Source organism: Archocentrus centrarchus, chromosome 14, assembly GCF_007364275.1.
Source record: "Archocentrus centrarchus isolate MPI-CPG fArcCen1 chromosome 14, fArcCen1, whole genome shotgun sequence".
NCBI classification, from domain to species: Eukaryota; Metazoa; Chordata; class Actinopteri; order Cichliformes; family Cichlidae; genus Archocentrus; species Archocentrus centrarchus.
Window position 1 is genome coordinate 19776251 of NC_044359.1, and position 60948 is coordinate 19837198.

General features: G+C 41.1%; 6 protein-coding genes and 1 long non-coding RNA gene across 8 annotated transcripts in view; 3 read left to right on the forward strand and 4 right to left on the reverse strand.

Moving 5' to 3' along the window:
- The window catches only part of LOC115792389 (uncharacterized), a 5368-nt gene extending 5348 nt beyond the window's left edge, over nt 1-20 (reverse strand). Inside the window, exon 1 of the long non-coding RNA XR_004021023.1 lies at nt 1-20. This exon is cut by the window's left edge and continues 186 nt beyond it. This is a non-coding gene — a long non-coding RNA (uncharacterized LOC115792389).
- slc12a9 (solute carrier family 12 member 9) overlaps nt 1-2434 on the forward strand; it is a 9801-nt gene extending 7367 nt beyond the window's left edge. The window contains exons 13-14 of the mRNA XM_030746900.1: nt 243-389; nt 502-2434. Coding sequence (XP_030602760.1) covers nt 243-389; nt 502-1328 — 974 coding nt within the window. The 3' untranslated portion in view covers nt 1329-2434. The remainder of the gene's footprint in view (nt 1-242; nt 390-501) is intronic.
- A 2060-nt stretch (nt 2435-4494) lies between these two features.
- hsd20b2 (hydroxysteroid (20-beta) dehydrogenase 2) lies at nt 4495-12546 on the reverse strand. Its single transcript, XM_030746304.1, has 11 exons — nt 12396-12546; nt 11684-11730; nt 7905-7980; nt 7653-7763; nt 7348-7415; nt 7151-7195; nt 6977-7011; nt 6804-6885; nt 6602-6667; nt 4687-4836; nt 4495-4605 (listed from the first exon to the last, which is right to left on the reverse strand). Exons 1-11 carry the CDS (start codon nt 12544-12546, stop codon nt 4495-4497), a joined length of 942 nt encoding a protein of 313 aa, XP_030602164.1.
- A 7339-nt stretch (nt 12547-19885) lies between these two features.
- gucy2d (guanylate cyclase 2D, retinal) lies at nt 19886-31768 on the forward strand. Of its 2 annotated transcripts, XM_030746846.1 has the most exons (19): nt 19886-20280; nt 21680-22677; nt 23019-23320; nt 23454-23826; nt 23928-24012; nt 24083-24194; nt 24339-24458; nt 24569-24649; nt 24966-25142; nt 25226-25379; nt 25474-25623; nt 25838-25986; nt 26068-26231; nt 26834-27026; nt 28672-28846; nt 29720-29818; nt 30476-30570; nt 30666-30748; nt 30919-30994. In XM_030746846.1, exons 2-19 carry the CDS (start codon nt 21816-21818, stop codon nt 30992-30994), a joined length of 3450 nt encoding a protein of 1149 aa, XP_030602706.1. In that variant the 5' UTR covers nt 19886-20280; nt 21680-21815. The 2 variants fall into 2 exon arrangements, with proteins under 2 accessions (XP_030602706.1, XP_030602705.1); XM_030746845.1 differs by lacking the exon at nt 19886-20280 and having other exon boundaries at nt 21816-22677; nt 30919-31768.
- A 4939-nt stretch (nt 31769-36707) lies between these two features.
- On the forward strand, nt 36708-44116 carry LOC115792525 (insulin receptor substrate 1-B). The gene is made up of 3 exons (XM_030747090.1): nt 36708-37068; nt 38547-41699; nt 43926-44116. The coding sequence occupies exons 1-3, from the start codon at nt 36720-36722 to the stop codon at nt 43931-43933; spliced, it is 3510 nt and encodes a 1169-aa protein (XP_030602950.1). The 5' UTR covers nt 36708-36719; the 3' UTR covers nt 43934-44116.
- An 8165-nt stretch (nt 44117-52281) lies between these two features.
- On the reverse strand, nt 52282-55301 carry LOC115792515 (uncharacterized). Its single transcript, XM_030747076.1, has 2 exons — nt 52792-55301; nt 52282-52472 (listed from the first exon to the last, which is right to left on the reverse strand). Exon 1 carries the CDS (start codon nt 55064-55066, stop codon nt 53192-53194), a length of 1875 nt encoding a protein of 624 aa, XP_030602936.1. The 5' UTR covers nt 55067-55301; the 3' UTR covers nt 52282-52472; nt 52792-53191.
- Nucleotides 55302-55356: 55 nt separating this feature from the next.
- LOC115791986 (uncharacterized) lies at nt 55357-58336 on the reverse strand. Its single transcript, XM_030746305.1, has 3 exons — nt 58069-58336; nt 55478-56698; nt 55357-55425 (listed from the first exon to the last, which is right to left on the reverse strand). Exons 1-3 carry the CDS (start codon nt 58312-58314, stop codon nt 55357-55359), a joined length of 1536 nt encoding a protein of 511 aa, XP_030602165.1. The 5' UTR covers nt 58315-58336.
- Nucleotides 58337-60948: the final 2612 nt, after the last annotated feature.

Sequence of the window (60948 nt, forward strand, 5' to 3'; positions counted from 1 at the left end):
TAGTTTTAAGGTGTGATGGATTGAGATTCTGCCCCCTTCTGGTTGATAGGGTACAGTGCAATGTTTTCAGATCATGAACTTGGATCATTTGTTTCCAGTAAGGACAGTTACAAGTGCTATTCCAACATAAAGTCTGAGTTACTTTGCTGGAATATTTAATTTTTTTTCTTCTACTTTTATTCAAACTTTTTATCATTAAATGAGTTCACAGTAAATGTATTTTTGTCCACTCTGTGTTTTAGACACCTTGCCTTCAGACCCAGTTCAGCAGCAGTACAACTTCTGGCTGAGCCTAGTTGATAAACTTGGGGTTAAGGCCTTTGTTGACCTGACGCTCTCCCCCACAGTCAGACAGGGAACTCAGCATCTGCTGCGCATCACAGGCTTAGGTAAGCTCATTTTTTTTCTCATTGCTTTCCAGTGATTACATTCAGCATAGACTGTGGCATGACTTTATCTGGTGTATCCTGTGCAGTCTGATTTTCTGTGTCTCTCTACAAGGTGGCATGAAGCCCAACATGTTGATTTTGGGGTTCTACGACGGCTGCACTCCTGAGGACTTCTTCCTCCAGGACACTGCCTTCTGCGACTCTTCAGTGGGACGAGGCAGCGAGGAGGAATATAATTTTGGGGTTGACCTTCCTTCGCTGCAAGCCCATTTCCCTCCCATTCGTGATGTTGAGAGCCCACGGTGGCTCACACCAGAGGAGTACGTTGGGATCATTTCTGATGCCATTAAAATGAACAAGAGTGTGTGCCTGGGTCGATATTTCTTCCAGTTAGTGGGAGAAGATAAAGATAGCAAGGTTGATGGCTCGGAGCGGATTATAGACGTGTGGCCACTGAACCTGCTTCAGCCAGGCAGCCGCGATTATGAGGACGTGTGCAGCCTCTTTCTGCTGCAGATGGCCTGCGTGCTCAACATGTCCAGCAAATGGCGGCATGCAAAAATGAGAATTTTCCTGAATGTGGGAACCGGTTCCAGCGACCAGGGCTGGATGGCAAATGAAGAGACCTTTCGAGAGTTGCTGAGGAAGTTGAGGATCAGGGCGTCGATAAAGATCGTGCCGTGGGACTCTGTGCTGCAGCACCACATTCCCACTGCGGAGCCGACACAAACTTTGTCCGAGGACTTCCTGTCGGCCTTGAATCGCATGTTGAAGGAGCACAGCTCGCAAGCTACTGTTCGCTTCCTGTATTTACCTGAACCTCCTTCACACCGCAGCCAGTCACAGCTGTTCTTATCTCAACTAGAAGCAGTGACCAATGGATTAGGGCCAACACTTCTTATTCACGGTGTCACCCCAGTCACATACACTGATCTCTGAGCTTGTGCAGTTGAGTTTGTTCATGCTGTTACTTGTTAATGAAGTAGTGTCATATCATATTGTTTGTTTAAATATAGGTAGAAACACATTAACAAATAATTTCATAGTAAGTGAATACTTATATACAATACTGAGTATGTCTTCTTACACTTTAGATCTTTTTTTTAATAGTACTACCAAAATAAAAGAACGACAGTCAAGTGCCACTTGATGGTTTTCATTTAAATATGTTTCCCTATTTTAATATACTTGACCTGGCTTTGACTGAGCCAAGAAATGAGGGAATACTTCTGTGTTTGTTCATGCTTTTTGTAGATATAACCTCATTTTTTTGCATTATCTTTAGGTGTCAACATAAACAAGTCAAAGGCACTTCAGAACAAAAATGCGCTTTTCTTTGAGCTGTGCAGGTTGTCCAGGGCACTGAATAGAATATAGAATATGTCTACATATAATTTCAGGGATGAAATGCAGTGGAATTTAAGGCGCTTTTTTTTTTTTTTTTAAAGGGATTAATTTTCTAAATGGTATTGTGTTCTTTTTGTTTGTATTTTGTTGCTGCCTGCTTTCTTTCCTTCACTCTCATATTTCTGCTGGTTCCTGGACCAAGAGATCCAAAGACTTAATTTGTTTATGACCCTGTTGAATTCATTTTTTATTATTATTATTTTTTTTATTTCATGTCCTTATGCCAGCCTGTGGATTTTAACTGGACTTTTTGCTTCGCAGTGCAGACTGTAAAAGTACAACAAAAAAGGGTTTCACTGGTTACATTGGAAGGACTAAATAATGAAGATAATAGTGTGCAATATATTTTAATATGTCATATTGAGGATGATACTTGAGACAAGTCAACATAAACACCAGAGCAAGTTTTCACATTTTTACAATGAATTTTCACTGCACACGAGGTTTGTTGTTGCTGCTGTTGCAGAAAAAGCATCAGGGTGTCGGTTTTGGGCTCGACGAGAACACATTTGGACTCTTGTACACCAATGTTACTGAAATTACTGCCACGGGTACTGTGTATTGTCATCTTTGGAGCTGTTACATAAATTAAGAATTTTTTTGTTACCAGCTGTGTTCAAAGTGCAGAATGTAATAAAAACAGATTGAACCTGTATATCTGCTAGCTGTGTTACAGTTTTTCCTAAATCGCTTTAGTCCTTTCCTCACAACAGAACAGGCCTACTGAACTTCTCACTACTCTTAATGTAGTTCTCAAATCAGTAATGAATTTCCCTGTCCACGTCCCTGTCCTCATTGTTTTTGTGCACACTGCTATAGTTTCTACACATACTTTATAACTAAAGATATGTTATTGTGTTGATGTACTTCTCATCAAAACTATTTGTACTTTTTCAGTCAGAACTCCAGATCTCTCATTTTCCTTAATACTTTCCACAGCTTTAGTGTTTTCAATCAAATTACTTCAAGCTTTTTTTTCAAATATGTATGAAAGAGCAGGGCCAGTAACACTGTCAGTGATAGCAGTGAAACTGCCCTTCAGCTGAAAGCAAATGTAAACACATTCTCAGAAGAGGTTTAGTTGCAACAAATAGAAATACATGTATCACAGTTGCATGTCATTTGCACTGCTAATTACGTATAAGCATATATTGTATATGTATATGCATTCATCAGCTCAGGGTGGCTGTGGCTCAGGAAATGGAACAGTTCATCTACTAATTGGAAGGTTGGTGGTTCAGTTCCTGACTGCTCCAGCCTCTATGGGCATGATACTGAACCTTGAGTTGCTCATGAGTGTGACTGTTAGAAAGCACTGAGATGTAGAAAAAAAGTGCTTGTGTGAATGCAGACATATAAAGTGCTATATGAGACCCAGTCCATTTACCTTTTTATTAGGTACATCTTGCTAGTACCAGGTTGGACCCCGTTTTGCCATCAGAACTGCCTTAATTCTTTGTGGCATAAATTCAATACGGTGCTGGAAACATTCCTCAGAGATTTTGCTCCATCACATGACATCATACAGTTTCTAAATATTTGTCATTTTTTCATCCAAATTTCGACCACATCCCAAAGGTGCTCTACTGGACAGAGATCTGTTGACTATGGAGGCCATTGGAGTACAGTGTTTTTCCAATCTTCTCTTGTCCGGTTTTGGTGAATAATTGTGAAATGTAGCTTCAGTTTTCTGTTCTTAGCTCACAGGAGTGGCACCGAGAGTGGTCTTCTGCAGCTGTAGCCGATATCAGAGGTGCACTTCTGCATACCTTGTTTGTAACAAATGGTTGAGTGAGTTACTTTTGCCTTCCTGTCAGCTTGAAAAAAATCTGGTCATTGACAGCTGGGATCCAAAAGACATTTTCACCCAGAGAACTGCCACTCACTGCAGAGTTTCTCTTTTCAGACCATTCTCTGTGAGATTCTCTGGAGATTTTTGAGCTCATCAGTGAGATAGTCAGATTAGCCCATCTGGCATCAACGACCATGTCACAATCAATCACCCTTCATCCCCATTCTGATGCTCGGTTTGCCTAAATGCTTTGAGTTACTGCCACGTGATTGGATGATTAGATATTCTCTTTAATGAGCAGTTGAACAGGCATAGCTAATAAAGTGGCTGCTGAATGCATGCAGCGTGACTTTACTGGACTATACAGTAGTTGGTGCTATGTTCTCAGATTGTCTATATTTTCTTTGTTTTCTGATGCATAAAGATTCACAAGTGTCATTTTGCTTTTCTTGATTTCAGCAGTTTTGTAACATTTCAAATAAATCCTTCACATTTCATTTTTGTGTCCGAGCACTTTTCACTCTGCAGTAGGCCCACATTTTTGCAGTTTTCTTTCCAAAGTCAGTAATGTTTGGATAAAAGTAAAATAAAACAATTGTCTAAGTCTTAAAACAATGGTGACGGTTTTTTTTATTCACAGAGTTGATTGACAGACTTTTTTTGACATATGTGAAAAAGGTTTTGTTTGTTGTAGTGTCTTTTGCACAGGTGAGTTTGTGTTATGAAAAATGCCTTAACTGAGAATTGCATTAAGAGTGGTGAGAATGACATTCCTGATTTGAGAATTGCACCAAAGCAAATAAGAAAAACTGTAATATGCATAGCAATACAGACTGTAGAGTAAACCCTATCTTTTCCTGCAGACAAAGCAATTCAAATATCAGTGCAGCTGGAGTCACATGACTACTACTCCTTTTCACTGGTCCTCTCCTTTTTCTTACATGAACTTCGTAGTCTCCTAATGAGGAATGTCGACATCCGAAGACAGTCTGGCAAGAGTCTGGTGAGAACTGCATTCTGTAGGTTGTTGGAAAAGGGAAATGTTAACTTATTGAAGCTGACCAATTCTAAGTGATAATACTTTAACCTCAAACTGACCTGGAGTGCATGGGATAGACAGCCGGTGGTGCAGCTGGAGTGACCCACAGTGTTCAAAGCCTCACGGGCAAACGCTGTAGCGCTCTTCATGAAGCTGTTGACTTTCATGTTTTTTGTCATATTGGTGGACACCAGCAAGGGAGCCACACACTGTGAAACAGAAGGAAGGTTGAACAGTGTAATGTCTCTTCACATGGTAAAGCCTCAAGAGGTCAGGACAACTCTGACCACACTTATAAGGCTAGGTATGTTATCTAGACCTACTGTCTTACCCACATCACAGAGCTCCCGTATTGTGAACCGGTCTATGCTGATATTCAGTAAATAAGAAATCTGGATGAGTGGTAGATCCATGCTGGCCTGTGTTTCCGATCCTTCTACCAGAAGACTTTGAAAGTGTGATAGCCAGTTTTCCTTACACTGTTCAGCAGAACCTCCTCTGATTTGAATAGATGGTCTACATTTTCCATTCAGATCGTTGATAATGAGCCATGCAGCAGCGTGCTGGTTTGAGGCACTATAATAAGAGATTTGGTCGATTTTCCCTTTGTCAGATTGTTTCTGTGCTCTGGTCACATTTTTCAGAGAAGTTCTAGTTGGGTTGTTATCATGATGCTGTGTGACTTCACAGACAGCTTCTCAAGCTTCAGCTGTTCAGAGAAGACTGTGTGAATCTGGACTTTAAGGACAAATTGCTGCAAAGAAGCTACTTCTAAGGAAGAACAAGAAAAAGAGAATGGCTTGGGCCAAGGAACACAAGGAATGGACATTAGACCAGTGGGAATCTGTCCTTTGGTCTGATGAGTCCAAATTTGAGATTTTTGGTTCCAAACGCCATGTCTTTGTAAGATGCAGAAAAGGTGAGCGGATGGTTCATACATGCATAGTTTCCACCGTGAAGTGTGGAGGATGTGATGGTATGGGGGTGCTTTGCTGGTGACGCTGTTGATGATTTATTCAAAATTCAAGGGGCACTTAACCAGCATGACTACCACAGCATTCTGCAGCAACATGCCATTCCATCTGGTTTGTAGTTGGACCATCATTTGTTTTTCAACAGAACAATGAGCCCAAACACACCTCCAGGCTATGTGAGGGCTATTTGACCAACAAAGAGGGTGATGGAGTGTTGCATCAGATGACCTGGCCTCCACAATCACCTGATCTAAACCCAACTGAGACGGTTTGGGATGAGTTGGACCGCAGAGTGAAGGCAAAGCGGCCAACAAGTGCTCAGCAACTCTGCGAACTCCTTCAACACTGTTGGAAATCCATTTCAGGGGATTACCTCATGAAGCTGATGGAGAGAAAGCCAGAGGTGCAAGAGGTGCCTACTTTGAAGAATCTAAAATCTGAAACACGTTCTGGTTTGTTTAATACTTTTAAGTTTACTATATGATTCCTTATGTGTTCCTTATGTGACTTTAGCATTAATTTACAATGTAGGGGAAAAAAAGAAAAAGGAAAACACTGAATGAGTCCAAACTCTTGACTGGTACTGTATATATATATATATATATATATATGTATATATATATATATATATATATATATATATATATATATATATATATATATATATATATATATATATATATATATCTATATATATATATAATATATATATATATATATATATATATATATACTGGTTCCAATGTAACCAGTATATATATATATATATATATATATATATATATATATATATATATATATATATATATATATATATATATATATATATATATATATATATATATATATATATATATATATACATTAAATATGTCACATTAAATATGTCAATCTAAAATTGCCTTGGTGCATCTGAATAATTTGGCTTTGAGGATTTCGAACATAAATAAGAGGTTGAACACATTTAGATTCGGAGTTTGGCCAGAATCATATACTTTACCTGAACAGTAATTCCCTTTGACTTGTACTCTGCATGGAGACACTGAGAGAAATATGTTACAAAAGTCTGGAATAAAGAAGAAAACAGGCAAACCACCATGTGAGCATCATCAAACTGTGTGTCAATGATAAAACACTTCAGTATGAGTTGGTCAGGGTGTGTCTAAAATAATATGTGCAAGTAAATCATACTGAGACAGCACCTTGGTGGCAGAATAAAGTGTCAACAAAGGCTGTGGAAGGACACCCGCCATAGATGAGATGTTGATGATCAACCCCTTCCCTCTGGGTAGAAGATGGAAGGCAAACATCCATTAATTCAAGATATATTGTCATTATCTAACCACTGCAAACCTTTGAATTTTTGTGTCTGTACCGTTTAACCATGTCTGGAAGAACCAGTCTGGTCATCTGTGTTAAGATGACACAAAATTACAATCTTTTGGATACATACATCAGTTGTTATTAATGAGAAGAAAACTGTGTTAGGATACAGGAGAAAATGGAAAATGAGTCACTTGTACAGGAAATACTCACATAGACATCTTACCTGAGGGACAGACAGTATGTTACAGTTGATAACCTGAGTGATTTTCTGGTCAGAAAAAACACAGAAGTGAAACTACATGACAAATATGAGTGGCTGAGTGAAAATAGGTATATAACTGACTTTTATCAGTAAAACTATATCAAACAGTTTATTAACATTAGAAAATAACATTTTAAAAAAACAAAAACAAAGCTTACCTGTTCGGCATCTGGTGTTTCCAGGAAATAGGCAAAACCATTAGTACTGGTCATTCCCACATTGTTAACTGTGTAAGGACACACAAAATAAGCCCTTAATAAGCATTTAATAATAAATAAGTGAAAAAGTGCTTACAATTAGAGATAGACAGACAGACAGACAGACAGACAGACAGACAGACAGACAGACAGACAGACAGACAGATAGATAGATAGATAGATAGATAAGATAGATAGATAGATAGATAGATAGATAGATAGATAGATAGATAGATAGATAGATAGATAGATAGATAGATAGATACCCAGAATTCCAATCTGCAGGCTTTGTAATTTCTTGGCTATAGCAGGGTAGATACTGTAGCCATGTGTGAAGTCCACTGGAATGGTTTGAGTCCTTCTTCCATAAGCATCCTCTTGAGAAAACAAACAATATTTTTGATTATTTTGACTCAAGAGTTGCACCACATGGAGAAGTACTGAAGTGCTTCCTTGTTGAAAATACAAGTAGTCTATATAATATACAAAATACAGGTAGTAGTTTTTATTTAACTCACCGATCTCTCTGGCAACAATTTGAAGCTTGTTATCACATCTGCTTATTAAAACAATATCCAGGCCTCTTCGTGCCAGCTAGAAGAGACATGGAGACAGGTTTTGTGGCTGTCTTACAAGAAGAAACAAGATCTGTCAAACTTTTCTTAATTCCATTCATCCATCCATCCATTCTCTTCCGCTTATCTGGGGCCGGGTCGCAGGGGCAGGAGCCTAAGCAGAGAAGCCCAGGCTTCCCTCTCCCCAGCCACCTCCTCCAGCTCATCCGGGGGGACCCCAAGGCGTTCCCAGGCCAGCTGAGAGATATAATCTCTCCAGCGTGTCTTGGGTCTACCACGGGGCCTCCTCCTGGTGGGACATGCCCAGAACACCTCACCCAAGAGGCGGCCAGGAGGCATCCTAATCAGATGCCCAAGCCGCCTCAACTGGCTCCGTTCGATGTGGAGGAGCAGCGGCTCTACTCTGAGCCCCTCCCGGATGGCCGCACTCCTCACCTTATCTCTAAGGGAGAGGCCAGCCACCCTTCGAAGGAAACTCATTTCTGCCGCTTGTATTCGCGATCTTATTCTTTCGGTCACTACCCAAAGCTCGTGACCATAGGTGAGGGTAGGAACGTAGATCGACCGGTAAATTGAGAGCTTCGCTTTTACACTAAGCTCCCTCTTCACCACGACAGACCGGTGCAGTGTCCGCATCACTGCAGAAGCAGCCCCGATCCGTCTGTCAATCTCCCGCTCCCTTCTCCCATCACTCGTGAACAAGACCCCGAGATACTTGAACTCCTCCACTTGGGGCAAGAACTCGTTCCTGAGCCGGAGAGGGCACTCCACCCTTTTCCGGCTGAGGACCATGGCCTCAGACTTAGAGGTGCTGATTCTCATGCCAGCCGCTTCACACTCGGCTGCGAACCGTTCCACTGCGAGCTGGAGGCCACTCCCTGATGAAGCCAGCAGGACCGCATCATCTGCGAAGAGCAAAGATGAGACTGTGAGGCCACCAAGGAAGAAGCCTTCCGCCACCTGGCTACGCCTAGAAATTCTGTCCATAAAAATTATGAACAGAATCGGTGACAAAGGGCAGCCCTGACGGAGTCCAACACCCACAGGAAACGAATCCGACTTATTACCGGCTATACGGACCAAGCTCTCACTGCGGTTGTACAGAGATTGAATGGCCCGCAACAACAGGCCAGACACCCCATACTCCCGCAGGACCTCCCAAAGGATACCCCGAGGGACACGGTCGAATGCCTTCTCCAAGTCCACAAAACACATGTAGACTGGTTGGGCAAACTCCCACGCACACTCGAATATCCTTGAGAGGATAAAGAGCTGGTCCAGCGTTCCGCGACCAGGACGAAAACCGCATTGTTCCTCCTGAATCCGAGGTTCGACTAACAGACGGACCCTCCCTTCCAGCACCCTGGCATAGACCTTACCAGAGAGGCTGAGGAGTGTGATCCCCCGAAAGTTGGAGCACACCCTCCGGTCTCCCGTCTTAAAGATGGGGACCACCACCCCGGTCTGCCAATCCAATGGCACTGCCCCAGATCTCCACGCGATGTTGCAGAGGTGTGTCAACCAAGACAGCCCTACAACATCCAGAGCCTTCAGGAACTCAGGGCGAATCTCGTCCACCCCAGGGGCCCTGCCACCAAGGAGTTGTTTAACTACCTCAGTGACCTCACCCCCAGTGATGTTCAAGTCATCTCCCTTGTCCCCAGACTCTGCTTCCACTACAGAAGGCGTGTCAGTGGGATTCAGGAGGTCCTCGAAGTATTCCTTCCACCGTCCAATAGCCTCAGTTGAAGTCAGCAGCACCCCACCCGCACTATAAACCGTGTGAGTGGAGCACTGCTTTCCCCTCCTAAGTCGCCTGACGGTTTGCCAGAATTGCTTCGATGCCGTCCGAAAGTCTTTTTCCATAGCCTCACTGAACTCTTCCCACACCTGAGTTTTTGCTTCGGCCACTGCCCAAGCTTCATTCCACTTGGCCTGCCGATACCTGTCAGCTGCCTCCTGAGTTCCACAGGCTGACCAAGCCCAATAGGACTCTTTCTTCAGCTTGATGGCTCCCTTCACCTCCGGCGACCACCATCTGGTTCGGGGGTTACCACCACGACAGGCACCAACCACCTTGCAGCCACAGCTCTGAGCAGCAGCCTCAACAATGGAGGTGCGGAACATGGTCCATTCGGACTCAATGTCCTCAGCCTCCCTCGGAATGTTGTCGAAGTTCTGCCGGAAGTGGGAGTTGAAGATCTCCCGGACTGGGGCTTCTGCCAGACGTTCCCAGCGCACCCTCACAATACATTTAGGTGCGCCAGGTCTGTCCAGCATCTTCCCCTGCCACCTGAACCAACTCACCACCAGGTAGTGATCAGTTGACAGCTCAGCTCTTCTTTTCACCCAAGTGTCCAGAACATACAGCCGCAGATCTGATGATACGATTACAAAATCGATCATCGACCTGCGACCTAGGGTGTCCTGGTGCCATGTGCACTTATGGACATCCTTATGTTCGAACATGGTGTTCAGATCGGGCAGGCCGTTCCTCCCAATCACGCCCCTCCAGGTGTCACTGTCATTGCCCACATGAGCGTTGAAGTCTCCCAGCAAGACTATGGAGTCACCAGATGGAGCACTCTCCAGCACCCCACCCAGTGACTCCAAAAAGGGTGGGTACTCTGAACTGTCATTCGGCGCATAAGCGCAAACAACAGTCAGAACCCGTTCCCCAGCCCGAAGGCGCAGGGAAACTACCCTCTCGTCCACCGGTGAAAACTCCGACGTACAGGCAGCAAGCCATGGGGGATACAAGAATACCCACCCCAGCTCGCCGCCTCTCACCGAGGGCAACTCCAGACTGGAACAGAGTCCAGCCCTTCTCCAGGAGACTGGTTCCAGAGCCCAGGCCATGCATTGAGGTGAGCCCAACTATATCTAGCTGGTATCTCTCAACCTCACGTACTAGCTCAGGCTCCTTCCCCACCAGAGAGGTGACATTCCTCCTGTAGGCCCACCACCCGCAGGAGGTGTCGCAGGGGTTGAGTGCAATGTGTGTCGGGCGGTGGCCAAGGGCGGAGGCCCTGGCGGACCGATCCCTGGCTATCGAGACTGGCTTTTCTTAATTCCAAACCTGAAAATTTCCAGACTTTCCAGATGCATTTTTTTTTTTTTTTACACTGGAAGAACAAAAAGATGTTTGCAGCACAGATATGCACATGCATGCCACGGCTGTCATGGTCCTTGGTCTCTGACCCAGGGTTTAGTGGACTTTTGAAGTTTAGCCATTTTCATTTGTTAATCACTGATTTGTTTTCTCTATTGTGCATTAATTTCCTAGTTCTGAGGTATTGTTTATATTGTTCATGTGTTTTCCACTCTAGTATACTTAAAGTTTAGTTTTTCTCTGTCTGCCTTCATGTGTCAAGTCTGTGATCTTGTCTCCATGTTCAGCTGTTTCCTGTTTTACTGTGTCAGTCTTTGTCTCTTGTGCTCTGTATTTAGTTTCTGGTCAGTCTCATTGCAGTGTTTGTTCCTGTGTTTCCAGCATTCCCAAGTCTCTAGTGTTCCCTAGTTAATGTTTCCCAGTTTAGGTTTTCCTTAGCTTCTGTTTCCTTGGCTTTGTAAGTTCTGTTAACGGCCACAATAAAGGCTAATTTCCTGTTTATCTGCCTCTGAGTCCTCACCTCCACACTCGCCACAGTCTTTACCAAAGGGAAGTCTTAACCACAAAATATCCTGGCTTAATTTAGAACTTACAAAAGCTGAAGACTCACCTCAAGGGCATACGCTTTACCAATGCCAGACGTGGCACCAGTGACAACTGCACAAAGGAGAAAGCATAGAATTATCCTATTAGTTTTGTTTATTTCGACACTACTGTCAAACATAGCAGAAGTGAAATGCAAGTTTATTTGCATGCCCATCTCAACAAGGCAGTTCAAAGTGCTTTACATAAAATGTAAAAGCAACAGTATAACAATATAATATAAAAAATGTAGAAAAAAGTTTAAATAATACGAGAGTAAGCGTTACAGTGCAATGTAAGAAATGAGTAAGTATGTGATTTGATAAAAGGCAGTGACAAAGAGGAAAATCTTCAGCCTTGATTTAAACCAACAGAGAGCTGCAGCAGACCTGCGGTTCTCTGGGAGTTTGTGGAGCATAAAAGCTGAACGCTGCTTCTCCGTATTTGGTTTTTACTCTGGAGACAGAAAGCAGGCCTCTCCCAGATGAGCTGAGAGATCTGGGTGGCTGTCAACATAGCAGCAGATATAATATATATAGAAACCAGTCAGTTCTATATAAGCCAAAGGCAGTGTAATAATCTGAGAACTGGCATGATATGATGCAGAGAGGTACCAGGTCCAAGAGGTCTCAGTCCTAATCCTAAACCCTCCAGAGCTGACACTGTTACATTTATTTTAGTGATGAAGGTAACAAGTAAGAGATGAAGAGTACTCTGTGGTTCCTCATCTTTAATCTTACCAGCCCATTGTCCGTATGTCCTTAAGTCCACTTGCCACTTTGCTGATAAAACAAACTCTCTAAATCCACACCAACATCTCCAAGTGAGTTTCAGAAGGTAGAAAACAACAGTTATTCCTCCAATGATGGCCAGTATGTCAGCAAAGGGCATCTTGCAGCAGAGCTCCTTTGCTTGCAGCTCAGTGTACAGATGTTAAAGAAGTGGCTGACACACTTTAGGCAGTGAAAATTGTTTATCTATTCCACTCTTACCACATTACTCCACCTCTCATTGAGTGCTGCTGTCCTGAAGGTGACACTGCTGGACACATTTGCCATTAAAGCTCTAAAAAGAGTCTCTATAAACTTTTTTAATGCCATGTTTGACAAAACCAAAAGTGCTGGTTCAAAATAAACATCTAGGTGATTTTTTTCCTAAGGCAAGCTCCTAATACATAGGTTTTGAGTATTTCACAATGATATTAACAAGGTTTTAGTGATTAAAAGAAAAACATCAAGCAACTGAATTTGAGTCTGGTAAATGACAAGGGGAAAGGGGATATTACAGCATTTGGGAAATGCTACTGATGAAAAAGAGAGATTTTTCAGTAAATGTTGAGAACTTTTAGTTGTAACTGTCATGTCTGGTGACACAAAATACAATGCTTTTGTTAAAATATCTTTCAAACACGCTCCATTTGTAGTATTTCTGTTTTTAATTTTCAGTCTTCAAGCCCAAGTTCTCCATTAAATGGCTGTTTCCATAACCTGAGTTCTGTATGGTGTGTAAAATTGTCCGGAGTCCCCTTTAACACACTGCAGGATGTAGCAGGTCTCACAGCAATTACATTCGAATCTAATCGTAAAAGCCTAGAAGTACTGCAGATAAAAGCAATAACGTAGTTGTGACAGCTTCTGACAGCTGATAAATCTCAGCTGCAGTTACAATCTGTCACTTTTTATTGCCAGTAGAAACAGTCCTATCCATTCATGCAAAATCAGTGTGTGTACACTGATAAACTCGATTAAATGTCTGAGCAACAATACATGTGGTAGTCCACAAATGTTATACATGTTATACAGTCCTGTGATGAAGTTAAGCTGCTATCAACAGAATGATAAAAATTTAACTGGGTTGCTCCTAGTATTCAGTGCCATTTGACTCCCCATGGCAGAATATAACTTATTTTGTGTAAAAATGAGCCAATACATATTTCTACAAGCGTGTCTTACACTATTACCCCCCCCCCCCCCCCCCCCCCCCTCCCCCCCGCCCCCGCCCCCAATGACCGCCACCACAACCATAAAAAACAATTATATGTATCCAAGATTATTTATTTTCACAAAAATCACTCAGAGCAGCAGAAATAACCTAAACTGCCATGTCCCCAGTCATATTTGTTCAGGATCAGTTAATGACGTATAGTCATGAAAAAGTATGATTCAACACTAACTTGAAGTCATTGTGTTCTGTGTTCTCAGTCTCACATCACTGTGGAGCAATTTCGGCATTGCTTCAGTCCATCGAGGTTTACAGGCATTCATTCATGCACAGGTCCCACCACAGCATTTCAATTAGGTTGAGGTTTGGACTTTGACTGGGTCATTGGACTGTTTTCTTTCCCTTTAGATTTGCTGCGGTACTTGTGATCATTGTCCTGTTGCATGATCCTGTTTCAGACAAACTTTGGCTGCGGGACAGATGGCCTCACATTTGAATCAACAATACTATGGCATACAGAGAAGTTCACGGTCGCTTTAGTGACTACAAGGTGCCCAGGTCCTGCAGCTGCATAACAAGCTCTCTTTTTAGAGAGAAGAGGCTTTCTGCTGCAGCCCTTTCAAACAAGCCATATTTGTTCATTCTGAGATGTAGCGCTTGGGTTTTGTATTGTGGCATTTTGTAAACATATACCAGGAATCTGCCAAAATAAAAGGCTTGCTGAACATCAGTCAATCAAGGCAAAGTAGATGAGAGGTAACCAATGTATCATGGTAGGCCCAGTAACAGACTGGGCATACAGTTGTATAATTGAGGTTAAAGGTCACATGAGTTAGCCTTAATTATCAATGTTGTCAAAAACAGAGACTGAAACCTAATCTTAAAAGTAAAGAGGCCTTGTGTCTCCCAAAGGCTATTTCAGGCTGACCACTTAGTAAATCTAACCAACAACAATTGCAAATTAATCATCCATTAACATCTGTACTGCATGAAAGAATAGAAAAAAACATGTTGCTTTTTATGTCTCTGAACAACATATGTTAAGGTGCTTAAAGTTAGTTTCATTTGAGCATAAAATGAACTATAAAAGGGCAAGCATTTTGTTTACCCAAACACTGAACTCCACACCATGGAAGACAATTATTATAAAATAGAACAAATATTTCATTACAAATCAGTTATGATTTATGGCTAGTGATTCCATCAAAATCAATAAAAAGATTTTGTTTTTCCTCTAAAACAAAAATATTTCAGACATTCAAGTTTATGGAGATAAATTTACTTGTGATACTTTACCTGTATAATAAATGGATAAGTGGGCAGAGACAGTAATGACAAAAAACCTTAGCAGTCTCTCTTAGAGGCTTCGACAGAAATCAGCAGCCAACTGCACTGCTCAGAAAAATTCAAGGAACACTTTGCAAACACACCAGATCTCAATGGGAACATAAACCATGCTGGACTGATATGTAGTACTGTACTGATATGGACAGGGTAAGGGGTTAGAAACAAAATGATGTCACATCGTTTGATGGAAATGAACATTATCAACCTATGCTTCTCCAGAGCCTTTCATGTCTCTCACCCTGTCCAGCTCTCCTACAGTAACTGTGGGACCCACAGTATGGTTGAACATGAATAGACTTAAAGGGATACAGGGCCCCCCCCTCTCTTTCCTATTCATTTTATGTTATTGCTTACTGTTGCTATGTTCATTTATCCTCACGCTGAAATATGTTACCTCGCTGACAATCCAACTGTAGTATTTTAGTAGGGCAAGTACGATTCCAAAGACTGAAACACACAGGCACTGGGTGGGCCAGCTCAGGGGTCCCTCAAGTAAGTCGCAGAGGTCTGGTGTCGTTTAGTGCACGAATGACCTGTAGAGCGCAGCTTCTCATGGAACTGAAGTGCTTGTGTTTCTGTATTCGCAGCGCAAATGACCAGTAAAGTGGAACTGTTATAAACTCACGCACGCCTGGAAGTGTCTTTTGTCCAAGTGTGCAACATAACTGCTTGTCTCCTGGAATCTCCTCCATGGGCTTGATGCTATTTTTATTTATTTATTTTTTTTTGAACAGTTTAATTCTATTTTGTCACTTTGGGAAACTACCAGCAACCAACAGAGGGTGCTGTAGTATCTTCACAGGCAGAAGCTGAATCTGACAGATCCAATAATTTAAGTTAGAGAGCTCCTGTTGATGTTAATATATTTCTGAATGAATAACATTGTAACAGTTTATACATAATCCATGTGTAAAAAAGAAAAATAAACAACAAAATCAGCCAATTATATAATTGGCTTATTTACTTGTTTATTTGTCTTTTTTACACACATACATATATATATATATATATATATATATATATATATATATATATATATATATATATATATATATATATATATATATATATATATTTGCATTATTCAGATTATAATAGGGAGGATGCAGAATGGAGAAGCAGCTCTCTGAGGACAACGCTTTCAGACAGTCGCAGGAGGTTTTCTGTTACCTAACACACATTTTACGTGACGTTCTCGATTGCTGTTCAAGCATTCCTTGCCTCATAGCTCAAATCCTCTGACCCTGAAACGACTAAGTGATGTCACTTGCAGAGGCTGCCAAATGAATACAGCAATTAAGGAGGGTCATGGAAGTCATGTAAATGTCTAAGCTTTTCTTCTGCTCCACCCACAAGTTCTCTCAATGTATGAATAATTAACTCTGACAAACTGCTTCACTAGAGAAAGTAAATAATTCTGAGAAACGTGTACTTAGAAACTGTCAAATCACACCACAGCTTTGCAAACCATGTGACCGCGCATGTGCCGGTATCATACTGTCAGCTTAAGACTTGCATGTTTGCTTAAGACTAAAAAATACTGAGTCAGTTCCAGAGGTATATCTGACCCCTTATACCCTCTCAATAGCAGGTTTGTTTTAAATATTAAATAAGTCAAATCACAAACTCCAGTTAATTTTGTGAATAAGCTATATGGATGCGATTATGCGTTAGGCTGCAAATAAATTATTAGTAGGACTAAAAATAATAAAGAAGTTACATATCAGAAGTGCTGATGCCCTTCTGTCAGCAATGTGCTGCGTTGCAGCTTCTGTTGTAGGCCAAGCTGATTCTTTGCTCTCTGTGTGTCTGACCTTGCTTTGAAGTGATCTCTGTCAGTGCTGTGAGCCATGCCACTAAGAGGCTTGCAGGCAGCCGATCAGTTTAGCACAGCCTCACCTAACTAATCTAATTACAGAACAAACGTATCCTCACACTTACTGTAGGTACTGTATGTGAAAGACCACCAACACAGTCATCAGCCTGAACAGAGAGTGATGTATTTGAGCATCATTTTTGGGCATCTTTGTTTTTATCCAGCTGTAAGGCTACAGTGAACTGAACATACTGCATGCTCAAAACCACCAGACTTTCAGTGGCTTACCTCTGATAACATTCAGATATTTTAAGCTGTGTGCACCAGCTCACCCAGTTCTTCTCCTGTATTAGCATATAATGGTGCTCATGTTGATATTTGGACTCTAACTGTTAAATCTGGTATTTACTCCAGAACTTGCAGCAGATTGGAATCTCCTGCATGGACAATGTGAGCAAAACTGATCTTAAGTGCATGACAAAATGCATCAGTCAAACAGAAAGTAGTATTTATCATAGTCAGTTTTAACCTGTTTTAACAGGTGAGGTTCTAGTTATTTAAGAAAATTTTAAACTGTAATTGGCTGAATAATCATATAAAAGACCCCTTTATTGGAAAGTTTTAGCATTATTAACAAACTAGGTACCACAGGCTTTTAAGGCTGATGTAATTAAACCTCTACTTAAGAAAGCCTGCACTTGATCAAGGTGTTTCAGCCACTTATAGACCTAAATCCAGCCTCAGCATAGCTAACATCCTTTAAAAAGTTGCTGCGAACCAGTCATGTGACCAAATGCACAGTAGTGGTTTGCTTAAATAGTTTCAGTCAGCGAGTGCACAAACAGAATTGGAGAAAATCTGCAATCTTCTTAAATCCTCAGACAGGACAAGGGGCTCATCTTATTTGACACCACTGATCACAATATTTCATTACAGAAACTGGAACATATGACTGGGATTATAGGAAGCACACTACACTGCTTTCTGTCATATTCATTTTTTTGGGTAAATGATGAGTCGTCCTTACATACAAAAATCAATGAGTTCCCAGGCTTCTGTGATAGTAGAAGCTTGGCCTCCGTGGTCACATGAAATAAAACTTGTGCAGTACTGTCAAAATTAGGAACACCAGAGTAATGTTGATGGGTCCATTTCTATTGTAATTCCTTACTATCAATATGTCTTTATACCACTCTGAAATCCTCTGACTGATCCACAATGCTATGGTGGCATTACTGAAAGAGAGCTCACATCTCTACCTTTATCTCTTCATTGGCTCCCAGTAAATCCAGAATTCAATGTAAAATCCTTCTCCTCACATGCAAAGCTCTGAATGATCAGGCTCTTCGAGACCTCATAGTTCCACATTATCCTAACAGAGCACTTGTGGGTCTGAGAGTTTCCAAAAGTAGAATGGGAGGCAGAGCTCAGCTATCTGATCTATTCCTATGCAGCCAGTTCCCTGCCTGAGTTTGGGAGATATCCTCACTACTTAAAGATTTAATTCTGATAAAGCTTATAGTTAGGGATGGATGAAGTGACTCTGAACCATCCCTTAGTTCTACTGCTTTAGGCTCAGGGTGGCTCTCCTATGAAGCATTATCACTACTCCACTCTTCTCTCTTTCTGTCTCACTCCATATAAATGAACTATTTCATGTCATTAACATGCATTAGTGGCATACACTGTAAATAAAATTGTACTAATTTATACAGTTCAATAATTTGAATCAAGTTGAATGAAGCATTGCATTTAATTTGATGCATGCTAATTTAAGGGTTTACTCACTTATATGGAGTTATGCACATTTTTTTCCCCTGCGTACAGAGCAGTGTAGTTGTACACACTTGTTTAATTTACTGAATTCATTTTTGCTAATTGCATAATACCCCTGCAAAGGCAAATGTGAAAACTCACGGGGCTGCTCTGACCATTATTTCAGCTGTGCTGAGTTTAGACTTCTTGTGGATGTATAATGTGGCTTTCAGTGTGTGTGTTGCCAAGAAGAATGTAGATGTTTAGCAACAGGCCGCCATGACTGAGAGTCCTGGCTCATTGTCAGCATTCATGTTTAGGGTTGTAGTGCTTTGATATACTATATTAAGTTCAAACGACTTATCCTCCTTAAGCACCGCAAACTCAAAATAAACAAGTTAGTATAATTTGCCCCCCCTTAAGTTGAAGTAACCCAATGTTTTTTTGATGCAATTTGTCCTCTCTCTCTTTTCTCTTTCCTCACTCTCCTGCAAGAACATCTGGATCTTCAACTGCATGTTGCTGTATCTCCCTGATGAGCTTTTATTGTCTTTTTATTGGCCACCGAAATTTAACATGGTGGTGTGACAGGTTTCTTCATGTTAAAAGAGAATTTTCTACAGACACAGCAGCCTTTGTCAGCCTCATGGCCCAAGAGATTACAAGCAATTCTATAACTTAAAGTGGCCGTCGATGATAAAACAGCCGAGTGTATTAAAGTCAAAGTTTCTTACAAAGCTGAGACTAAGGTGTGCATGATGAGCAAAGATGGAAACCAACACTCTGATAATGGTTTCTGTTTGAAAGTCAATGCTTCACTCCAACACAGATTTAATGTACATATTTGGATGAGTGCAGTGTCCCTACTCTGGTAACAAAATGTCCCTCAAAGCAGCATATGTATGAGGAGTACTGCACAGGATTATATACCTTCTGTTGTCTTCATACTTTCCTAACATCTAAGACTGACAAATAATCTGAGCAGCTTTCATTTCACAGCTCTTGGCCATGGCTTGCTCCCTTGGTTTCAAACAAATCAATCAAGGCTCATTGTGGATGTACTATCATTGCACCAATTACTCCTAGCTCTGACTTTTAGTATGAGCAATTCCATTAGTCCTTAAAATATTCAAGGTTTAGGATATTTTAATACGAATTTCTGAAGGTAGTAGGTTACATCAGCACCTCAGTTAGAATACTGTGCAAAAGACAGTGGATGTGCTTCTGCTTTCACCTTCTTTTTCATCTCTTCCAGCCCTCCCCCCCCACCAGCATGGTCTCTTTCCACACTGTGGATTAAAAGCTAAGGAAGGTTAAGAAGTCAAAGCTTGTCAGTCCTTCTCACTCTTGCATTTCTTTTACTTGTTACCTGTCCCCAGCTCTCTGCCAATCTATTTTTACCAATCCAAACTCTGGATCAGAGTTGTGATCTTCTCACGCACCGTCCCGTTGCTCTGCGCTTTCAGATTGGTCCCAATCCAAAACAGGGACAGGAAGAACGAAGGCGAGGCTAACCCACTGGAAATGTGGATATATTTCATTTTCAGTGTTGTCTTTGGGGATTTTAGGTACAAGTGGAAATAACCAATTTTATTTTGTTATTTCACATGACTTTTGGATTACATATGGTAGTTTTTTACAATAAAGGACCACAGGTTACTGCGCCTGCTGGATACTTCAGCATTCTTAATCCACCTGGAGTTCAGATGGTGCTGAAGGACAGACTGCAACCCTGGCACGGCTCTTATGTAGAAAAACTGCTCCAGGTCAGATTTTTTTTTCTTATAAAATGTGTTTTATTGAATTGTCTTACTTAGGTGGGTCACATAGTTATGTTTTTCTTCATTAATGAAAGCAACAAGTTCATCACTGCAGTGATGATGAATCAGCCACTTCTGTGAGGCCACTGAAACTTTTCTCTGATAAACTAGATCTGTCTTTGAAATTAAAATAAACTTTGGGGGAATTTAACTTAATAACGTAACCATTTTTTTTCAGCAGCATATTAGAACAAGCTTAGTATATTCTAGTCCCTGCTCCTCTTAAGCTATAAGCTATAAGCCCAAGTCAGTATTAGACACTTTTAGGAGCCTTGCTGGCTGCTGCTAACTTGCTCTATTTTAGCTGCAGGACAGGCAAAGAAAATTTTGAAACACTGAAAGTCAAAGGTGGTTTACGGTCCACTTTTAAACTGTAAGAGAACCCATTTTGGTGATTAAAAAAGTAAGTCATTTAGAAGATTTTTAACTTCTTTGCGAACCTTTTTTTTTTTTAGCATTTGAGACACTGACTGAAGCTTTTATATTGTCAGTACTGTATGGGGACACATCTACACTGTTCTCCAACTTCCATATACATGTTTTTATCATTAGCTGCAATTAAAATTGACCCCACCAGAAGCAGGGTGCTGAGGCCCTTTGCTCTGCTGTCAGTGCTACTAGTTTTGAAATAAACAACCTTTCCTTGTTTTTTTTAAGCAAGCATTAAAAACACTGAATAAATTATCTGCATTTGTTTGCGTTTGCTAAATCAGGATTTTATATCTGAATTGTCAAATTGCAGTTTATACTGTATATTGAATTTCCAGTTGGGTTATGACTTAAATACTTTAAAATGGATTTCCAGCCAACAAATGCTAAATAAATAGATAAATCGTATTGTCCTTAAATTCAGAATAAAGAGCTTGTCTGTCTTTTAAAGATGATCCTGAATGGCCTGTGTAAGGCCCACCAAACCACATTTTTCACTGAACAAAATCATTTTATTAATTTTAAAATTTCTCAAGAAGCTGATTTGAAGATGTGAAATTTCAAAGAAAATCTGAAATGAAATACTCTGCAAGGGAAAAAGAAGTAAGACTAAATAAAGACTTGGCCAGAATTAGCTCCACATTATCTGTCATTTGAACTGCATGGCCTGGGCAGAGCTAATCAGCTTGCTACACACATGCCATTAATTCTCGAAGGAACAGCACAGGGACGCTTTCATGAGTGAAGCAGATGGATACTGATGAGATTCAACATTACATTCTGTTAAATAAAACAGCTCAGTGGGATGTAAGCTTGGGTCATGTGTTGTTCGATGTATTTTAGAACACATTAGCCAAACACAGATCACTAAATCATTTCTGATTCTTTGCACTTTTTTTTTTTCTTTTTTTGGCAGTGATGGCTTGGAGTCTTGTTGTCACCTGTCCGGCTTTGGACTAGAGGGAGACATTCCCATTTACAGAGAAACTCTCGCGATAAGCGCTCTTCATAAGCCTTTTGTGTGTCAATCGTCACAACAGCTGTGTGATAAAATGGCACAACACATAGACCCTTGCTGTCTGCACAACCTCGCCTACCACCCGCGATGGCAGCACAACTCCATAAAAGGGAGGAAAAAAAGACATATATGGACAGACACTTTCAGTAGGTGTAGTCAGTTTGAATCATTTTCAGCATCATCATTATCAGGAAGATCATTATCATCCAAACCACAGTTGCCATCATCCCCCGTGCAACACACCCGGGGCTGGTGGAGGAACTGGTTTCTTTTGCCCATTCTCATAGTCTCATTTTCCCCTTATCAAGCCAGGGCAACCACTTTCACAATGGCCCTGGTTGGACCCTGGACATGTGACCTCTTATACTCCAAAGCCCTCCCTGACTTGGCTGCCACCCTTGCCATCAGTCGCATAAACAAGAACACCTACCTCAATAAAGGCTACTGGTATGACTACAAGCTGATCAATGAGGACTGTCAGTCATCCCGTGCCCTCGCTCGCTTTGCTGGGCTGAAAGGTTATGGAGCTGCTTACCTGGGCCCAGCCAACCCAGGCTACTGCTCCTCAGCTGCTTTGTATGCCAAAGAATGGGATCTTGGGCTTCTTTCCTGGGCCTGCCTCAAACCCAACATGTATAAAGGAGATACATATCCTACTTTCATGAGGCCACTGCCACTCTCCTCTCATGTACTTTTTACTGTTTTGCGGTACTTTCGATGGGCCCATGTGGCAATAATCTCAGAGGAATCAGACGTGTGGGAAACCACAGGACAGGAGCTAGGCTCTTCACTTAGGGCCCTTGGCCTGGCTGTTAAACCTGTGGTCACAATGGAGAACAACAAAGAAGGGCCTCGTAAAGCCCTGGCAAAAGTGCGGGAGACGGACCGGGTCAGAGGTGAGTTGCACCTGTACAATAAAAAAAGAGTTGAACTTGAAAAAAAAAATGATGATGAATTAGACTATGATGCCTAAGTCATCATCAGTGAATGACAAGTACCCTAACCTTAACCCTAATCACTAAGACCATGCTATCAGAAAGTAAATGTAAAAGTAAAGAAATGTTTTTCTTCCAAAACATAGGGTTGGGGTTCAGGTTAGGGTAGGGTAGAGCAGAGTAGAGTAGAGTAGAGTAGAGTAGCTAAGGTACTCAGACCTGGCAGGATTATGAAGCTTGCACATCCTTTATTTCACATGAATCATGGTAATAAACTGTTCTTAAACCTTGCTTTTTTCCAGTGGTCATCATGTGCATGCCTTCAGTTCTGATTGGTGGCCAAGCCCAGTACCAGCTTCTGACAACAGCCTTGGATATGCGTATGATTGATCGGGGCTATGTGTTCATTCCCTACGATACCCTGCTCTATTCACTACCTTATGATGATACACCCTACTATATGCTAGGCAATGACACCAAGCTGAGGAGAGCCTATGACGGAGTTCTAACCATCACCATGGACTCTGGTAAACACAATTTCTTTGAGGCCTTCAGACATGCTCAGGACAGCTATGAAATACGTACCACCACTCCCCCAGAACAGGTAAGAATATATGTTAAATATCATATTCTTTAAGAAATGACAGAAGAAAAAAAGGCACATCATGAAAGATAGGGGAAAAAAATAAAAAAAACAGACACACATCTGAATTTTAAATCACTGTCTCCTTTTTAAGGTTTCTCCATTTTTTGGCACCATCTACAACATGATGTACTACACAGCTATGGCTGCTGAGCAGGCCCGCACCAATGGAGGCCGCTGGGTAACTGGTCGGATCCTAACTGAGAGCGAGGGTGGTTTTGAGTTTGAAGGATTCAATCAACCCCTGAGGGCTGGCAGGAAGGGTGAAGGCATGCAAGCTAAATATGTAGTCCTGGACTACAGCGGTATTGGCAACACGCTCTACTCCACTCATTCTCTTCACGCTTCTCACACGGACGGCAAGAGTGGGGGCTTGAAATATCTCAGCCGTTCAATCCATTTTGCAGGCAGCACTCCATACAAAGACTCAAGCTGCTGGTTTAGCCCATACTTTGCCTGTACTGGAGGTGAGTGTGCTTGCAGTGGCTTTGATGAAAATACATCTAAAATACACCGATGCTGACTTGAGTTCATTCAAACTTCCTGTCTTTGTGTTTCTGTCCCAAAGGCATGAGTTCGATTACTGTCTTTTTGCTTTTCCTGATGTTCATTTCGTTGCTTGGATTTTCAGCAAACATCTTTCTTCGTTACAGGTATGTACCTCATACTGTTCATTCCTGTGTAGCTTAGAGAATTTGTAATGAGTGTTTTTGGTCTCTTCAGGAGGGGTGGTAAAGCTGGGTTCAGCTTTGGAGGTGGTAACAGTGGTGGATCGACAAAGGTAGTCCTGACCCTCGATGACCTCGTCTTCATCAATACCCAAGTCAGCAAGCGCGTGAGTTCTGTGCTAAATCAATACTGCAGTGGTTTGTTTCTCTGTGACGTGCATGCAGTACATAACTAATATGGGATGTATGAAAGCTGTGCACATTGTTTACTCTAAGCTTACACATCCTCTTTGAACTCTGTGCATGAGCAGAAGCTAAATGATGACAGTATAGCGAAAAGCCAGGGGGATATGAAGACGCCCCACCATTCAGTGTCCGGTCGCAGCTACTTAGCCTCCACACCAGACAGCTCGAATGTTGCTGTGTTTGAGGTGAGAGTCTGATCTTTTACATTCTGCAAACTTCAGGATACTGTTTAGAAGTTCATGCCTTTTTGACATAATTGGTTTCACAAAGACCTTGTCCTTTGTTGAAATGCCAGGGTGACTGGGTTTGGCTGAAGAAATGTCCTGCTGGATCTGTATCAATTGTCTATAGCAGCACGGAGAATGTCTTTGTCAAGGTAAAGAATCAAGAAGAGTTTATTGTCATTATATGTCAAGACATACAGTGAGGTTATGTTCCAGAACACCCATCCAAGAAATACAAACAACAAAACAAACAAGGGAGAAAGGTGTCTGAGGTCATGCAGCTGTTATATAGATGCTACCTTTACCAAGCAGGAGAGAAAGCAAACAATAGGATAGTATAGGTATTTTAATGGATAAAGCAATCTGCACTGTATCAAGAAACCAAATGCAGTTGGTCATTGTAATCTGTCCCTGGTCACAAAAATGTCAGTGAACACAGCTCTGATGTCTCCACTGTCTGTTTCCCAGCTCAGAGAAATGAGGCATGAGAACCTCAATCTGTTACTGGGGCTGTTCTTCGACTCTGGGATCTTTGGTGTTGTGATCGAGCACTGCACCAGGGGCAGCTTGGAGGATTTGCTTAACAATGAAGATGTGCGTCTTGACTGGATGTTCAAGTCTTCCTTGTTAATGGATCTGATCCGGGTAAGAGAAATAAAGTGATCTGTTTGTGTTTCATTTCTTATTTTACTCTGTTTTTTTTACACATTTCTACATGCTGTCATCAGGGTATGAAGTACCTGCACCATCGTGATATCATCCACGGACGACTCAAATCCCGTAACTGCGTGGTAGATGGGCGTTTTGTGCTGAAGGTGACAGATTATGGGTGCAATGAGATTTGGATTGCTCAAAACATTGACATTGATGAAAAGCCAGAGGGTGAGTGCATGCACATCCGCTGAATGTTTTTTTTTTTTTTTTTCATTTGTATGTAAATTTTTTACTAACTGTGCAAATTACTTTTAATGAAAAGATCTGCTTTGGACGGCCCCTGAGCTGCTGCGAAGTTCCAATCTGAGGAGGAGGGGCACGTTCTCTGGTGACATCTACAGTTTCTCCATTGTTTGTCAGGAGGTCATCTCTCGTTCTGCACCTTTCTGCATGTTGGACATGCCCCCCAAAGGTAACTAATATGCTACTACTTTTACTGTTTTTCATCAGCAGTATTGATCACAGTTAACTGACAAAACTGGCTGCACTAAATCTTTCTGGTTTTGCATTTCCACATGTGCCTAAAATTTGTGTCTCTGTGGGTTGGTTGTTGTGTGTGTGTGTGTGTGTGTGTGTGTGTGTGTGTGTGTGTGTGTGTGTGTGTGTGTGTGTGTGTGTGATGACAGAGATCATCAGCAAGGTCATGGAGCCTCCTCCTTTGTGTCGACCTGTCATATCAGTGGAAGAGGCCCCGGTGGATGTGATACAGGTTATGAAACAGGCCTGGAGTGAAGAACCAGAGAGGAGACCGACATTTGATGACATCTTTAAACAGGTATAAACACATGTATGCATGTTTTCACATGTTTCTCTGTAGCTAAGTGGACACTGCTGAGCCTTTCTCTTCATGTGACAGTTCAAGAGCATCACCAAGGGAAAGAAAACCAACATCATTGACTCCATGCTGAGGATGCTGGAACAGTATTCCTCCAACTTGGAGGATCTGATCAGAGAGAGGACGGAGGAGCTGGAGGTAGAGAGACAGAAGACTGACAATCTCGTGGCTCAGATGTTGCCCAAGTGAGTTTACAGCAACTTTTTTTGACACATGAAAGATACAATAAGACTGACTCCAAGCCATAGCTATTGAGGTTTGAACATGAATACCCTCTGGAGACTGCAGAACAGTCAAAAAGTCAAAGATAGCATACCTCATGCTGTTGCTGGGTGTGTTTTTTTTTTTTTAATGTGGAGTTTTGTTAATTTATGCCAAAAGACTCACAAAAAAAAGTTTTACAATAAATAAATTATGTGAATCAGGATCAGTAGGGCATACCCCCCCCCCCCCCCCCCCACACACACACACACCAACAAAGAGTGCCCTAATAAAGAAAAAGCTGAAATTATTTTAGTCACATCATTATAAATGAGCATATAGGAATGGCTGCACATTTAAAACCACTCATCTGCAACAGATAAGCAGGGTTTCTGTATTAAACTACTGACTCCACAATAATAGGTAGTTGTTGCATATTATGCTGCATTTCAGTAATGTTTGTAGAGATCAGGATTCAGGGTGAATGTCTGTCAAATATCTTACTGAAGATTTCATATGGCTTGAGTTTGTGAGAAAAGCTGTTTTCACATATGCACCTTTTCTACTTATCTTAATTTTCCTTTAGGTCTGTGGCCCAGGCACTGAAGACAGGCAAGCCTGTCAAACCAGAGCATTTCAATGAGGTGACGCTGTACTTCAGTGACATTGTGGGCTTCGCCACCATTTCAACTCTCAGCGAACCAATTGAGGTGGTCGACTTACTCAATGACCTCTACTCGCTCTTTGATGCCATCATTCTGCTGCACGATGTCTACAAGGTGAATGTTGGGGAATATTGTGTCTACAGTCATTTTATGCAATGCCAGGAAATGGCACAGATGTCACCCATGCAGCTGTACTAAGGCAGAGTCTTTGCTCCACCACCCAAACTCATTTCCTCTTGCTACTATCAGGGCAGGCTGTGTGGCAGGTCTCAGAACGCAGATATAAACTTAAATTACATTAAATACTGAGTTCATCAACAAAATACAAAAATACTCCAAGAAGCAGAAACAACCCAAAACTAAGAATTTCCAGACAAACATAGAACAAAAGAACACACAACCATGAGGGAGGCAGAGGAAGACTGACAATATACACACACCAGGTAATTAGAGAGAGATGGGAAACACCTGGGCATACAGCTGAAACTCACTGGGGAAACAAGACCAAGGAAGCAAAACTAAACACAGCACCCAAGAGATGAGACACTATCAAAATAAGACAGGAAGTCACTAACAGAGATCAGAATCAAACATCCAAACTTGACCAAAAACTGAAAGGTAAACAAACATGGAGACAAGACTGTCTTCACACAGGAGAGGATAAGGCTTAAACACGGAGATGAGACTAGGACAGATTGGACATGAAAGGGAAATAACGTAGAACATGGTACCAAGGACTAAAAGTGAAGAAACTTAGAAGCACAAATATTATACTCAGAGGACTAGAAATAGAACCAGGACATAAATCACATCTCAAAAACTCACAAAACTCAAAAGTCTGGGTCAAAGCTGCAGAAACCATGACAGCTACATTCCACATCCATTGCTGCTTTCTTCATCTGTCCCTATTAAATAAAGGCAAAAGAGATGGAAAATATATTTTAAAAATCAGTAATTCCCTTATAACATTTTTGATATTCATAGCATGAATTTATTTTCCTTTTCAGGGTTGCAGGGGGGCTGGAGCCTATCCCAGCTGTCATAGGGCGAGAGGCAGGGTACACTCTGGATAGGTCACCAGCCTGTTGCAGGGCTAACACAGAGAGACAGACAACCATTCACACCTCTGGGCAATTTAGAATCACCAGTGAACCTAACCCCAGTAATTGCATGTCTTTGGACTGTGGGAGGAAATTGTAGTACCCGCAGAAAACCCACACAAACACAGAGACAACATGCAAACTTGACATAGAAAGGCCCCGGCCAAGGTGGATTCAAACCCAGGACCTTCTTACTGTGAGGCAACAGTTCTAACCAACATACCACCCGAATTTATTTTCAAAATATTTAAAAAGTAATAACAAACAGAAGGCTATATAAATATGTTTTCATTAAAACCAAATAATAAATCAACTCCTTTTGGATTTTTTTTCAGCATAGTATTGTACAGTATTATAGTAAACATATTTATATATCACCAATCAGAATTTGGTTAAAAAAAAAAAAAAAAGAAAGAAAGAAAAAGCACAGACCTAATTGTGCTTTTATTCTAAAAATAAAAAAAAAAATGTGTTCACATTTTCTGTTTTCATTTTGTATTTGTGTGTGGTGCTCATGTATTATTATATCCACCTCATTTCTTTTGTTATTCTTTTATTGTCATCCCTCTGTAAAGAAGGATGAGCTACTGCGAGAAAACAATCACACTGTGTAAACAGCATGAGTTTGTGTTCAGCGCTCTGCGTTTTCTCTCTCCTAGGTGGAAACTATTGGAGATGCCTACATGGTAGCCTCAGGGGTCCCCAACAGGAACGGCAATCGGCACGCAGCTGAAATGGCCAACATGTCTCTCGACATCCTCCACTGCATTGGGACCTTCAAGGCGAGGCACATGCCTGATCTCAAAATCAGAATACGCATCGGCCTGCACAGTGGTGAGTAATGTGTTAGTTCTTTCTGTGCTGTGATATAAACCCTGAATGTGTGATTTAACCTTGAAGTAGCATGTGGACTTTTCTTTCCCATAAAGAGCCATTACTGGGGATATTCTGAAATTCAGGGACAGTATTGATGCTTGAAAAAATAATTTGGCTTATAGTTGATGCAGTGTTTTTTGTTCACGTTTTTTTTTTTTTTTTTTTTTTTTTTTATTGTTGTACCTGTTATGTATTCCTGCTTCTCTATGTTAAAGAAATCTTTGTTATATAAAAAAATACTGTTTAAAAGTCACACTAGTTTTGAACATATTGTCTAAAGAAAAAATGATGTCACACAGCAGATAAGCATTAGCCACTGACATCGGCAAACGTCATCTGTTGCCTAGTTGTCTATAACAAGGTTGATAATGATACTTCTGATTTAACAGTGCATCCCTGGATAGATTTGAAAAGTCGAGTTGATGTGTAAAAATTAATATAAGTGCAAATTCAATTCAACATCCATTTCAGAGTGAATAAAAGTGAACTTGATGCAGAGGAATAGGACCACGGGGACTCAAGCTGCAATGGCGAAGAGGCACTTTTACCTCCTTCATCTTTGTCTGGAGCTTATTCCTGGAACAGTGAAACACTATCCACTTAGACATCTGTTATCCAATTAACACACCGAATACTCTGGATTTCTAACTCTATACTATGACTTTTTTTTTATCTGCACAGGAGTTGTAGTGCACAGATATGTTTTCATATTCTGGGAAAAGCATTCTTGAAATTCTAAGAGATTATTTGTCACCCAGCACGAGTGGAAACTGCACTGAAGTCGTTAAAGCTTTTTAAGCCGATGTAACCTGTGTGTATGCATGTTTGCAGGCCCAGTTGTAGCAGGAGTAGTTGGCCTTACGATGCCTCGGTACTGTCTGTTTGGAGACACTGTCAACACATCATCACGAATGGAGTCCACAGGGTTGCGTGAGTGTCTCATGTATCATTATAGAACCCACACAGGTTTCTCTTTTCCTCTCTATTTTTTATTTATTTATTTTTTTTTATATATTGGAATAGTGGGAGGGAGGTCAGGTGTCTTGCAGTTTGTGTGCATGCTACTTGAAGCTCAGCAGGGCTTTGAGTGAGGAGTCCTTCCTAATCCTTTAAGGCTATCAGCAGAATTAGAGGCCAGTTTAAAGTTTCGCAATAAATGGCGTCAATGACCAAGTTTTTCTTGGCAACCTTCTACAAGCTGCACACATTTAGTAAGTTCTCTGTAATTTAAAAAACATACAAACAAACAAAAACTCTTATTTGATATTATTCTCATAAAATAACTGTAATAATCTTTAACAATTCACATTTGACCTGTCAGTGGCAGCTTCAGTCAAACTTAATCTAAAATAACAATTATGTGCTGCATGCATTTTACTGATTTTTAAAATAAGCAGCGTAATTGGGAATCTACTGCCACCAAGTGGATAACAGTCTGTTTGCTCACTGCAGATTCAATCATTTAAAACCTGGAAATGCACCCAGGCCAATACGTGTAGCCTTATCGTATTCACTATTATACTATATTACATTAATATTAAACTGTTTATCTTTACCGAAGTTAATGTTTCCCCTGTATTTGCATAGCTTACAGAATCCATGTCAACCAAAGCACAGTTGATGTCCTGAAGAGCTTGAACCTTGGATATAAAATTGAAGTCAGAGGCCTGACAGAGTTAAAGGTAATTTTTTTTTTAAAGGACACTAAGCTCTATACTTGCTAAAGCATTAGCTATGTGATCTTAGCAAATGATTGCTGATAATTATTTATTTGTAGGGAAAAGGTATTGAGACCACTTATTGGTTGGTGGGTAAGGAGGATTTCAACAAGCCTCTGCCTGATCCTCGAGACCTTCCAGGGTAAGAGAATGGTTTGGGTATATACAGATATTAATAAATGTGATTTGACTGATTGAATACGTTTTTTATCATTTTCGAATACTGCTAAAAAAACAATGTAATCAGAGCTACTTGTTGTGCTCTGCTCGGTCCAATTTATGGCACATAAAAAGATGTATTTCCTATTCCAGGTCAGGGATCAGTTTAGAAGAGATCCCTGCTGACAGAAGACAAAAATTCCTGGATCGACAGAAGAAGACGAACTAGCCTGTGGTTTGCCACTGACACGAATTGGCAAGTGATAATTTACGGAGGTAGATGACTGACTGAAAAACTGAACATGCAATATCCAACAGCAACTACAAAAAATCTGCACAACACTCAGAAGAATTTCTGTTATTTTTCTTGCATTCTGGCACATCTATGATCAAACCTTTGCTCTTGTATGCACACACACAAAAAAACCCCCCCACAAAAACAAACAAACAAAACCCCACAAAAAAGAGCCAGCAAGCAACAACTTTCTGTTCTGTATTTGTCCATCAGGTGTTTTATACCACAAACAGACAAAAGTTACATTGCAGGTCCAAAATGTGTAGGTCTACAGAACAGCACATTTGGCCCAACTGAAAGTCTTAAGGATGAAAATGTCCACAAATATGATTACAGTATTATGTATAATGCTGGTGTACTGTACTGTATATATTTGTACTGAACTATGTGCTTTATAGAGATACTAGAGGGATTCTGTCATAAACACCTTAATGGTGGAAGCTATTACTGCCCAATTATTCATCTGAGCTATAATGGTGTCTACGCTGGACTCACTTTAGAGGCATTAACCCTGCCGCAACAATACAGAATGAAAACATTAATACATTATTATAGTAATTTCAGCTGGAAAGCTTGATAGTACTTTTGAGGGTTGAGAGCTCAGGTTGAGCGTAGCTCTGATTTTGCTTTTGTAGCAGCAGTACTGTTTACAGATGATGGAAGAAGCCCTGTCATCCAAAAGTGATCAAAATATATTTAAAAAAAAAATGGTGGATTTAATATTTTATAGTTTTATGAAAATAGATTAAAAATAATTTTTAAAATGTGTTCAGTTTCTGTGGTAGGCCTGCTTCCTTCTATTATTTTATCATTTCAATTAAGTGTTTCTGAGCACAAAAAGGGACTTAAAATTATGTTTGGATGGCTTTTTACCCCTCAGGGACAAGGTCAGAGGTCACATTAGGTGGTTCAAATTAGCCATTTGCTTTTGAATTGATATGTGAATAACGTCACTAAGGCTCATATGCCCCCCCCCCCCCCCCCCCCCCAATAAGATCTACAGAGATCTGTAATTATGTGTTTGTACTTCCAGGGGGGTTTGTGCCACCTAAAGAGTCTACTGCCATGAGGCTGTGGGGGGAGCACTGGCAGCTGACAGCATGTTTTAATTGTAATGATAAAACACAGATTGAAAACTAACATGGGCCAAAATAACTGCAAAACTGAATATTAGCAATACACACTGCTTCACAAATTTACTGGACCACCTGGCACAAAACAAAAAAAGAAAACACAAATATTTTAGAAATCTTTTAATACCTAAATGTGAGTCAGGACACTGAACTTCTTTGAGAAGTCAGGAATTAGTCACACATAACATTCAACCACTAAAACTAAGTAAATAACTGCAACCTTAATTTAAAAAAAAAAAAATGGCAGGCTTGATTCTTTTTCTGCTTTTTTTGTAAAATGGTAAATTTGAAAATTTGTGAATAACAACAATAATTATATTTTAGCATTAATAAATATAATTTACATTAAAGAGTTTACGATTATTGGTGGATTAACCATTACAGAGACAAAACGAAAAAAAGATTTTGGTAATTACCAATACTGTTAATTTAGGGCAGCTGTGGCATAAACCTTACACTGAGCGGTGGTGTAATAAGTTTGTTAAGTGTTGTATTTCACCAAAAAAACCCCAAAAACAAAACAAATAATTATTTGTCTTATTCTTCTTTATCATGTACATCGGCTGTATCCTTCTCTCACTGTATAATACTCTCTTTTCTTTGTAAGACTACACTGAGCAAGTATTGTTTCTAATTAAATATGTGTTGCTATACACTATGTTGACATTTTCTATCAAAATATAAAAGATGTAAGCCACATGCAAATAAGGCCCAAATCAACTGTAACTAACAGCAGTGCACCTATAGTTCATGCAGCCTATTACTGAAACATGCTGCACGCATGACTGAATGTATCGTGTGTTCAACAGGGTCTTAACAGAGTAGTAATAGGAAGACCTTGTTTAATACAGTATGTGTGCTCTGCACTGATGCACAGAATGTTTGAATCAACTGACTGAAATGATCTCTAATAACCTGCTTCAGCAGACTGAGCCTTTTCATGTGCATCACCATCGTCTGCAGGAAAATGTCAGGATTTTTCTGCTATCATCTTCTGTTTGGGCTCTCCAAACAGCGGCTACATCTAAAGTTCCTCTGAGATTACATGTCCGCCTTGCATGCCCAACCCCGGGGAATCCTATTTTACAGAAAATATTGCAGAAGTATTCATCTAAAAAAGAAAAAAACTAGAGGAGGGTGGAGTTCTCTGTGTCACTTGTCTTTGGTTTGGGAATGTATATATTGTAAATATGTACATAGTTAGTTTTTCTTCATGTCCTGCAGGGTTAGGGCCGGCTTTTTAATTTTCCTGCTTGGGCTCCCTAAACCCCCTGACACAACAGGATATATCAACAAAATGTGAGGGTTTTATCACAGTGTATTCAAAAAGCCAGCAGCCACATTGTTCCCTCACTCTGTGTTGGCTTGCTAATTGTCCGCCACAGCACTGATATTGAAGCAACAATAGGCAGACAATGTGAGGATGTGATTTTCCTCTAAAAGCAGTTTTCAGGCTGCAGACATTTTTTCCTCTTGGCAGCTGACTGCTGGCCACTTTTAACCTACAGCAGTTTGTCGCAGCAGCTCAGTGCATAGACAAAAACTGGACATCTGATGACTTGATTATTGGGTTGCTCACGGTGTAGTGTTTCACACCATTAAGTGTTTAGCAGCCTTCTCAGGCGCGATTAAACCCCAGACGAAGACAACACGCAAGGTCCTGAATCAAGAGGAACAACATGGGGAAAAGTGGTCTGAATGTTTCTTTCTTTCATGTAATTCTATAGCAGGCCTATAGGTAAGACCTATTAATCAATTTGCCAAACACATAGATCTCATCAATACTGAATGCACTGTATTGTTCATATTGAAAGTGATACCACTGTGTTTCTGTAAATAAATTGTGTTTTAGTGAAGACTGTGTCTCCTTATTTTGGTCTGCCTACCATTGGGAGTGTGAGTAGATTTCCCCAAAGGATGCCCTGATATTTACATCGAAATATGCTTTAAAATGACACCAATAAATCACAGGTATGTTGAAGCTATCAAATCTATTCATATATTCTTAAGATTTTAGTTTGAAAGCAGTGCTAATTTGAATGAAAAGGACATCAGAACATATTTAAAGCTACATTAAAACTCTGCTTATTTAGGAAAAAGCAGCGACTAACTGTGGGTCGTATACACTTTGCTGAGCCAATGATGCTAACAAGCTTTGAGCTTACTTGGGCTGGTGTGACTCTGCTTTATTCTGTAGTGGAACAATCCGATGAAAATGTAAGGAGGGCTTTACATAATGCAACTTCTGCGCAATACCCTGCACATCGTAAACAAATTTAAGAGCAGATTGTGTCTGCGCTGCTACCAGGAATTGTCCCTGAGGACAATGACAGCTCAGAAGCAATTCTTTCTACCGCCACTAACAAGGGCTGCTATGAGGACATGTTGACAGGTTGCTGTGCCAAACCTTTTTTGGCACTTTTTGGCACAATCACAGCCCTCAGATTTAACTACAGACTATCATCTACAGCATGAGACACTATCCTTCTGAACTGCTATTTATTATAGTTTATTTGCTGCTTAGATGTGAATCAATTTAGACATCAGTCTTTCTGTATTCTCTCTGTATTTATGGATCGTATGTGAATATAAAAACTACCTCAAATCTGCATTCAAAAGCTTATCAGAACCCTGCTGTGTGAAATCCTGTTCCTGTTTAAACGTGTTTGTTGCTCCCAGCATATAAGGCTGCTAAACAACAATAGGGCAGTTAGCTCAGTGTGATGCAGGATACAGCCTGCAGTTGAGTGTATTTGACTTGTGTTTATTATCTTGAATTTAATTGGATTTACTGTATGCCGGTTCAGACACAGCATTTCTGGCAACTGATCGCTGAGCCAATCAATTTTAGCTGCCCCGGCAGGTATTTTATTTTAAATTTCATCTTGATTAAAAAGAATTTGAACTGAAAATAATTAAATAACTAGGCTAATTGGGCTCTGTGACCAAATGAAAAAAGTAACATGATTTTCTACCTATTTTTTTTATTTGCCAGCACATGTCCTGGAGTCTCCTGTGCAGGGATGAGTGGATTCTGCGTAAAATACGCACATATTAATTTAATGGCTGCATGACATTCGACTACCCCCAAAATATATTTGGCCTATGGCTGCATCATCCCCGACCTCTCAAACAGCACGTTCTGCAGTTGTTTTCCTCGTGTCTTTGTACACTCAGTGGGGGTGAAATCTGCCTGGAAAAGGCCGAACAACGCGACATAAACTGCCCGACCGTCCACACCGCCACGTACGAAGTGTTCGTTGAACACCGTGTTCCTCTGTGCACCCCCAGCAGCCCCGAAGCACCCCTGGCATTTGACTGGCACCGGCTTGGAGGTGTCAGTCTAGCGGAAGCAAAGTGAAGTCAGCCACAGAAAGACAGGGGAAGAGCGGAAACAGAGCAGGTTGTCTTTCACAATACAAATCACATTGGTGCAGTTAAAACATTTGTAACAGTGTTCTGTGGCTTATCGAACCACCAGGAAATTAGAATAAATAAATACAATTTTCTTGCTTGCAGTGGAGCTACTTAAAGCAGTTGTAAATAAAGTGTAGTGTTGAGTGCTCCTATAACTTACTGTTACCCTTTTATAAATGATGCTTTTGTGGGCAGTGTTGAGGTCTTTATTTAGAAAAAGTAACTTTAAAAAAAATCAACTTTACGGCAACTGTTCAGCATCTGTTAAATGCATAATGAAATAATGTACCTACCTGGCGCCAGTGGTAGTAGGCTCTGCTGCCTCAAATTGAGCTGATTTCTGAATTTCAAATCAGCAAAGCGTTACATTACTGTCTTACAGAGAAATGTAATGTGATTACAGCAACGTGTTACACTTCAACGTGTTACAGTGCAGTAACACCAAAACTGCTGGTGAGTAGAGGTTGGATCCACAGCAAGGTTACTGATCTCTAATCACTAAGTGGGAGGGGCTGGATAAGGTAGTCTAGTTCTCATGTCCAACTTTTGGAAACAGTGGACAAACCCAAGACTTACTAAACATGTTGGTCACACTTATCCTTTCATCTCTCCATTTCAGGATAAGTGTTAAAAATGAGTGAACGGATAAGCACCTTCAGTTGTGGCCCTTCTTCAATTCACCTCATGCTTTTATTTTGAAAGTCTTTACCGGGAAATTTGTTGTTATTCTGCCTTATCTGACGTGGGTGAATATAGAGTGGCTATGGGCAACCTCAGACAGGTGGAGGAGACGTCCTTAAGCAGCTGAACTGCACCGTGGTTGGACTTAGGGACTGGGCTGGGCTGCGGGACGAGCAGCGGTGGACGCTGTGCACGCTCGGTGCGCGGTTCCTCCCGCAGCTGCTGGATTCACAATATGATACTAAATCCAAAGCATGTTTTGGCTGATTTTCCCATCCTGCGCCTCCTCACACATGCTGGACACTTAAACGTGAACGCGGAGAGGACGAGGGATGTAGTTGCAATGGATAAATGAGGAGTACACATGGACATTATTTTTTTGCCTGAGAATATTTGTTTATAATAACCATCGCTCCCCTGCTTTGGCAATGGAGAACCAAGCAGCCGAGCCGCAGAACTATGAAGATGTACAGAAAAGCGGTTATCTCCGCAAGCATAAATCAATGCACCGGCGATTTTTCGTGCTGAGGGCGGCCTCGGAGCATGGTCCCGCTCGACTTGAGTACTATGAGAACGAGAAGAAATTCCGCAGTAAATCACCTGTGCCCAAAAAAGTCCTGAACCTGGAGACTTGCTTCAACATCAACAAGCGGGCAGATTCCAAGAACAAGCACATGATAGTCCTTTATACCCGCAGCGAGAGCTTTGCCATCGCTGCAGACAGCGAGGAGGTCCAAAATGAGTGGTACCAAGCAATGCTGGACCTCCAGGGCAACTGTAAGATATGAAAAGTGTGATATGATTTCTGCTGTCTGTTTCTGCATCAGGCCTATCCTGCCGTAGGGTATTTGTTCTCTATACACTATTTTGGCTCGGCCATTCTGATGTCTCTGCATATCACCGGCTCGAATTGTTTGAATAACTGTTAGATTTTTTTTTTTTTTTTTTTTTTTTTTTTTAACTACTGTAGTTGTGTAGCCGTTTAATTTAAATGCACCAGGGTAGTCTCAGTAATGCAGTTTGGATGGTGTTGTAGTTTAACCAAGAGGCAGGTGGATCCTATTGAACGGGGCAGATCGACACGCTATGGGCGGCATGTGCTGTGTGTGTTTGTGCAGCACAATCTCAATAAGCAGCGTTTTAATACAGTAATAACCTGCGGATTATTAACCATCATCAAAACATAATTGGATGAATTATACAACATCCGCAAGTAATAATATGAGGTGATCGCGTCTTCTGGCCAAAATGCTGCCCGTTTCATACGATGGTGTGTTTCTGCATGGCGCAGTGGGCATATAGCAACCATCCAAGGGCTGCATCATATAGTAGCAGCCTATCGTGGTGCACTCCGCTGGAGCCCGTGTTTTTGTTTTTCTGCACAGCTCTGACTGCCGTTCGCCTAACCTACATTTCCGTTACACAGTGCTGCTGGTAGGGAGGAGATGGCATCGTTAGTGCGCTCTCACTGGAAATTGTGTTTCTGTTGGTTATCCTCGTGTTTACGTTGTTATCCTTATGCCGGAGCTGAGCACCACCACCCACCCTCCCCGTTCTCCTTTGCATTTTGCAGTTAGTTGAGACTGATGGGCTTGCCCGGCTCTAATATGTTGTTGTGGAACCCTTTACAGATACACATTAGAGTACAGACCCCCATTTTGTTCAGAGTATCGCTCAGGCACAGCCACAATAAAACAATGTCTTTAATACTATGTGTTTTAGTGTGCAGCTGATCGTAATTTGGCCAGGGACTTGCAATAAGAGCTTGAAGCACATGAATATATTATAGCTTATAATAATTTCTGTGGGGTTCATTGCTTTTTTTTTCTGCGGTGGATTGAAGCAAACCAGTAGATTGTTGTTTTGTGAAAACAACACTGACTGTGAGAAAACGAAAAGAATCTGTAATTTGTCATTTGATTGGCACTGAAGGGAATTACAAGACCTTGTTTCACATTTGAGCATGATGCTTTTTAGTAGCTGCTTTCTATAGCTTTTAAGACTTAATTAATTATGTGCTGTAGCTTAAAAGTGATGGTGATAAATTGGTTGCAGCACAGCTGTTTGGCAGTATTCGTGCATATGTCAATTTACTTATGATAGAGAAACAAAGCATTACTTATTAGTGTCATTTTGGCTTTCATTAATATTTCAGCAGACTATGTTTGAATTAAACCCTGACTTTTTTTTCCTGTATAATGTGTGTAGTCATTAAATTCCCTAATTGTTTTATTTATTCTTTACTGTTTTCCTAGGTAAAACCCCTGAAGACTATGGCAGTAGTGGAGAGTGTAGCTCTCCATCTCCTGTTCCAACTTTCAAGGAAGTGTGGCAGGTCAAGGTTTGGCCTAAAGGTCTTGGACATGCCAGGAATTTAGTGGGCATCTACCGGCTGTGCCTAACTGACAAGACAGTCAACTTTGTAAAGCTCAACTCTGATGTGGCTGCTGTAGTGTTGCAGCTGATGAATGTCCGCAGATGTGGTCATTCAGAGAATTTTTTCTTCATTGAAGTGGGGCGCTCAGCAATTACTGGCCCTGGAGAGTTCTGGATGCAGGTGGATGACTCTGTGGTGGCTCAGAACATGCATGAGACCCTGCTAGAGGCCATGAAGGCCCTAAGTGAAGAGTTCCGTCAGCGCAGCAAATCTCAGTCTGTGGGAACATCATGCGGAGGTGGTACTGCTTCAAATCCAATCAGTGTCCCGAGCCGTCGTCATCACCCAAATCTGCCACCAAGCCAGGTGGGATTCTCGAGACGGGCGCGCACAGAGACCCCCGGAACAGGAGGCAGCAGTACGAGCACATCACCTACATCACGCCATGGTTTTCCAAGGGCACGAACAGCCAGCATCGGTGCCAGGTCGGAGGAGAGTGGAGCAAGTGCCAAAGGGACGTGGGCCAGCTCGAGCCCAAGTCTTAATGGATCCTGCTCAACTACTCCGACACTGAGACCCAAGCCCACCAGGGCCCCAACCCCCGCTAAGATTACCCTCAGCCTTGCACGATACACACCTAACCCTGCTCCTTCCCCTGCACCAAGTCTATCCTCCAGCTCTGGTCATGGTTCAGAGTGCGGCCTAGTGGGGGCAGCAGTGGGAGGCATGACAATCTGCTCTTACCCTCGTGTATCACAAAGAGTTTCTGTTTCAGGTTCACCCAGTGACTATGGATCCTCGGATGAGTATGGTTCCAGCCCTGGTGAACACTCTCTGCTCCTACCAAGCCTGTCTGGACATCACGTACATGGAGAAGGCGCCTCCAGCTATATAGTCATGGGACAGCGAGAAAGTCTACTTGGTTCCCATCATCGCTCCAAAGGCAGACGTATACTGCGGCGTTCATCCAGTCGTGAATCAGAGGCAGAACGCAGACTGCTCAGTAAAAGGGCTTCCCTGCCTTTGGCATCTCATGAACGACTGGCTCCGCATAGAAAAGATGAAGATGATGAGGATGATGAAGAATATGCCGTCATGTCGCAGAGCGCTAACAGACAGCAAGTTGATTTGCACCACGGCTCAAGCAGTCTGACAGTTGGGGGTGGGCAACTTGATGTAGTAGGGGAGAATAGGAAGAGGGCTGACAAAAGCAGGGGAGAAGTGGACACAGGGGCAGCTGTGGATAGTGGCTATATGTCAATGTTGCCTGGAGTGACGTCCCCTCCTGTTTCACTCTCTCTCTCAATAGGTATGTCTGACACCAGTGCTAAACCTGGGGCAGATGACGAATACATGGCCATGACCCCCAACAACAGTGTGTCCCCTCCTCAGCACATCCGCCAGCCCAGTTCAGAGGGCTACATGGTCATGTCTCCTAATAGCAGCAGCTCCACAGACCTGCATGGACTGGGCATGTGGGATAGCAGGGGCAGCATGGAGAGCCGGGCTGCCAGTGACTACATGAACATCTCACCTGTGAGCAGCCGCTCTGCCTGCAGCACACCGCCTTCCCATCCTGAGCAGCACCAACTTCAACCAAAAATGTTTAATTCCTACTTCTCCCTGCCACGAGCTTATCAACATACTCTCTATACTCGCTTTGAGGACGACTTGAACAAAGGAGAAGGGAAAAAAGAAAACAGCGGACATGATAGTGCTGGAAGGGGAGGAGGAGTTGGATATAGCAAGAGAAACAAAATTGCAATGGGCCCCGCAGGAGGCTGCCAACTTTCCATGTCTTCCTCTTCCTTCTCCTCTAGCTCAGCCAGCAGTGAAAGCCTGGAAGACAAGTCCATGTCAGCGGGGAGAGGGTTAAGTTTATTAAGAACCGGAGCAGAATACAAGAGTGCAGGGACGAGCATGAAAGAGGGGCGTCACCACCAAAAACGTGCATCGAGTAGTAAGAGTCCAAAGCAGCAAAGGCGGGGTCGTCCCCTCAGCGTGTCTTCAGACATTACTAAAGCAAACACCCTGCCCAGGGTTAAGGAGAATCTGCCGCCATCAGTGTCTCAGAATGTTGGTGAGTATGTCAGTATTGTCTTCAAGGAAAACAGTAAATATGACAAGGGACGATGTGCAGGGTCTGAACATTTACAGCCTGTGATCCATGGAACCCTCCGGCCTGTGAATCAACCACTCCTCTGCCATGATAGTCCTGCTAACCTTCCCCGTAGCTTCTCTGCACCATTGTCCACCTCTGCTGAGTATGTCAGCATGGATTTAGGGAAATCCTCAACACCACTGACTCATGTTAGATCCACATTCAGCACCCAACAGGGCCCACCAGCTGTTGCCCCCAGGTCCCAACGTGAATATGGCACATCGTCCCCTCTGGCCGCAGAGGGCAACGTGGGGTACAGAACGAAAATAAAGGCAGCATCAGTGCTGACAGAAGTCCCACCTCCATTTATGGACAACAAAGGTTCAGATCCCAGCACTTCAGCACGACCTGCCATCCACTCTGGTCAACCCTTATCTGTGGAACAGGAGACAGGTTTGGGCTTTTCACCAGTCAAGTCCTTCAAGTCTCCTGAGCGGAGCAGCAGACTGGTCCGAGGTGACCAGCAGGGACGCCTGGGCCACTGCTCAGAGACATTTAATTCACCCCCCTTACTACCACGCCACGCATCCTCTTCTACCTCCCTCTTCCCAGAGGGCAGCCAGGCAGCAAGCCATCGGCATGGTTTGGACTGCTCACTGTGGGAGAGCGGGCAGGCTGCTAGTATGTCTGCCACACCTCCACCTCAAGCCTCCACCTCATCTGCAGAACAAGGCCTTAACTATATTGACCTTGACTTGGCCATTAAGGAGAGCCCTCAAGCTGGAGTGGAGCACACCTCTTCTGCCTACAACATGGGAGGAAGCGCTATGGGTAGCAGTGCTGGCTCCAGCCTCAACACTTACGCCAGTATTGATTTCTATAAATCAGAAGAATTGAGAGCACACCAGAACAGTAGAAAGGATGGTCAAGGTAAGTGCCTATGAGCGCTGCAAAGCCAATTCATCTTGAATTGTGTATTACTTGTTGAGTGAAAAGTTCTTTAGTGTTAATAAAAATTAATTGTTTAAATATCTTGTAGATACAATGATAGTTATAACTGGTTTTTATCATGGCTGGAGATATCCAGCTGGTGGTGTCAGTTCTGGCCTCACAGCTACAGCTACTATATTCGGTGTGTGGTCATCACTCGAGTTGGTACGAGAATTCCTTTGATATAGAAAACATTTCAAATCTAAATTTTTTTCTGATGTGATTTCTGAAATTGAGGAGGAAAATGTCTGTCAATCAAATACGATTCAAGTGTCATCCATACAATTAATTCATTTAGTTTTAAAAAACAAACAAACTTGATAACCTCTGATTAACAGCACTGTTCATTTAGATAAAAAAGTGAAAAAGAAAATGTATTTGTTTTAGTTGTTATGTTTTTAGATATTATTGTGTTGCTTTTCTTGGTCACCTATGTTACATCTTAACAGCAAGAAAATGAGATCAGCTGTAATTGTCTTTGATGTTTAAATAGGTGAAAGGACAAGCTTTATGATTCCTGGTAATATTTGTCTAGCGAAAACTTTTGATGTGTTGTGCATAATCCACAGACAGAGCTCATGTCTGGGTCTTAGTCACTCCTTTTCTTTTCATCTTTCACTGATGTGTACCTTGGCTTCGAGCTGGTGGGTAGCACCATATTTCCAGTCTGTGGGTTGTCTGTAGAGTCTCTTATTATCACAAGTGGGTGTTCAGAGAGCAGAGCCAATTGATTTGTCTGCTGGTAATGAGCCATTTCACATAAATGGAGGTAGAGGGGACAGAACGCAAGCAAGGTGTTTATATTTATGTGTGGGTGTCCTGTTGGCTGCTGCATTTCACATGGCAGCTTCGAGGTTTCCCTCACATTGCTCAGATGACAATTATTAAATGGTTAGTGACTGAATTCAATTTTTTTGATGGATGTACATTAAAGTGTTTCAGAGATCCATCTACATGCCAGAAAATAAACTGTTAAAAGCTGTAAAAAAAAAAAAATACAGGTTAAAGTTAATATTTGTGAGAGGACTATTGATGTCCAGTTGACACCTAAATAATTTTGCTATTATCACATTACTTCACCTCTTCCAACTGAATTCCAGTTACATGCGTTAATTAAGTGTTTATTACAATATTATAATAATATTAAAATATTTACTTGTGCTCTATGCTTTAGTCGCTGCTGCATTTTGAACAAAGTGCAGACGTACATGTGAACATAGCTGAGGATATTTCAGCTCTCCCTCAGTCTAAAAGTAACATTATCATCATTATTATCATTTTTGATCCATGTGCAGCAATAGGAACAATCTTTTTGCTATCCTCAGAGACCTTCACATGCTCAACAAGTAAACAGGTACTGGACGCCCTGTAGTGGCCATCATTATCTAAAATAATATTAAGCTGCAATGATTAATTTCACCTATTAAAAAAGGTCCACTTAGCTAAAACCTACAGGCTCTAATCCTATCTCTATGAAGGATATAGTATAATATTTAAGCCCACACATCTACAGAATATGTTCATCCAAAGATTTTAAGAAATTAAGGGGGGAAAAAAAAATCATCTTTTTCTCAGCTGAATGGTAAAGCAAGAAATGTAGTGCACAAAGCTGCAAGCATATCAAGGTAGGCACAGCCAGAGTGTTGAGGCGGCAGACAGATATTTGACACTAACAGTGCATGGGGCAAGTGGTTAGACTGACTCAGAGCTTCTCAAACCGCACTTTCATTTATTTGCTCTCCTTTCCGAGCTTATCTTGATTAAGTATTTGCGGTTGCACCACGAGATTATTCTTTAATGAATTTATTTTGTGGGATCCTTTTCTACAGGTTACAAGCGATAAACCTCGTTGGTGCCATTGGCTTCATTTTCCTGACATGATCAGAGAATGAGGGCAGTGAGTTCTTGTTGCTGAGGTGGATCATAAAAGGGAGAAACATATGAAAATGCCTGGAACTGATAAAGCTGCACACAAAGACACACAATATTGACATCTGCAACAGGGTGCATAAAACCAATCAGAAAATCCTTTTAGAAAGATATCTGGGGTCATGTGATATTTACCCAACCAGCCAGCAGGAGCTCTAGATTAAACAAAAGCAATATGCTTTGGTGACTACGGTGTACGATTTAAGTTCATGCCTGTCTTTGATTCTTTACTTCCAGACTGTTGATCTCCATCTTCGTCTTGGATCTTAGCGTGACGCCGGAGAAAGAGTCCGTCAGGGGATGGTTGGCAGCCCAATCTGTTGCCACAACAGAACTGTACACTAGAGTCTGAACACTGAAACCCCGGAAAACTCATCCCCATCCCGTCTGCTGTTTTCTGTCAACCAAATGTGTGCCAAACACACACACACACACACACACACACACACACACACACACACACACACACACACACACACACACACACACACACACACACACACACACAGTCACAGGGTAAGAAAAAGTTTTTTTTTTTACCTTGTTTTAATTAAAAAAAAGAAAATTTGATCATTTAACTTAGCATAGATAAAGGATGACAGTTGACAGGTGGCCATTATGTTGTTCGTGGACAGCCTGTTCTTTTTTACCTACTTGATCTATATTATCATGTAAACTAACGCTTGCATTTCAAAACCACTTTCAGGGAATCTCAGAAATGTCCTTATTTAAAACACATTTGCTTCTAATTGACGATTGAGCCGGTCTACTTGAATCGCGTAACTCAAGATTCAAAATGGCAGCTGCTATGTTGACACGGTCTCAGCTAAACTCTGGAGTGTTAATTATTGGATCCTGTGGTTTTTGCCTTTGTATTGTTATTTATGCCACACGGTCCTTTATCCTTGTAAGTTAAAAGATCATCAAACTAAGAAGGAATATGCAGTTGTGCAGGGGTTTCACACACATACACACCCTGCCACTGTAAATGTATTTGATTTAGCATATACAGTTGCACACACACACAAAAAAAGCCTTTATACTTATTGACTGCTGGTTTTGTGCTACTGAATTGACTTCAAAATGTGCTTCTTTCTGAAGGCAGTGTATGGAGTTGGCAATGAATTTATGCTATAGAAATGAAAATATAGTTTCCTGTCAGTTTTTTCAGACAATAGGAAAGCGGTTGTGTGAAAATCCCACATAGCTTATGCAATCTTTCTGAAATGCATTAGAGTGTAAAGCCTGTGTTTTTCACACAGAATTCAGCTTTATCCCCGAAGCTCCACATGTGTACTCGCACATGATATATGTTTATGTAGCCACATAAACTTAACATGTCCTATCATATTATGTGGTTCATTTTCAAATGTAGTTGTTATGAAAGCCTACTGAGTGCTACTCGTGGTATTTTAGGGTATTTAATAGATTTACTTATACACTATGTGGTGCTCAAGGTTTGATAAGAAATTCACAGTCCCCTTTATCCTTTATTCCCAAACCTAAGTGACAGTTTAATAACCTTCAGTAGCTGCAGCGAACATAAGAAAAGTAATTTCATTGGATTCACATATGCTGTATTTGTTTTACAGCAAAAATCCAATAGAAGTCATACAAAAACCTTAGCTGCCATGCAGGCATTTTATGGATTGATGTCACATAAATTCTGCAGAGAAAAGGTGCATAGATGCACAAAAATGAATTAATTATTCACGAATGAGTGAAACATTTAATAAAAATGAACAGATTAACATGATATTCTTGCTTGTCTGCTTTGGCATAGCAGAAAAATGTCTGACTCGTGTCAGGCATGTATTAAGAACACTAATTAGATTGTCAGTAAATATGGAGAACACATAACAGACATATTTGCAATTGAACAAAAAAAAACTGCTTTTTTTTTTAAAGGCTTAGTACATCAATCATGAATATTCCATTCTGGCTCTTCTTTATGTTTGATTAAGAAGGCTCACTAAGTAAACAGTCATTACACATGTGAACTGAGCACATGTGATATTGCTCTGCTTTCTAATGAACTTGGGCGCTCCAATTATCCCCCACTACTCAGATTGCACTTGATCGGTTGAGGCTGGCACATGACTGTCAAATTACACAATTCGTGAAGCACACAGCCGAACTTGTTGGAAATGGTCTCACGTCTCAAAAAAGTTGGGACAGAGTCACGTTTACCACTGTGTAGCATCCCCTCTTCAGTCCATAAATATCTGGGAACTGAGGAGAGCAGCTGCTGGACTGGTATAGGATTCTAGCTGCTCAACAGTTCTGTGTCTTCTTTGTCGTATTTTTTGCTTCACGGTGCACTAAATGTTCTGGTCTGGGCTGCAGGCAGGCTGGTTCAGCACCCAGATTCTTCTACTACAAAGCCATGCTGTTGTAATAGATGCAGCATGCAGATTAGCATTGTCTTACTGAAATATCCGAGCCAGATGGTCCCTCTCCTCTTTAGTCCAGAGGACACTGCATCCATGTTTTCCAAAAAGAATTTCAAATTTGGATTTGTCTGACCACAGAGCAGTTTTCCATTTTGCCTCAGTCCATTTTAAATGAGCTTTGGCCCCGAGAAGATGGCAGTGTTTCTGGATCATGTGTGCAAATGGCTTCTTCTTTGCATGACAGAGCTTTAACCTGCATTTGTGGGTGTTACGGTGAACAGTGTTCACAGACAGGGATTTCTGGAAGTGCTCGTGAGCCCATGCAGTGATTTCCATGACAGAATCATTCCTGTTTTAAATGCAGTGCTGCCTGAGGGCCCAAAGATCACACGTATCCAATATTTGTTTTCAGCCTTGAGCCTTGCACACAGAGATTCCTCCAGATTCACTGAATCTTTTAATGATATTATGTACTGCTGATAATGAGGTATTCAAACTCTTCATAATTCTACATTGAGGAACATTATTCTGAAATTGTTCCACAGTTTGTAGACATAGGTTTTTTTGTTTTTGCAGATTCTGAGAAACTCTGCCTCTCTGAGCTGCTCTCTTTATATCCAGTCATATTAGTGACCTGTTGCCAGTTAACCTAATTACTTGCAAAATGTTCCTCCAGCTCTTTCTTTTTGGCACCACTTATTTTCCAGCCTTTTGTTGCCCCTCTCCCAACTTTTTTGAGACGTGTTGCCGCCATCAAATTCAAAATGACACATAGTTTTCATCAAATAGAAAAAATGTCTCAGTTTAAACATTTGGCACGTTTTCTATATCTGTTCTACTGCAGATAAAATATGGGTTTGTGGCATTTTCAGATCATTGCATTTTATTTTCACGTACATCCAACTTTTTTGGAATTTAGACCTCAAGCTGATCAAAAACATTTTGAACTGTTGTGTAGCACAAAATCACTGAAAATGTCAAAGTGTAAACACTTTTTGCAACTGAGCTTTTCTATCAGAACTGTATATTATACTATAGTGTATACTATAGTATAGAATAACAGAAATTATAGTACATGCTGTACTTTTTCTCATTTGCATAACAGTTAACACAATTCTTATATAAAGTGACACATTACAATGGTATATAAAATATACAGTATACATATATTGATTAATACTATTTAGCCTATATATATATATATATATATATATATATATATATATATATATATATATATATATATATATATATATATATATATATATATATATATATATATATATATATATATATATATATATATATACATACATATATACACACATATATATACATATATACATATATATATAGTACTTTATAAAGTGCCTCATTTTTGATTGTAGCTGTTTTTACACAGGTAATCTTAAGAAGGGTTGTGAAAATGAAAAAAACAAAACAAAAAAGTGTTATTTCTCACCTGAGTGTACATTGTGCATATGTTGATCTAGAGAAAACAGACTGGGAACTTATATTGCTATCATTCAACCATAATCAAATTGCCTTACTGTGTTTAGAATCAGAAACATGAAAACAATCTCATGCTCTTTTTTGCAGTGCCTAACACTTCAGCCACAATGTAAGCACACATCCTCACTCATGTGTTTGGCTTTATCAAGCTGTGGTTTGGCCAAAAAAAGAAAAAGCAAACCAAAAAAAAAAATTAAGAAAAAATAAAGAGAAGAGAAGCTCAGCTTTTCATCTCGGTATATTCACACGTTGGGATATGTCCACTTCTGCCCCAACTCTCCACTTTCTTTCCTCTTGTCCACTACCAACCAGCCACTTATTCATACTGAAGACTTTAATGTAAAATTGTATTTAATCTCTTTTGTATTTTATATTCCCCTGTCTCTATACACTGAGAAGAAATTAATACAGCTGCTTGGTTTGAACCCCCCGAAAAAAATCACGAGACAAAGGGTGAAGCCAATCTGCTGCTTATCTGGGCTAAAACAGTATTAACACTCTCGTGTATTGTTCTTATTTTTTGGATGTGGATTCAGATCCCAGAAGGTGTGAATAGTACTACTTCTCTGTCACGCTTTCTTTCTCTCTCAAACATGAGACTTGGTCTAAACTATGAAACAGTGCCATTCCTGCTCCCACACATTACTTTCTCATTTATTCCATTTGTAATCTGCTGCTGTCAAACCGATTGCCAAAAAGATCTTAAAAAAAACTATTTAAAGATCATAAATGTAACTTAAGAAAAAATTACTTTTTCACAAGATGTTGGGCCAAAAAAAGGCGTTAAAATTCAAATGAAGTCAAAGTTTGTGTTACGGAAGGTTTTCTGAAGGTTTTGTGACTTATAGTTGATGACTGCTTCCATACTGGATACAGTATCACTACTGGCAGGTTGAGCCACATTAGTGAAACTGTGCACTGAATAAGGATGTGTTGTTTGCAAATATAAAAGAAAGGATCAGCTCTATGTTGTGTTGCAATGCCGAACTCTTGCAACAACTAACCTCTCCAGGGCTCTGGCTTGCATATACAGGGTACAAACAAAGATGACTTTCTTGATGTAGTATTTTTGACACTGGTAGATTTTCCCACATTTAGAAAATTTGATTTGTCACTAGCCAAATAATTGCGATCCTGCCGCTTGCATGCTGTTAAACTTGAAAGCAAATGTGTGTGTTTTAATCCTGTAGGTGAAAATTTCCACTTAGTTTACTGTCCTCACTCCAGATGTTCCTCACCGACTGACCCAGCCCTCCACTCACATCTGAAAGGACACAAGTGCCTGGCTGTGAATACTCATATCTGGCCATTAATCAGTTATCATTCTCAGTGTGTATACACACACCCAAAAGAAATTTCAAGTCTTCCTCACATTTAGTTTATGTTCAGTTAGAGGTGTCAGCGACACATGGCCAACATTTCCTTTGTAACAGACTTGTCTGTGGTGCCAAAGTTTTGTGTGTGATCCCACAGGGTTAAGGACCTCTGTCCCCAAACTAACGCAAAGGATAAATCTGTTTTTTACAAATTAGTCAGCCACTTATCAGTCTGTTTTTAATCCTGTGTGGTAAAAAATATTTATATATTTTATTCAGCACTGCCCACTACTTCTAGCATTTTTGGTCAATACTGAGAACTTTAACAAATCCATACAAATACTTTGACTAGTTCCACTTTTATAAGTTGTGTTACTCTTTTATTGGGGCGACCTTTTATAATCTCTTGGTTATTCCTTCAGTGCAGCTCGTCTAATTGGGGATTACAGAGATTCTCTGACTGTACCTCATAATCTCGTGTCCGAGCAGACGCAACAGTTGGCAGTAAAGCCCCTTGGAGAGTCTGAGAATAGTTCCTGAGGGACACATAAATAAAAGCTATAGATTGGGGTAAATATCATTTAACTCATTGCGTATTCAAAACTACGTGAGCAGCGTGAGGCTCCCTGCAATGTTTCCACTCTCGTGACATATAGCTGTCATACAAAATGTTTCTCATCTGCCAATCATCTGAAATCTGCCAAGTATTTTGTTTTGGTGAACTACGGAGAGTCACGTTGTCTCTTCTTGATATTTTATAAGAACATGCTGTTGAAGAGGAGGCGTATAAATTGCTCAACAGAACTCTAAGTGTGGGAAATGATACTGTATGTACAATCAGGATAGTGATTATAATTACAATGGAAGAGCATTGTATGTATTTTAAATCTATTGATACTACTTTGATAATGATGTAAAATGTACAGAGGCTGAACAGGAACTATAGGTATGTAAAGTATACTGTGTATAGAGGAGTTTGCTCCAGGGGTGGGATGGGCATGGGGGTTCATTCTGTTCATGGCGAAATTGTTTAAAACAGAATATTGATGATTCTTGTCTGTGATGTAGACAACGTCAATGTTTTTTTTTTGTTTGTTTGATTTTTTTTTTTTATAAAAGACAAAGTTATATGGACAAATGAGAAAAATGTGTCTTTTATTGACTCTGTGCCTGAAGTTAAATATCAGTCTTGACATGGTGTTATGATCAACCGAGTCTAGACTGAGTTTTAAAGGATAAGACAGTGGACAGAGGGCGCATGTATTTAATCCCAGCCGACTCAGTTTAAACAGATGGTATTTTGGCACCATTTGAGTTCATAAAGGTAAATAACAACAGCGCAATGTTTTCTGTTATTTGACTTCTCTATGAAGGTGAAGAGGAGGAAATGAGCAGTAGAGCTGCTAATGAACATTAACAGCTAACTATCTTTAAAAAGTTAAATATCAGTTCAAAGTTCCTCCATAGTGTCTTTGCCTCTATAGAGAAACACCACAGAAATAAAACACAAATCAGATTTAATATTACCAAACTATGCAGGAAATTCAACTTAAATTAAATAATTGTTTGCTGCAATTTCTGTCAGAGCTCCACAGGTTGTTATTGTTTGATGTAGAAGCATCAAACAGCCAGTAGAGGGTGTATGATGACAATAACTTGAAATGGGCTGCTATCTCAAGACCTAGCCAGGGCCTTCTGTGTGGAGTTTGCATGTTCTCTATATGCTTGTGTGGGTTTCCTACTCTGGCTTCCTCCCACAGTCCAAACACATGCATGTTAGGTTAACTGGTTATTTTAAACTGGCCATGGATGTGATGGCATGTTGAAACAAGAAGTGCTGCCATTTAAAATGTTTGTTGATCTTTGCAATACATTTCACAAAAAGCGTAATTCAGCAACACATTATGTATAAATCTACTATTTGACTTAAAAACTCTAAAATAAATTAGGACATTACATATGAGATTTAAATTTCCAGTTTATCAAATTTGACTTGTCCTGGGGGATGGGGGTCTGCACCGCGGCAACAAAAAGGTGATCACTGATAAAGGTAAGCAATTTTTTGCTAAGTTTGGTTGCACCTGAGTGCAGACTCAGCCCAGGTTCAAGGTACAGTATGTGCACCTTCAAAAGAATCTAGGTACATATTATTATATTGCTTAATTAACTGTCCACAGTTAATTAAGCAATATCCCGTCATCATTTAATAGTAATAAAAGGATGACGGGATAACTCGAAAAAGACGCTAAAGAAAATCAATATAAAACAGACAGATTAAATACTATGATTAAATAATAAAACTAGTAAAATGAGCAATAATAAGAAAGTATTTATATGGAAGAAGGGAGTAGCAGTGAAGAATAAATAATCACCCCTGAACATTGTCGTGAAGAAGGAGAAATAGAAACTTGAGGAACAGCTGATCAATCTAAAATGTTGACAAATTACTGAAATAATGAATTTAAAACAGATATAACTGGAGTACCCAGATGTTGGTTGGGAAAGAGTGATCGGGGGCTCTGGGAGCCTAGAACTCTTCCTCCAGTGTTGGAGAAACTGTGTAATCAGCTGAAAGCCACAGCAACCATAGAATTAAATCCATTTTGGGGAATTCCAGAGGTTTTTGAAATAAGGAGAATAAATAGCATTGCTGTGAATACACGGCTGTGCCTTACCACTGCTCCCAGGGGAGCCCAGTGGGAGACAGGTAAGTTTGGCAGACTAACAAAAATCCAATTGCCAGATGGATCAGAGAGACTAATAGACAGCTTCTCTGAAGACAGGAAATACAAAACGGGTCACAGCAGGTAAGATAATAGTTCTGATTCGAGCCACATGCTTTGACGAGAGGCCCCAAATGATTGATAAGTGTGAAGTAGTAGTACATGGGGACTAACCAGAGTAAACACAGGGGTGTGGAGCTTACCCCAGCACCTGGCAGATGGCTAGAAGACATCAACAACAAAGAGCACAGATTGTGAAATGCATGAAAAGTGGAATGACACAACCAGAGGGGAACATCTCTGGCCACCAGATGGCTCTTAAGAGCTGGCTTGCTGTGATGTGGTGGAACTGAGCATCAACCAAAAGGCGGCGATGGATCTAAAGAATACTTGCAAACAGAAAGATAAAAGAACAAAGGAAGGAGAAGAGCTGGGATTGTTCATAAAATAAGAAAACAGATGACAACAAGAGCAATTAATACAAGTACAGATGGCTCAAAAAGAAAGAGCACTAAGTAACCTCAAGTGCCCCCTACAGTGCCTGCACCACCTGGGAATTTCATCCAGGGAATAGTTCAAAACCACACTAGCTGCAAAACAGGCATTCAGGTCTGTTATACCTTAGATAGAGACATAGTTCAGGTCATAAGGAAATTAGTTTATTGACAATTATTAAAAAAATAAATAAATAAAAGAAAGCCATTGAATCAATCCCACATTTACTGTTAGTCAACTCAGAGCTGCAGCTTTGTAGCGTCCCGGTTGAAAAGATGGTCTCTTTAACTGATGGTTCACGATCCTTTTATTTGAAATGCCTTGCACGTGAACACACCGTAAGAGCTACAAAATATACAGAATAAATATACATTAATAACTCAAACAGTATGTTGCCTTTAACCTTTTCCTTTGCTTTAAATTACAACCTTTTAACATTGTTTTCTATTATTTCCTGCACCATGAAACTAAAACGAGATATGCCATGTTCCAACATTCTATGACTTTACACAACACAACACCGAAGCTTGTAAACCTTAGCATGACTAATTTACATGAGCACCCTCTAGTGGATGCGAACGTAATTGCAACACTTAATAGCAATCTGTATGCTTCGTGAACTATAACTATATATGCATTGACACAACAAAATGCAGATACCAACCTTGTTCCCTCATCAACCAGGTGCTGAGCAACCCTTTAGAGCTTAAAATTATGCCTTAACAATTCTTTTCTCCGTCCTTTACCGTGGAGTGCACCTTCTCTCTGTACACTGGACTTCGCGCTACTGCTGCAGTTTGCGACAATCGATTTACGGCCTTGTCGTTCTGAGCCTTTCAAAATAAAAGCATTAGTGGCGTTACTGCTGCAGCAGAATAACAAACACTCATTAATCAATTTACCATAAAGAAAATATCAGGTCAGTTACACTCCCACCAAATCATTAGAACTTAACTGGTAAACAAATGGAGCGATAATGATTTCCTAATGAAGAAATGACCTGTAACCTTAACTCTATGAAAACACATAGCACATAAGAAAGAACCTTAAACTGTAAATTGTAGTTAAACAGTCTCTAATAGCAGAACCAGTTTCTGCACCGGGCGTTCCACTATGGAAGGTTTACTGGAACACTGTCCTTTCTCCATCTTCCTTTCTCCAAAGCGAATCTTTACCTTCCTTACAAGTCCGTCTTTGTCAGTCACTGTTTCCATTACACGTGCTAGTCTCCATTCATTGCGAGGCAAATCATTCATCTTCTCCATGACAACATCTCCAACCTTCAAATTTCTCCTTGGAGTGTGCCATTTCTGTCTCGTTGCAATGTTGGAGAGATACTCCCTTTTCCAACGTGACCAAAACTGTTCTGATAGGTACTGCACCTGCCGCCATCTTTTCCGTGCATAAATGTCCTCTTTGATGAATTTACCTGGTGGAGGCAAGGCTACCTTTGACTTCATAGTAAGCAGGTGATTTGGGGTCAAAGGCTCGGGGCTGTTTGGGTCACTGAGGTTGTCCACTGTAAGAGGCCTGCTGTTCACAATCGCCATTGCCTCATAAAAGAATGTCCTTAATGATGCGTCATCCATTCTGCCTAATGAAAGTGAAGCTGTTGAGCGCAGAATGTTTCGAACTGTCCTGATTTGCCTTTCCCATACACCTCCTGTATGGCTTGAATGAGGAGTGTGCATTTTGAAGTCACACTGTTTCTCGGCCAGAAATGTGATAATGCGATTAGAGTCCACTTGTTTTAGGGCTTCCTGCATTTCATTTTTTGCTCCAACAAAGTTGCTTCCTTGATCGCACCTTATCTCACTGACTGCTCCTCTTATAGCTATAAAACAGCGGAGCGCATTGATGAAAGCGTCTGTTGTCATGTCGTCCAACATTTCTATGTGGACTGCTCTGCAACAAAGGCATGTAAAAAGAAGTCCATAACGTTTGTGCACTTTGCGAGCTTGTTTGGTTAGAAAGGGACCGAAACAGTCCATTCCACAAAATGTAAATGGTGGGGATGGCTCTAAGCGCTGTCTTGGGAACTCAGACATTTTCTGTTCCTCTGTGCCTCTTCGGAGTCTGCGACATTTTACACATTGGTGTATGAAGTTTGCAACAGCTTTGTTGATGCCTGGAATCCAAATTCCATTTGACCTGATCTCATTGATTGTCAATCCTTTCCCTTGGTGATGCACTTTACTGTGAAAATGAGCTATTATTAGTTGAGTGACATGGTGACCCTTTGGAACTAATATTGGATGTTTCAGTGCGGAGGAGAATGAAGCATCTTGGAGCCTTCCTCCCACCTTAAGGAGTCCATCACTATCAAGAAAAGTGTCCATTTGAAACAGTTTGCTTTTGAGAGGAAGTGCCTTTCCATTCTTGAGCAACTTTATCTCCTCTGCATACTCAGTTGCTTGTACATCCTTTAGAATAACACATTGTGCATTTTGTCTTTCCTGTACTGTACTGTGGCCTGTTGTTTTATCTCTCTTGGCACAGCGAATCAGTCGAGCTATGGCTTGAGTGGCTTTGTGCCATGAGGAAAACTTTGTCAACTTGTCTGATAAACCTTTCTTCTCTGTTTTGAGCGTGTTTAGTGCATGTACCCTTTTAACCTCTGGATCTCCGAGTGGTACGTTCATGTCAATCTCTGCAGCTGGTGAGATTTCTTTGTTCCACAGAAACTGTGGCCCCTTGAACCAGTCTGATGCAATGAGCTCACTTGCACTTGAACCTCTGGAGGCAATATCTGCCGGATTTTGCTCAGATGAAACATATCTCCACTGCTGGGGGGCGCTGTTGAGCCTTATCTTTTGAACTCTATTGGAGACAAATGTGTGAAAACGACGTGCTTCGTTATTGATGTAGCCTAAAACGACCTTAGAGTCCGTCCAGAAATACTCATCAATCTGTGTCAATCCAAGCTCATCCTTTAACATGGTGCTTGCAGTAATGGAGACAACAGCAGCTGTCAGTTCGAGTCTTGGTATTGTTGTTACCTTAATAGGAGCAACTCTGGTCTTTGCTGTAACTAAAGCACAATGCACTTTATCATCTTTGCTTATATGTCTTAAATATGAGCACTGACCATAACCGCACAAGCTTGCGTCAGAAAAATGATGCAACTCTGTTTTTGCTATTTGGCCAAAGTCTTTAGGAACATAACAGCGTGGTATTGTGATTTTCTCCAAATTCTTTAAGTCAGCTTTCCAGTTATCCCACACTGGCCTTAGTTCACTGGAAAGGGGATCATCCCAGCTTGTGCCTTGTTTGCATGCCTCTTGAAGCACTCTTTTGCCTGTGAGTATTAAGGGGGAAATGAATCCCAATGGGTCATAAAGAGATGCAACCATAGATAGGATGCCACGCCTTGTAGCAGGTTGGTCGTTGGGAAGAAAGCGAAACCTGAGTGTGTCTGAGTCTATGTGCCAATGAATGCCTAGTGCTCTTTCAAGTTTAGAGTCATTAAATGCCAGGTCACATGCTTGCTGTGGGGAGGCACGTTCTGATGGTGGAATGCTTTCCAACACTGTTTTGTTGTTACTCACAAACTTGTGTAGTCTGAGGCTGCCTGATGCACAGAGTGTCTGAGCCTCCTGAGCTAGCTGAATAGCTTCCTCGATGCTTGCCGTGCTTGTTACACCGTCGTCCACATAGAAATCCTTTATTATGAACTGAGATGCAAGGGGAAACTGTGTCTCATTTTCTTTTGCAAGATGTTTTAATCCATAATTGGCACACCCTGGCGAGGATGTGGCGCCAAAAAGGTGAACCTTCATTCGAAACTCCTGAGGCTCAGTGTCCAGGTTGCCATCTGTCCACCATAAAAATCTTAAATAGTCTCTATCTGCTTCATACACATGAAATTGGTGGAACATTTTTTCAATGTCACACAACAGTGCAACTTGATGCCGTCTGAATCTGATTAAAACACCATTTAGACTGTTCAACAAATCTGGCCCTGACAGCAAGTGATCATTGAGACTGTTACCTTTGTATTTTGCTGAGGCGTCGAAAACTACTCTGAGTTTGTCTGGTTTTTGGGGATGATATATCCCGTGGTGGGGAATATACCACTTTTCTCCTTCCTTTGCTTCACTGTGCTCTTCCTCAGCATCACCCTTCTCTGTGACTTCACTCATAAATTTTACATATTGCTCCTTGTACCTTTGGTCTTTCAACAGCTTGTTTTTGAGGCTTTGAAGTCGCACAGTGGCCATTTGCTTATTGTCTGGTAAGTGAGGTCTCTCCTTAAATGGAAGTGGCATTTCATAATGTCCTTCATTGTTTTTGTAAATGCCTTCCTTCAATGTATTCAGAAAGAGAATGTCATCCTGAGACACTGATCTGTTATCCTTGTTATCATCCTTAAAGTCAGACTCGAGAACCTTGAGTGCATCAGCTGGGGTCATTAAAGGAAGCTCTTTGACTGTGACTCTGTGACACACAGCAGACATGGTAAAAGAGTCACTGTGGGATGATGTGGGTCCTACAATACTCCAGCCCAGTGCTGTTCGGACTGCATAGGGTTCGTTCTCTCCTCCTAAGATTACCTGCCTTGGAGCTAATGCCTTAGAGCAGTGGTCCCCAACCTTTTTTGAGCCGCGGACCGGTTTAGTGTTAGAAAATATTTCCACGGACCGGCTTTTAAGGTGTGGCGAATAAATACGTCAAAATAAATGATACGACCATAACCAAGTGTGATATTTTCTACGTATAATAATAAAAAACGGGAATCCACTTTGTATTCGTATGCAACTCTATCAGCAGCGTTCTCGTAACATCCCGCCTCAACATGAATAACAGGCTCTCTGCCCACAGCGCTCCCTGGTCAGCTGTTAGAGCCATGGTAAAACATGCCTTCAAAATAAGATACACCGCAAAAACAAATACAGTAGAAATCACCTCAGTCGGATTCAAATGGCCCAGTTTGGGGTCTATTATCGAATTTCGCTGCAATGGCTTCTGCTTCATCCATGAATTTGCTTCTGCAAATTTTATAATCTGAAATTTTACTCGTAAGTGCAAGTTTGTAGCTTACACTTGCCACGATTGTCCCCGGTGAAATGAACTGATATAAACACTAAAACAATTTCCAGGCGTTGTTAGTGTGTGTGTAGTTGTGCATGAATGAGTGGGCGGACAGGAGCTGAGGAGGGTTTTAGCGCTAAACTCATCCAGTTTATGCGATCACATTTAACTGGAAATTTATTACAATGGGACCAGATTTTTCATCCGAGGTAGGCGAATATCCGACGGATTTATGTGATGATTTTATTGGAATTAATGTTAGGAAAAATCAGGACTGCAGATGCCATCCAACTAGAGCGAAAACCCGATTTGTGCGACTTCGACTTAGGTGATTTTTACTGTATAAAGCGCATGAAAAATACAACTCACCATAACACTGAATCAGTGTAAGCCCCCTGAGCTTGTTTCTCTGATACTCATTTTTGCTGGCTTCTGGTTTGACTGGGTTCGGCCGATTTCACATGGAGCGTGGCTGCAGAGCCGCGGTGTCAAGCGCTGGAGAGTCAGTTTGATGGCTGGGTCTACCTCACTGCTATCCCGGTGTTGATAAATAAGAATGGTAAATGGACTAGTTCTTACATAGCGCTTTTCTACTCTTGTTGAGCACTCAAAAATTTAAAGAAGCGTTATGTAGGTCAACCAACCGATTTCGTTAGACAGGCCTGAAGCTTCTGGGTTTAATTTTAGCGGTGACGTATCATGTGAGCAGAAACGTCTTGACACGTCAAGAGGAAGTCATGGAGGGAAGTAACGGAGCGAATCCGCCCATTTTTCAAAATAAAATATAGTTTAGGCGCAGATAATAAGTAAAACGGAAATAATTTAAGTTATTTATTCTTTATGTGCGGCCCGGTACAAAATGTCCCACGGCCCGGTACCGGTCCACGGCCCGGGGGTTGGGGACCTCTGCCTTAGAGCAATTGTAGCCAATTAAAAGCCCAAATTCACATTCTAGTTGTGAAGGAATCTCGTTCACTATTACCTTAAGATGATTCCACTGTCTTGCCGTTTCACAGGAAGGAATGTGGGAGCGATTAACTGGTATACAGTCTTTAGTGTAAGCAGGAGGGAGTTCAATCATTTCTGAGGAGTTGTAGCCTCTCACCTTAAGACCTAAGACACGTTCACTTGGCACAACAGCCTCTTTACCAAGCATTGTAGTGAGCCTTAACCTTATTGGGGTGGACTTAGCCTGGAGATCATTAGACACATCTTGGTCAATGAACACCGTGTCGCTTTGGGTGTCTAAGAGTGCATAAACAAGCCTTTCTTTACCTGGTCGTTGCTCTGAAGAAACCCATACTGGTATGATCATGGAAGTGCTTACACATTGTTCATTGGTTTCTACATTGAGTGACAGGGTAGTTGCAGCCTGTTCTGTGTTGGTCTGAATTGGGTTTGTGGCTGATTTAGCATTGTCGTAGTTGAAGTCATGCAGACAGGTAGGGTGTTTTTTCTTACACATTTCACATTCAAGTCTGTAACGACAGTCCTTTGCACTGTGTCCGGGCTTGAGACAGCCGTAACAAAGCCTTTTCTCTTTTACATATTTCCTTCGTTCCACAAGTGATTTGCCTTTGAACAGGGGGCAGTTGTGAAGTTTGTGTCCGTTGTCTTGACAGAGCATGCATGGTAATTTAATGTTTGACCTTTGTTTTGTGTTTTCTGTCTCTGTTACCACCTGTGTGTGGAGAACACTGGAGGTGAGCCTTTTTTCTTTCTGGTAACTTTTACCGGTGGTTTTGGTGAAGTCTGTAGAGTGGAGAGCCTGAAATGATGTGATTGGATTGCATAAGATCTCTGCTTCAGAAGACATGAACTCAGCAAAGTCCCTTAAACTTGGAAACCTTCCACTTTCTTTCATGCTCTGAGTGGCTTGACGATTCCACCTAGCTGCTGCCCAGTTTGGTAACTTCTGAACAAGCTTTTGGTTCTCCTCACAATCATTGAGAATGTTTAAACCTTCTATGTGGGGCATAGCTTCATGACATGTTTGAATGAAATCAGCAAATGCTCTAAACCCTGTAGAGTCATTCGTTTGTATCTTTGGCCATTTTGCGAGCCTTTCTCTGAACGCCTTCTGTACAACAAATGGATGTCCATACCTTTGGTTGAGGCGTTCCCAAGCATCCTTGTATGCGTCACTGTCGTTTCTGTAGAAGATGCCATTAAGCATTTGTCGAGCTGAACCTCCTATATATTTCTTTAAGTAGTGCAGCTTGTCTGCGGGTGAGATGTTCTTTTTATCAACGAGTGAAATAAATGAAGCTTTCCACTCGATGAACTGTATTGGGTCACCTGTGAACGTGGAGGGCTCTGGCATTGGCAGTCTGTTCATGGCGACACTGTCCTGTAATGCTTGGGCTAAGTAAAGGATGTTTGCTTGTGGAGGTGAGTCGGATACAATGTTACTGTTAGTGACTTGAATGGGAGCAGAAACTGTGGGGGCCTTCTGAGCTGTTCTGCTACAGTCAACATGAACACTGCTCTCACTCTTTATCTCCTGATCATAAGTTATCAGTCTAGCTCGTGCAGCCTTTAGCTCCCTTTCAGACTTTAGTCTCTCTAACTCACGTTTCTGAGATTCAAGCTCCTTTCTCTGCCTTTCCTCTAAAAGTTGAATCTTTTCCTTTTGTTTTTCTTCTTCTAATAACACCTCATACTCTGCTTCCTTGGCTGCTAATTCAGCGGCAGCCTCTGCTCTCTTTACGGCTACTACTGACCTTGAAGAGTTTGACTTACTGGCAGATGAGGCTTTACTTGAGTGAGTGACCGATGAACTGTAAATGGATTGAGCATAGTCTGGTTCAAGAAGCTCGCGTAGGCGTGTCTTCACTTTGCCGCTGTCATAGTCATCTATGCCTGAGAGTCTTTCATGTGCAACCTTGATAATGTCTTTTGTGACTGCTTCACATGCATCTATAAGTCGCCTTGTGTCACTAGAGGGAGTAATGCTTTCCCTAATTTCTGCATACAGCTTTATGACATTGTCTCTTTCTTTCTCTAAGATGTCCATGAGTGAGGCAATTTCACTGTTTGTTATGTCTCCTTTTAACTGCTCTCGTGTTGTACGTATTTGTTTTTTCCATTGATCATAGACTTTCAGAAGTCGTTTTCCCCTTTTATGGGCCTCCTCCTCCTGATATACTTGCATTTTTTCTGTAGGCCTCCTTTGACGAACGGAGCATGGAGGCTCCTCTTCCTTGTTCACCTGGAGGTCCTCTGTGGACTCTGTTTCCTTTTCAGATATTTCCATGCTGAAGATAGGGCAATACAGTTGACCATCAGATCCCAGAAGACGTTGATTGAAGCCGTGGCGCTGGAACCTTGTAACAGCTTTCGCTGGGACCTCGGTGCTGAGCGCGGGTTGAGCTCTTCTCAGCTTGAGGCGAACTCTCACTCAGCTTGGGTCAAGCTCTTACTGTAGCGTCCCGGTTGAAAAGATGGTCTCTTTAACTGATGGTTCACGATCCTTTTATTTGAAATGCCTTGCACGTGAACACACCGTAAGAGCTACAAAATATACAGAATAAATATACATTAATAACTCAAACAGTATGTTGCCTTTAACCTTTTCCTTTGCTTTAAATTACAACCTTTTAACATTGTTTTCTATTATTTCCTGCACCATGAAACTAAAACGAGATATGCCATGTTCCAACATTCTATGACTTTACACAACACCGAAGCTTGTAAACCTTAGCATGACTAATTTACATGAGCACCCTCTAGTGGATGCGAACGTAATTGCAACACTTAATAGCAATCTGTATGCTTCGTGAACTATAAC

Excerpts from the sequence above, each read along its gene's own strand:
- LOC115792515 (XM_030747076.1), bottom strand. The coding sequence starts at position 55,066 with ATGTTAAAGGATGAGCTTGGATTGACACAGATTGATGAGTATTTCTGG.
- gucy2d (XM_030746846.1), top strand. The coding sequence starts at position 21,816 with ATGGCACAACACATAGACCCTTGCTGTCTGCACAACCTCGCCTACCAC. Across the intron at positions 24,650-24,965 it reads CGGAGAATGTCTTTGTCAAG|CTCAGAGAAATGAGGCATGA; the intron begins GTAAAGAATCAA and ends TCTGTTTCCCAG. Across the intron at positions 27,027-28,671 it reads TGCTGCACGATGTCTACAAG|GTGGAAACTATTGGAGATGC; the intron begins GTGAATGTTGGG and ends TCTCTCTCCTAG.
- LOC115792525 (XM_030747090.1), top strand. The coding sequence starts at position 36,720 with ATGGAGAACCAAGCAGCCGAGCCGCAGAACTATGAAGATGTACAGAAA. Across the intron at positions 37,069-38,546 it reads GCTGGACCTCCAGGGCAACT|GTAAAACCCCTGAAGACTAT; the intron begins GTAAGATATGAA and ends CTGTTTTCCTAG.
- hsd20b2 (XM_030746304.1), bottom strand. The coding sequence starts at position 12,546 with ATGCCCTTTGCTGACATACTGGCCATCATTGGAGGAATAACTGTTGTT. Across the intron at positions 11,731-12,395 it reads GACATACGGACAATGGGCTG|TTGTCACTGGTGCCACGTCT; the intron begins GTAAGATTAAAG and ends TCCTTTGTGCAG. Across the intron at positions 7,416-7,652 it reads CCTGCAGATTGGAATTCTGG|TTAACAATGTGGGAATGACC; the intron begins GTATCTATCTAT and ends GTCCTTACACAG.
- LOC115791986 (XM_030746305.1), bottom strand. The coding sequence starts at position 58,314 with ATGCTTGGTAAAGAGGCTGTTGTGCCAAGTGAACGTGTCTTAGGTCTT. Across the intron at positions 56,699-58,068 it reads TTGGCTACAATTGCTCTAAG|GCATTAGCTCCAAGGCAGGT; the intron begins GCAGAGGTCCCC and ends CACTGCTCTAAG. Across the intron at positions 55,426-55,477 it reads GGCGTGGCATCCTATCTATG|GCAAAAGAGTGCTTCAAGAG; the intron begins GTTGCATCTCTT and ends TAATACTCACAG.